The 60948-nt window shown below is 46.3% G+C and overlaps 1 protein-coding gene and 1 non-coding gene across 3 annotated transcripts; one reads left to right on the top strand and one right to left on the bottom strand.

Annotated features, from left to right (window-relative positions):
* Positions 1-13213: 13213 nt before the first annotated feature.
* On the top strand, positions 13214-30019 carry ZNF518B (zinc finger protein 518B). Of its 2 annotated transcripts, XR_006265667.1 has the most exons (3): positions 13214-13317; positions 23373-27709; positions 29778-30019. XR_006265667.1 is itself a non-coding variant. In XM_043448028.1 (2 exons), the coding sequence occupies exon 2, from the start codon at positions 23561-23563 to the stop codon at positions 26792-26794; it is 3234 nt and encodes a 1077-aa protein (XP_043303963.1). In that variant the 5' UTR covers positions 13214-13317; positions 23373-23560; the 3' UTR covers positions 26795-30019. The 2 variants fall into 2 exon arrangements, 1 of the variants encoding a protein (XP_043303963.1); XM_043448028.1 differs by having other exon boundaries at positions 23373-30019.
* Positions 30020-38216: 8197 nt separating this feature from the next.
* TRNAE-UUC lies at positions 38217-38289 on the bottom strand. Its single transcript has one exon. It is a non-coding gene; the product is annotated as a tRNA-Glu (tRNA).
* Positions 38290-60948: the final 22659 nt, after the last annotated feature.

The following is a 60948-nucleotide window of genomic DNA, read 5'->3' as shown; positions in this document are numbered from 1 at the left end:
ATATATAACAATAACTATTTAGAAGAAAACCAATGGAAATATTTGCATGCCCTTGGCATTTATGGCAATGTTGTGGGGGGTGGGGGAGCCTCTATATAAAACTCAAAAAAAAAAAAAGGAAATGAAGAAACATTTCACTATGCAAATATTTTAAATACAACAAAAAAGACAATAAGCAAAGCCAGACAACAAGGAATAGACTGTGAAAAAATCTTTGAAGTACATCAATCAGATAAATAAATTCCTGTGTATATATTCTATATAAATATGTTAATATTATAGTTACCATAAAGTAACAATACAAGGACAAATAGCCCAACTAAAAATAGTCACAGGATTTAAAATAGTCATTTTATAAAAGGAGAAATTCTGATGCACATAGATACATTAAAAAAAATTCAACTTCACAATTGCAGTGACATTCTAATTAAAGGAACAGTGACTTAACATTTTGCCAACAGGTGGCAAAAAGTGCAGAAGAATGTTACACTGCTAGTTGGGGGATGAGCAGGGGGTGAAGGGGACAAGCTGGTGATTCTATAAATTGTTAATAAAAATAGGCACTGGAGTTACTGCCAATATTTTTGAAAATTAATTTGGCAAACTGTTAAAATTAAAAATATATGTATCCTTTTATTCACCAATTCAAGTTCTGGAAATGTACCCTATACAATTACATTTTATAGAATGAAAAGTGTATTTACCCAAGTAGGAAGTATAAAGGGTATTTATTGAAACACTGCCTGTCAAGTAAAAAAGCAAAAATAAATTAAAATTCATTAATAAAAGAATGGTTAGATTAACTGAAGTGTATCTAGGCTGTGGAGTATTGTGCAACTATTTAAAAGATTGCTTTAGCACTGCATCAATTTTTCTACTAGAATATTTATTATAGACTGTAAGTGATCAAAGCCCCTTGCAGAGAAATGAATAGAATTATTCTATGTCTATAAAAACAACTACATCCCACAACATGTATCTGACTATCTTTTTATAGTATGGTCATAATAAGAATGCACTAGAACTTATTAAGATCTGTTAGAGGTGGGATAGGAACATGTTTGAGAAAGGAGAGATGGTTTTGAGACAGATGAGGAAGGAAGAGACTATAAGATAAAAAAATACTCTAAAAACAATACTCTGGCATCAAAAACAAAACAAAACTCTGGTATTGTGCAAGACAAAGAGTAAACTAGAAAATTCTATAACAGCAAATGTGTAAAACTAAATATGTATGTGGACAAGGCTAGAAGGTAACCAGGAAGAGTGGGAACACTATTTTGACTGGTAACAAAAAGGGAAAAAAGGACTTCCCTGGTGGTCTAGTGGTTAAGATTCTGCTCTTCCATTATAGGGGACTTGGGTTCAATACCTGCTTGGGGAACTAAGATCCTAAATTCCATGCAATATGGTCAAAAAACAAAAAATATGGTGTTATCTATTTCCTCAAATTACTAACAGCAACACCTCTCTGCAATGTCTCATGATATTTGCAAGTAATCACCATTTCTCACTTTCTGAATCTCTTTTCAAATCTTCACATGATGTAAATCCCCTATCTTCTCTTTAAAAAAATAAAGTCTAAAACCTAAAATGCTCTCTCTCCCTCCCACCCTACCACCCAGTCTCTTCTGCCAACACACTTAGCATCTTTACAGAGTAATTATTGTGAATTTGGAGAAACTCAACTTCATTCTGAAACAAAAGTTAAAAAATACTATGCGTATTCCTTACAACAAAAAAATCACATTTAAAATAATAGCCAAAATTGAAGTTTGTATGTAGAAAAATAAATAGCATTCTTCTTTAACAATAAACTAAAATAACACAGTGAGCATCTTTTATGTACCAATGCTTTTATCATCTTTTTAATCAGTAAATAAAACATGATGTCATCTTATTTACTTTCCACAGATACCTATGGTGCTACTTGTGAGGTAGATATTATTATTCCTGACTCAGAGCTTGTGATTACAGCTCCTTCAGGATTATGGCCAAGTGTGAACTACTAGCAAGACTCTGTCTTTAGAAAGACTGTCACACCCTCTAGGAAGACCCCCTGTAGTGAAAGTTGCTCAGTCATGTCCTACTCTTTGCGACCCCATGGACTATACAGTCCATGGAATTCTCCAGGCCAGAGTACTAGAGTGGGTAGCCTTTCCCTTCTCCAGGGGATCTTCCCAACCCAGGGATCGAACCCAGGTCTCCCGCATTGTGGGCGGATTCTTTACCAGCTGAGCCACAAGGGAAGCCCAAAAATACTGCAGTGGGTAGCCTAGCCCTTCTCGAGCAGATATTCCTGACCCAAGAATCGAACCAGAGTCTTCTGCATTGCAGGTGAATTCTTTACCAACTGAGCTATCAGAGAAGCCCAACTAGACTCATGGGTAAAATATTTGATGGAAATACCCTGAGACCAGAGTATACAGCATATATCTGGGTGGTTCACAATCTGAAGATGAAGCCCTTCCTACGTGACGGAAGAACCCTGGAGCTGCTTCTGGAAGACCCTGGCCGCTCTGCATGTGCCTTCTCTGCCCCACCACATCCGGAACCTTTACTAAAGCTCTATGTGAGGACGCCCTGTGGGGCCTCGTGAGCCCTTTCATTATCCAACACTGTGCAGCCGTGACTCACACTGAAAACTCAGCTTTCAGTCAACTCACATGTGTGGAAACCAACCATGCTCCGTCTCACACTTACTGAAAAATGGTCGTCATACTGATTAGGAATTCACCCTTTTACATGTGGTCATGAAACCGAGCAGGACCCTGTGGGACTCCTGGACACAAAAGACTTTCTGTATCCCTCGTTTTCCTGCTGGCAGGAAATAGTTATGTATGGATGTGAGAGTTGGACTATAGAGAAAGCTGAGTGCCGAAGAATTGATGCTTTTCAACTGTGGTGTTGGAGAAGACTCTTGAGAGTCCCTTGGACTGCAAGGAGATCCAATCAGTCCATCCTAAAGGAAATCAATCCTGAATATTCATTGGAAGGACTGATGCCGAAGCTGAAGTTCCAATACTTTGGCCACCCGATGCGAAGAACTGACTCATTGGAGAAGACTCTGATGCTGGGAAAGATTGAAGGCATGAGGAGAAGGGGATGACAGAGGATGAGATGGTTGGATGGCATCACCGTCTTGATGGACATGAGTTTGAGCAACTCCGGAAGTTGGTGATTGACAAGGAAGCCTGGTGTGCTACAGTCCATGGGGTCACAAAGAGTTGGACACGACTGAGCGACTGAACTGACTGAACTGGGGCAGGGTCCTGGTCCCCCTCAAGGGATCACACAATAATATCTCTGAGCTGTTTTGCAGATACTGAAACCCCCACCAGGTGGAAGAAATTCACTGAATGTTGCCCTCAAGCACAAAGACCCCAAGCTGGTAAGCATCAGAAGGTTGATGATGCTGACTCCCAATTACCTCACCACCAACCAATCAGAAGAATGTCTATGAGCTGATCACATCCTCCTCTTTAAACCATTACTATAAATCTCCTCACTAACCCCTCCAGGTCAGGACATATAGTTTTGAGTGCACCTAGCCTTGTGGTTCCTGGCAAAGCAATAAAGCTATTCTTTTCTACTTCACCCAAAACTCTGTCTCCGAGATTCAATTCAGTACCAGGGTACAGAGGCTGGATTTCAGTTACAGTCATATCTTTCAAGGGGTGGTTCCCTCCTCACGTTCAATAGGCAGGTCTTGACCAGGACCAGCTACAGAATTTACAAGAGTCCAACGCAAAATAAAAATGGGATCTTGTTATTCAAAAGTTAAGAAAGATTTCAAAATGGTGATAGCACCACATTAAATCAAGTGCAACACCCTTGTGAACACAGGCTCCTGTATGACTGCACAGGTCACTGGAAGTAATCTCTGGTCCTGATCAAACTACAATCAGGGATGCCATTCAATCCCAAGACATGAGGAGACATCTTCCAGGAAGCATCTAGGAAGCTTTTTTCTCACTACCAAGAGCTATACACGAGGGCAGAGTCCTGCTCTCTTCCCTGTGATCTCTGGGCTGCCTGGAGTAGGTGCTTAGACCTCTTCCAGTAGCCTGAGGATGACACTGCCACGCCAAAGATGGCAGCAAGTAGAGACGGGCAGAACCATGCCCTTCGGTTCAGTCACTCAGGCGTGTCCGACTCTGCGACCCCATGGACTGCACCACGCCAGGCTTCCCTGTCCATCACCAACTCCCGGACCTTGCTCAAATTCATGTCCATCTAGACGGTGATGCCATCCAACCATCTCATCCTCTGTCATCCCCTTCTCCTCCTGCTTCAATCTTTCCCAGCATCAGGGTCTTTTCAAATGAGTCAGTTCTTCGTATCAGGTTACCCAAAGTATTGGAGCTTCATGAAGCTTCAGCATCAGTCCTTTCAATGAATGTTCAGGACTGATTCCCTTTAGACTGACTAGTTGGATCTCCTTGAAGTCCAAGGGACTCTCAAGAGTCTTCTCCAACACCACAGTTCAAAAGCATCAATTCTTTGGCGCTCAACTTTCTTTATGGTCCAACTGTCACACCCATACATGACACCTGGAAAGACCATAGCTTTGCCTATAGGGACCTTTGTCAGTAAAGTGATGTCTCTGCTTTTTTAACATGCTATCTAGGTTGGTCATAGCTTTTCTTCCAAGGACCAAGAGTCTTTTAATTTCATGGCTGCAGTCACCATCTGCAGTGATTTTGGAGCCGAAGAAAATAAAATCTGCCACTGTTTCCATTTTCCCCCCTCTATTTGCCATGAAGCAATGCAACCAGATGCCATAATCTTCGTTTTTTGAATGTTGAGCTTTAAGCCAATTTTTTCACTCTCCTCTTTCCCTTTCATCCAGAGGCTTTTTAGTTCCTCTTCACTTTCTGCGATAAGGGTGGAGTCATCTACATATCTGAGATTACTGATATTTCTCCTGTCAATCTTGACTCCATACTGTGCTTTACCCAGCCCGGCATTTTGCATGATGTACTCTGCATAGAAGTTAACGAAGTAGGGTGACAATATACAGCTTCGATGTACTCCTTTCCCAATTTTGAACCAGTTCTGTTGCTTAAAGTCCAGTTCTAACAGTTGCTTCTTGACTTGCATACAGGTTTCTCAAGAGGCAGGTAAGGTGTTATGGTATTCCCATCTGTTGAAGAATTTCCCACAGTTTGTTGTGATCCACATAGTCAAAGGCTTTAGTGTAGTCAATGAAGCAGAAGTAGATGTTTTTCTTTCCTAAAGCTTTTCCTAGAGTCAGTCTTAAAGCCTGTGACCATCCAACTCCTAGGAATTGATTACAGGGCACAATGCACCTTAGGGTGAATTCTCCAGTCTTCACCCTTTCTCACTTCTCTGATCTTTTCTCTCAAGTCTCCAGAACCTTGAATTCCTAGGAGGAACATCATTGTGCAGAAGAAATCAACTCTCAGCTTTTATGTAAGGAAAGTGAGGTCCCAAAGTCAAGGTTTGGAATTTTATTTTCCCTAACAAAGACAGTTTTTTCCCAAGAGGATTTCTAGTTCCAGTCATTGCAGGAATGTTTCCAGCGTTAACTTATTTGCTAAATAGATAAATGGTCCAAATTTTTCTCTATGAGGTTCCTGAACAAAGTGGAAAGATAAAATCTGGCGGCTATAATCCCCATACTTGTATTCTCAGCACACAAAAGTGGGCAAAATAAAAATGATGCTTGTTCTCTCTCTCCTGCCTTGACAATTGACAGCACATCAGCTGAAGGCTGCTTTGTCATCTTGGTTTCCAGACTAAATACGTCAAAGAGCCCAGTCCTTGGCTAATTGAAGTCTGGTGGCTCAGTGGTAAAGAATCCGCCTGCCAATGCAGGAGACATGGGTTCCATTCCTGACCTGGGAAGATCCCCTGAAGAAGGAAATAGCAACCCACTCCAGTATTCTTGCCTGGGAAATCCTATAGATAGAGGAGCCTGGCGGGCTACAGTCCATGGGGTCACGAAGAGTCAGACACAACTGAGAGACAGAACAACACGTAAGTGAAAAGTAAACTTCTGTCTTTATTAAGCCACTGAGATTTGGGAGTTGTTACCAGAGTGTAAACTAGCTTATTCTAATTGATGCAATAGTCAAATCATCTATGCTTCTCAATATGAGCATCACTTTAAGTCTTTTACAAAAGTTAACTAACTCATCTCATTCTCCTATGAAGCGGACACTATTATTAATCCTGTAATTTTCCCAGATGAGAAAATCCAGAAATAAGACTGGATCAGGAGGTAAATGTCAATACTCGGATTTGGGGAATTCCACCCCTGCTTCTGCTCTGGTCACCCGGACCACAGTTTTTTTACTCTGGAATTAATAAATAACAACTCAACTATTATGGGTGCCTGTTAAGTGCCAGGCTCTCTGCCTTGGGCACTGGGACGACGAGGGTGAATGAAACAACTTATTTTGTAGTGTAGTAGAATGAAAAGGACTCAAGTCAAAGAATAAAAAACTAATTCAGTTCATCTGTGAAGAAGGTAAAACACAGAACGATAGAGGGAAGGTGACAGTCTTGTGTGATGAAATGGTAAGAAACAAGGTTGTTTCTGAGTTGATATCAGAGAGATGAGAGATGTCCCGGGCAGGGCGAAAAGGCCAGGGTCTTGGGAAAGAAGCTGACGCGTAGGCAATGCAGAGGGAGGAAATCTGGTCAGAGACGCTGTTGGGAGCCTGTATAGAACTTGGAGGCTCCTGCGAGGACTCTGCAGCTGGGGAGTGACTCAACTCCATCTGCTTTGTTCCAGCACCACTCTGACACTGCAGATGGTGAATGCATGCTGGAGCGGAGACAAGAGGCGCCCGCAGACTAGGGCTGTCCGCGGGGAAGGACCGGCTCATCCTTCACCCCCGTGCTATTATCCGTTTTGAAACTCCAAGCGTCTACTGCGCGTGGCTAGAACGTAGCCCGAGCCACGAGCGACCGTCCACTAAAACTCCTTTATCCCGTTCTGCGGATCACGCACTCGGTCGCTGCAGCCCTGCCCGAGGGCTCTAAAAGTTTCAAATGCTCCTCTCGCTTTCGGGACCCACCCCCTCCCTTCTTGGGGACCCGCCCGCCTCTGCGCCTTGCTTTGCCTAAGGCTGATCTAGGCCGAGGGCGCTGGCGACTCTGCCCGGCTCGGTCTTGGAAGCCGGGCCTGTTTTGTGCTTTATGCCAACTGTGCTTTATGCCAACGACCAGCAAAACACCTGGGACGCGTGTCCTGGTGGAACTTACAGTACAGAAGTGGCCACGCACACTTACTTGTGTCACAAAATGGAGGGTATTGGGGGAGTGGAGGGCTCATCCGGAATCCCTTTAATCTCAAGCCTTCTGGATCTTGCAGGGCGACATCTGCATTTGTTCAAATGCAAAAGTTGCAAATGTGCCCAACAGAGGAGCGCAACGAAGGCCTCGCTAAGGCCCGGCGGCGCCTAGCGTTACTCCGCGTCCTCGGTGATCTGGCCAGCACCGCGACTCCACCAACGCCCGACCCTCCTGTTCCCGTCATACGAGAGAAACAAAGCAAAGCAGCACAGAAAGATTTCTCTCGGGAGCGCGTCAGAAGGAGGGTCCGGGCGCGGGCTGGGGCCTGCCGCGGGCTTGCAGCCCCGACGGCCCGGGGAGCGCGGTCCCGCGGGTGCGCGGGCGCGGGGTAGAGCTCTACAGGCGCCCAGCCGCCCAGACCGCCGCGCAGCGACGCCACAGGCCGCGGGCGGAACTGCAGCGCGCGGCGCTCGCGGGCGGGGTGGGGCGGGGCGGGGCAGGGCGACGTCCCGGCGGCCTCCTGTGGCTCTACGGGCCGCGCATGCCCGGTGCGCTGCTCGCGGCTCGCGGCCGGGACCCACCGCGCTGTCCGGCGGCTCCGTGGGGGCCGCATAGCCGCGCGGGGGAGGCACCGGCCCCGCTAGGCGCATCCGATGGCTGGAACCGGAGCGTGATCCCTGGTGCCCACCTCCGTCCCTCAACCTCCACCAAAGATTGCCCAAGTTACTGCCTTGTTAAGTTGAGAAAAGCCTCAGAGACCGGCAGTAACTTGCCCAAGGCCACACAGCCGGGGCACAAGCGAGTAATGGGGGTCCAGGATTCCACCCTGCACCTTCCACTCCCTGCGCCCCGGGACTGGGAGGATAAAGTGGATCTCCACGTGCGTGCCGTGGTGTCGCAAAGATTCAGATTCGACTTAGTGACTGCGCGCGCACGCTTGGGCAGCTTGGGCGAGGAGGCCTTTGTCCCACTTCACAGAGGAGCAAACCCAAACTACGGCTCCAAGTTACTAGACATTTTTGAAATATTTCAAAATATTCAAAAACAAGCCGCTCCCCGGGGTGCGGGTGGGGGGCGGTTCTCCCGTTTATGCACGGGCTTTTAAGTGCCTGGGATTTACGAGTCTTTGTCCTCACCCCTCCTCCCCAAACACTCGCAGGAAGTTCCTGACCTGGCTGTTAGAGACCTGGCCCTTTTCCAAGGCACAGCGGTGTCAGTACTTTCCTCTGAGACCCAGGATCCTCACTGGCAGAATCTCTTAGGGAGTCAACGGCTCCCTAAGAGAACACGATTTGTAAGCGCCTAGGATGACCTACGTCTACACTGCGCTTCGTTCTTCCTCTAACACGTCTGTGCCCATCTCAGGATCTCTACCCACGCCTTTTCTCTATGAATAAAGCAAGCTCCTTTTTCTTTTCCTCTGCTGGATCCTACTCAGGACTGAGAGCTCAGCTTCGGAGTCCCCTTCCGTGAGCCTTTCAGATCATTCTTTCTCTCGCTTTGCACTCCATTCCACATTACCCTACCCAGTTTTATCTTCCCCCAGCTTCTGCGTGGGTGCTCAACCTCTTCAGTCCTGACTCTTTGCGATCTTATGGACTGTGTAGCCTGCCAGGCTCCTCTGTCCATGAGATTGTCCAAGAAAGAATACTGGAGTGGGTTGCCATGCCCTCCTTCAGGGGATCTTCCCCACCCTGGGATTGAACCGGAGTCTCTTATGTCTCCTGCATTGGCAGGCATGTTCTTTACCACTAGCACCACCTGGGATGCCCCCCACCCACCCCACTTCTAGCATTGCCTAATATTAATCATATATTCCATTAACTGTTTAAGATCTACAACTCCCAACAAAATGAATGCTCCCTGAAAGTAGAGCCTTATCTTGTTCCTCTGACTTTAGACCTAGCCTGCACCTGCACTAAACAGGCACTCAAGGAATGCTTGTTGAATAGATATATATAAGCTCGCAGCCCTTACACTCAATGTCTTATCTTGTTCACATGTCTTCCCTCCTCTCTCTCATATGTTAGGCAACCATATATGGGAGCTTGTATTAACTGTAACAAATAGAAATTTCTATCAGGGTTCTGGAGGTGAGCAGTCAGCAGAGCCTCCATCCCTCTGAAATCTCTAGGAGAGGACCCCCCCCCTTTTTTTTTTTCCTTTTCAGCTTCTGATAGCCCTAGGCATTCCTTGGCTTCTGGCAGCATAACCCCAATCCTGGCTTGTCTTCACCTGGCCCTTTGCTCCCTAGATATCTGTGTCTTCACATGATCTTCTCTGAATCTCTTCTCCTCTTCTTTTAAAGACACCAGTCATATTGGACTGCAGCCCTGCGAATGAAGGATCTCACCTTAGCTACCTCTGTAAAGACCCTATTTCCAAAGAAGTTCGCATTCACAGGAGTGAATTCCCATTCTCATTTACTGGGCTTTAATATCTTTTGAGGGGGCATAACTCAACCTATAACAGAGGTGATCCATGGAACACTGAAAAGAAACCACTCAACTAAGCTGAAGGGCGGGGACGAAGACAGGAAGGGCAGCCGGTAAGTATAGGACATGTGCACCGGCTGACCAGCCAGCATTTCTGGGTGAACTCTCCTCCATCAGAAGACCTCTAGGGGACAACACTTCAACTTTAAGGGTTTCCACAAGAGTGGTTTCTACCCCAGCTTGACCCCTTTCTAGGTGATAAATACCCAATTTCCAGACCCTCCACAAAGCATTTTATCTTCCTGCATAATAATTGGGCTCCTGAGAAATAGAAACCTATCAGGGACTATGCTAAGCCTCGACCTGCCTTCTCTTTTTTAAAGTTGACAATTGCTTGTGACTAGGACCTCTTCTTCACTGAATTTTACAGGAGAAACTGAGGTTCAGCCAGGTTAGGGAGCAGGCTCAAGGCCCTGTGTATAACCAGTTCTAACTCCAGAGAAAGCTCCAGGAAACCCAGAGGTACTGTTTGTCAGTTCCATGTGACTCAAGGGGGCCGAACTGTAATGCACGTGTGTGTGTTACACAGACATCAACAATGATTTGGGCTAAATTACAGGAAAAAATTCTCTAACACTTATAATTAACAGTTTTTCCTGATTTGGCTCCTTCTGCCATCAGAGATTTCCGGGTTATTGCCAGTTTGGATTCTTCAATGCTCTTCTGAAACCCAGCCCACTCTTCAGGGTGACTTCGAGCTATCTACTTCATTCTCTCTGATACGAACTGGCCATAAATGTGTTTTTCCGAGAAGAGGTTCACTAGCTTCTCAGCCCTAAGAGATAGAGGACTGGGAAGCACCCTTATCAGCAATGACTCTGGCAGCACAGAACAGGGGTTACTGTTGGTGATCCACCTCTGGTTTGCCATTCTCTCTACCAACTCTCGCTATCTCAGTGGTGGGCATTTTTGCCCGCTACTGGTCCTGTCATCCTGAACGCCACTCCTCCGTGTAGAAGAACCATCCCAGCCCTGCCGGCCGATGTCTATGCACCTGGCCTTTGACAGGAAGGTGCTGGAAACCAATCTTGCTCCATCCGGAGACTTGAAATAAACTTTTGGCTGTTTTTCCTGAAGAAACTTCGCTTCCGGGTGACGCTACTCCCCCTTCCCAATCTGTTCCTAATTAGGAGAAACTGTCTTTTGTAGAGAGCAGCATCAGAGTCAGTGATCACTAGCAAAACAGCCCCTCTTCTTTCTTTGGGGAGGTGTGGTTCCATTCGCAGTATAGCTTCCTTCTGGAAGGTCGGAAGTGCTGAGGGAGTAGCTCTTCCCCCCACACCCAAACAGTCCTGGAGTTCAAAGCAACAGGAGAAAACGCCGGCATGGCAAACTCCATCTCCAGGTCCTCCCACAATCACCGTCCCGTCTGACTCCCGAAACAACCTACATAATAAAAATGAGGCTCTGGGCTTCAGACCTTAGGAAGCATTACTACAAACAAAGCTAGTGGAGGTGATTGAATTTCAGTTGAGCTATTTCAAATCCTAAAAGATGATGCTGTGAAAGTGCTGCACTCAATATGCCAGCATATTTGGAAAATTCAGCAGTGGCCACAGGACTGGAAAACGTCAGTTTTCATTCCAATCCCAAAGAAAGGCAATACCAAAGAATGCTCAAACTACCACACAATTGCACTCATCTCACATGCTAGCAAAGTAATGCTCAAAATTCTCCAAGCCAGGCTTCAGCAATATGTGAACTGTGAACTTCCAGATGTTAAAGCTGGTTTTAGAAAAGGCAAAGGAACCAGAGATCAAATTGCCAACATCCACTGGGTCACAGAAAAAGCAAGAGAGTTCCAGAAAAATATCTACTTCAGCTTTATTGACTATGCCAAAGCCTTTGACCCTGTGGATCACAATAAACTGTGGAAAATTCTGAAAGAGATGGGAATAACAGGCCACCTGACCTGCCTCTTGAGAAATCTGTATGCAGGTCAGGATGCAACAGTTAGAACTGGACATGGAACAACACTGGTTCCAAATAGGAAAAGGAGTATTTCAAGGCTGTATATTGTCAACCTGCTTATTTAACTTATATGCAGAGTACATCATGAGAAACTCTGGGCTGGATGAAGCACAAGCTGGAATCAAGACTGCCGGGAGAAATATCAATAACCTCAGATATGCAGATGACACCACCCTTATGGCAGAAAGTGAAGAACTAAAAACCCTTGATGAAAGTGAAAGAGGAGAGTGAAAAAGTTGGCTTAAAGCTTAACATTCAGAAAACTAAGATGATGGCATCTGGTCCCATCACTTCATGGCAAATAGATGGGGAAACATTGGAAACAGTGACTGACTTAATTTGGGGGGGGGGGGCCTCTAAAATTACTGCAGATGGTGACTGCAGCCATGAAATTACAAGACACTTACTCCTTGGAAGGAAGGTTGTGACCAACCTAGACAGCATATTAAAAAGCAGACACATTACTTTGCAAACAAAGGCCCCGCTCAGCAAGGCTATGGTTTTTCCAGTAGTCATGTATGAATGTGAGAATTGGACTATAAAGAAAGCTGAGTGCCCAAGAATTGATGCTTTTGAACTGTGGTGTTGGAAAAGACTCTTAAGAGTCCCTTGGACTGCAAGGAGATCCAACCAGTCCATCCTAAAGGAGATCAGTCCTGGGTGTTCATTGGAAGGACTGATGCCGAAGCTGAAACTCCAATACTTTGGCCACCTGATGCGAAGAGCTGACTCATTTGAAAAGACTCTGATGCTCGGAAAGATTGAAGGCAGGAGGAGAAGGGGATGACAGAGGACGAGATGGTTGGATGGCATCACCGACTTGATGGACATGAGTTTGGGTAGACTCCAGGAGTTGGTGATGGACAGGGAGGCCTGGCGTGCTGCAGTCCATGGGGTCGCAAAGAGTTGGACACGACAGAGCGACTGAGCTGAAACTGAAACTGGGCTTCAGGTCTGACGTTCCCCATCTTTGGAAAAGAAAATATTGAGACTCCGAGAGGTCCAGGGACTTCTTCGCCCAAGGTCCCACGGCGAGGATGCAAAGAAGTTTCAAGAATCGGGATTCGAACCTGGGTCTTTTAAGCCCAGTTCCTTCACGGCGGCTTTCAATAGAGAGAGACACAGAGAGAATTTGGAAGGCTGAAGACCGGAGCTCCTTTGCTGCTCCTGGACTTGAAGCTCCACGAGGGCAGGGAGCAAAGGCCTTCTTTCTCTGGGCCCACGATCGCTCGGCTTGGGTCAACGATATAGAAGCACGACCGGTTCTCCTTTGGCGGGGGCGAGCGGCTCTCGGGGCCAGCGTGATATCGCACCGCAGCTGATGTAAAGGCTCCGCATGCGAGCGCTGAGCTCAGGAGCCCCGGGGGTGCTCCGCAAGGATCTGACAGCCGGCGGGGGAGGGCGCAGCCTTAGGGACCTCGGGCGCCGGGCGCGCTCCGGACGGGCCTCCAGCCGCACTGCGCACGCGCGGCGTCGCCGGGCTCCGCCCCCCGAGTAGGGACCTACAGCGGGCGCGGCGGCGGCGGCCTGGCGCTGGCGGTGTAGACAACCCCCCTTCTCCGCGGGACCCAGACCAGCCGGCCCGGTGAGTGACTGAGCCGGTGGAGGGGCGAGGGTGCCGGGTCCCGCGTGTGCGGGGCAGGCGGGCGGGTCCACGGGTGCGGTGAGGGGCCGCGCGGGGTGCAGAGGCCGGACGAGGCCGTGCCGGGCGCGGGCTGCCGGGGCCGTGAGGTGCGGGGGCTTGGCCTCCGCGTGCCCGGGGCTGCCCGGCCGGGCGTCTGTGGCCGGAGGCCCCGGGGCAGACGCGAGGCGGCCGCGGGCTCGGACTGGACGCGGAGGAGGAGGAGGGGGCGGCGGCCTGGACGGGAAAGGGGGGTCTCCCGCCGGGCTGGACCGGGTGTGGGAGGAGGGGCGCGGGGCTGGGATTGGGGGGAAGGGGACGCGGAGCCAGGGATCGCGGACCCCCGGGGGTGGCGATGGATCTGCGCGCCCGACGCCCCCGCGCTAGTCAGCCTTTGTGCCGTTGCGATCCCGCACGCTCGCCCCCGAGAGCGCCGGGTCGCGACCCTCGACTGCGGCGGCGGCGGCGGCTGCGGCTGCCGCGTCCCCGCTTGCGGGGCGCCGGGCCCGGCCTTCTCCGCCCGCCCCCAAGCGTTTTAAATGATGCATTTCTCCTGGGAGAGCTCCTACCGGTCGGCTCCGAGCAGGAAGTGTCGTCAGGAGGGCCATTTTTAAAGCCTCCTGCGAGCCTCGGAGGTCCGCGTTGACGTGGTCCGGTCTCCGTGGCCAGAAGGACGCCCCCCCCACCCGCGCGCCGCTCCCCCCTGCTGGAAGGGGGCGCGGTGTTACCCGTCTGCGCCCCCAGCGCCTGCCGTTCCCCGCAGCCGCGCCGCGCGACGTGGACTCGCCCTGGATAACGCGAACCGTCGGTGTGCGCGTGCCAACAATAAACTGGAAAACCCGACTTGGCATTGTCTTTCCTTGGGAGTTTGGGGGCACGTGCCCAGGGTCGGGCTTGTCCATGGAGGGCCTCTGTGCTGGAAAGGGGCGTAAGGGGACGGTAGATGACGGTTGGTCTCCTTCTATAAATGCTGACGTCACTCTTTGGGGGACCTTACCCCAGTCCCAGATGCTTTTGTATCTTATTGCCTTGGGGACGGTCTTTGGGTAGTTTAAAGCCAAAGAGACCATGTAGGGTGCAAAAGAACGAAAATGCCCGAATCGGAAAGGGAAAGAAGCCAAAGGAGAGAATGAAGAAAACACTTAAGTTCCTCTGTGTACGTTGGTTATTCAGTGTATCCCGTGAAAATACCCATGATTTTTAAAAACTGGGATAGTGAACAGCTTATTAACCTAAGGTAGGAAAATGAAAAGTGAACTAAGTACTGAGCACTGTGTTCTGATTAAAAACAAACGTCTACACGCCTAAACTGTGGTGTTAGATCCCTGAAACATTACCCCCTTAAGCTTAGAATTGAAGCCACAAGAGTGAGACAAAAAACCTTGGTCTCCAGGAGCAGGCAGCCCTTTCCTATGGAAGAGCAGAGAGGATAGGAATGTGTTCCTTTATCTCTGAGTCAGGTATGCAAAGTTCATTCCAATCCCTGACTGGTTCCCAGCTGGAGATACTGGCCCAGCAAATGGTAGTTTAAAAAACCAGTATCCCAATATAGTCTGTTTAGGTAGAATACAAATGTTTGACTTTTAAAATTGTATCAATGTTATCCTTAACCTAGGATGCGTTTTCAAAAGCTTATTTTTTAATCTTGGATCTAATATAGCCTTGAAAAATAATACTTTTGTGCATATTTAGTTTTGTTAGGCTGCTAAACATTTATTGCAAGGTGCTTCTTGGAAACAGACAAAGGAGGTCATTATTTATTGGGCCTCCTCCTTCGTGAGTTATGCCAAACTAATGTAGATTTTTACAAGTCTAGTAATAGCGATTTAAAAATACACATAGGTCTACTGATCTATTCACTTGAAAGTGAGGAGATCTGGGCCAGTTTATGAGGAGAAAGAAGAACAAAGAACATTGTTACTGTCGCCAGGAAGGCTGACATTTTTTTCATTCATCGACTCCTCCATTCAGCCAATACACATTTGAGTGCCTTGTGTGACCAAGCCTGTGGTAAACAGGGTCCCCACCAGTGAAGCTTTCTCGGTCTCGATTGTTCTCAAGCAGCCTGGCACAGATGGCATTTTCTTTGTTCACGTATTCAGACTCAGCCAACTGCAGTCCCCAGAATGCATCCTGGGGATGAAAGTGGCTGGAGACCATCGGATCCAGACATTCTTATCCTAGGGTGGGGAGTGGGGAGGCATCAGAATGACCTGGGAAGAATGTGAGCCTTGTGCCCAGAGAAGCGCAGTCTGAGTCATTCTTCCACCTGAGTCCTGGGAAGCCTTTTCCCCTTTTAAGCTCCCTTGCTGGAGAAGCGCTTTGGGGGCTCAGTCCCCTTTTTCTCTACAAGCAAGGAGGACATGGAGAAACCAAGGCTACACAGACCCAGGACTTAAACCCCAGTGTCTGGCTTCTGTTGCAGGGCCTTTGTACGGTGCCTCACTGCCTCCCAGGGTTCTGAGCATAGAGGCCTGTGTCAGAGCCTGAGGTTGAGACCAGATGGGACTCAGTGCCTGGGAAGAGCCCATGGGACTCGGCATGCTTTTGACTCACTCAGCCGCTCGATGGCTCCAGGCAGGAAGTAAGAATGGTGCCCAACTGTGACTGCTGTTCTCAGCCTCCCTGAGCAGGGTAGCAGAAGGAATTTAGGTTAGACGCCAGCTGACTGACTCCATGACCTGGGAAAAGCCAGTTTCTCCGGAACTTACAAGAAGCAGGTAATTGGAGGGGGCACTTTGAGGAGTACTGGAGGTAATGCATGAATCTGCCTCCATACCCCACCCTCCGCTTCCACCTGACTTGGGCCGCAGTGCCCAGCATTGGTAACACAGCCAGCCACGGAGAGCTTCGGCATCAGATCACTAGTGTGACATTTACCACCTCCCTGAAACACCTGTTTACTTTGCTGCATCCTCCGTCCACAGTTTCTTAAAGACAGCAGGCTGGGCAGGGGTCCAGTAAATAGTCCTGACTCATGCCCATTGTGCTCATGACGTGCCAGGCACGTTTCAGTTTCCAAGAGTCTGCAGACGGGTTACTGTCATTACACACTCCACAGGGCATCTGTGATGATGTTTCCAAAGTCAAAAGTCTAATAAGCAAGGGTCTATCAGAGTCTGCCTTCCGGTGTCATTACAGTTAAGGCAGCGGCCTTGCCTCACCTCCAGGCGCCCAGGGATGAATTGGTCTGTGAAAGGTCGCACAGGAGCGTTGAGATAGGACACTTGCTCCGCTGCAGCTGTAATGTCCGGTGAGGGTTCTCAACCTTGACTGCACGTTAGAACCACCTGGCAGGCTTTTAAAACACCCTGAGCCTTCCCCCGCCCCACACAGGGGGGCCCAGGCATCATTGTTTTTAAAGCTCCCCAGGTAAATTTGCTATGTAGGAGAGTGACTACACATCACAGAGACCTCGTTAAAGAAGTTTAGCATCCCAGACATTCTGACAGGTTGACTACCCTGATGCAGCCAAGGTTAAGAATCAGTGGGAGGTAATTTTTGTTTGTTTAATTATACTTTTTTATTTAACTCTTACTCCATTTCTTCTACAAAACTTTGACTTTGAGGCAAAAAAATGGAGGGAAGTACAAAGATGTATTTGTCCTTCATTTTTATCACCTTTAGAGACCTGAAGTCACTAGGAATGTTTAATAAGTAGTACTACCTTGTGTTTGAAAGTGAAAGTAGCTCAATCATGTCCAACTCTTTGTGACACCATGGACAACACAGTCCATGGAATTCCCCGGGCCAGAATACTGGAGTGGGTAGCCTTTCTCTTCTCCAGGGGATCTTCCCAACCCAGGGATCGAACTCAGGTCTCCTGCATTGCAGGCAGATTCTTTATACCAGCTGAGCCTCAAGGGAAGCTACCTTTCTTAAAATGCTAGCAAGAGCATAGTTGCCTCTTAAGTTTTTTTTTTTTTACATGTATAGAACCCTAAGTTTTGATACTAGTCATATTCTTTGTTTAGAAATGTTATCTCTTAAATTGTTCAAAAAGAATAACTTCTTTTGTTCTCTGATGCTGTCTCAGTTCACATACTCTGCAGTGTCAAGTCTTCCTCTAAGGAACTCTTTTGTGGACTGGAGAGTGGGGGAGAAGAGCCTTGCCTCCAGCCAGAAACCTTTTATCTCGTTAGGCTTATTTGTTAAACTACGAATCTGCTCCTCTGTGATGGCTGGAATCTTCTACACTTGAAAGAATCTTTCTTAACCAGAAATATGTTGGCTTATTTCTTGACAAAACCTGTAGTTTGCCAAACATAAGGCTACCTGCTCACTGCATACACCATTTCCTCAGGTCAGTCATGTCAATTAGGGTATAACTCCCATTTTACAAGTGAGGAAACTCAGGCCAAGAGAGGTTAATGAGTCCAGAATGACACAGCTCCAAGTCAAAACCTAGGTTTTAAACCTTGCTCCTGGTAACCCATGAAGATTGCTCTTCCAACTCTCGTGCACTTTCTTTTCACCTGGAAAGCTGAGGAATTGGAACACAGGCTCTCTTGCCCAACCTTCTTGCCTCATTCTGTGTGCCCCAAGTGATACACTTGGATTCAGAAGGAAGTCTAAGATCCCAGAGGTGTACATTTGTCAGCAACATTTAGAAGTCTTTCTTGCCATCAAGGTGGCCATCAGTTCTGTCATTTCAAGTGAAAGTAGATGAGCACAAAAAAAATACTTCATTGATGTTTTCCATTGTGTAGATCTATTTACCATTCAGTTCAATTCTGATTCTTTGTCTGAAAAACTTCTTGCTGAGTGAGAACATTGTTTCTCCTTGAATACTGACTTACTGGGGAGGTGTTGGCAGTTTACACACCTAATGTTGGACTGTTACCCTTATCAGGTATCATTCATTTACATACTAATGATCACTTAGGGGTAGAATGTTTTAAATTTTTGATTATTGAAAAAATAAATAAATTTTTGGTTATTGAGACACGTTACTTAGACTAGCCTATGCTCTCTATGGCTTAATAGACAAAATGAAAGGATTCCTGTCTTCGAAAAGCTTTCTCATTTGCTTCTCTGTCCAAGAAAGGATGCAGTCAGCCAGCTAAAATTGACTGTTTGGTGGGCATCTCATGAACACAAGATGTATGTGATAATCTGTGTAGCATATGTATGATTTAATTGCCTAGCAACTGTTTTTTTTTTTTTTAATTTTGCTCATTAACATCTAGTGTGGGAACACATTCATTTGCTACAGGGATAATGCACAATTTAGCTGAACTTGGAAAGGAAAAAGTCAGTCAGTACACTGGATTATATGTCAACCTAAGTTGTAGTGAGCACTCTTGTAGATAAAGCATCTTTTCCTTGGCAACTATAAGCACCTGTTGGCCTGTTTGCCACCAAGTCAAGGCGGATGGCTTGACCCCAGAGGTGAATTCCCTTTTAGACAGTACAACCTAGCAACTGTAATTAAAATTATAAAATGAGATTCACTGTGTACTCCAGAAAATGCCAGGTAACAAAGAAGTATGTGTTTTAGCTCCTTGGACTACTTATGTGATAGGCACCATTTCTTCTTCTGTTTTCTTCATAAAATAAGGGAAAATAATATTTTTAGCAGTTGTGTGTGAGTGACTTAGAACCTGAGTGCTTATAGTCACACTGCCCCATTCAGTCCTCATGACAGCCCTGAGATACAGTAGTAATTGTTCCGCCGCTCAGTCACGCCCAGCTCTTTGTGGCCCCATGGACTGTGGGGCACGGCAGGCTTCCCTGTCCTTCACCATCTCCCAGAGCTTGCTCAAACTCCTGTCCATCGAGTCGGTGATGCCATCCAGCCATCTCACCCTCTGTCATCCCCTTCTCCTCCCGCCTTCAGTCTTTTCCAGCATCAGGGCCTTTTCTGAGTCAGCTCTTGACATCAGGTGGCCAAAGTATTGGAGTTTCAGCTTCAGCATCAGACCTTCCAATGAATATTTCAGTAGGTACTGCTACTGTCTGTTTTATAGTTGGACAGTTTGCTTCAGGTCAGGCCTGGAAAGCAATGGGATAGGCTTGGAAACCCTATGATCTGATTCCAGAATCTGCTGCCTTAAACATTGTTATCCTGCTTTCTGTTCTTCTATTGACACTTGACATGTCCAGTATTTAGAAATCAGATGCTTCCTTTTTAATAAAAACTTAGACGCCCTTCATAAGTTTTATAGCCCTCAATGTCACTGGACTGGTTTCTAACAAACTCAACGTTTTTCTCCATCTGTCCCTCCAAATGTTTAAGTCACCAGGTCAAGTGAGCTCAAAGTCAGAATGAAAACCTGGCAGTGGTGGATGCTGCTAGGCTTTTTCCCGGGAAAAGGCAAGACTCAGTCTACTGGAAGCATGTTTGTCACACATTGTGTGCCTCCTCTTTGTCCATGGAAGTCATCTTTCTCTGATGCTGGAGGTAATCGTGCATTATAAAGCACACTTTTCGCCATTTAAAAACGGGCAGCTTAACATTAACTTTTATTTACCATGTCCGAAGTTAATAATATTAAGTATCTTCTGTGTTTTTGAGAGCCTTTCTAAATGAACTTTAAAAAAGTATGTCTCTAGTCCTAGGAGATCCAAGGCAGAGATGTTGTAAAGGGTACTGTGAGTTTGGAAGGTAGGTGATCCCTGAGACTGATGTTACTCATAATTGGTTAGTGGCCTCTCAGCATCTGGCCCACACATGGCTCTGACACCGACAGTTGTTTTGTGTAATTCTTGGTCATCAGTTCACTGGGGAGTAATCTGCCAGAGGGCCCAGGTTCACAGGTGGCTGTACCTGAGTGTGAACAAGGTAGAAAAAGGGGCGTGGAGGGAGCAAGGTCCCGGGGACCCATTTCAGGTGTGCTTGGCACAGCATCAGTGTCCAAGTGTAAATGCCAACATCAGAGCCATCTCCTTCTTCCACTGTGTCCATTTACCTCTGTCTTGGATGCTACGTCTGAGATCTTTTTTCACCCATGACTAGCTGCACGTTATGATGGCCAAAGAGAACTTTGTTTTGAAGAAGCTAGACATCTTTGTCACCTGGACGGAGGGAAGTACCAAGGTAGAAACTGTATAGTTTTGAGACTGGCTTAGAGGCCAAGAAGGTACTTTGCAGCAGGTGACATCATTGGGTCATGCATGGCCTAGCACCTTGACTCCCCCATTAAACTCTATTTTCTAATCACAGCTCATGCTTCGAATTGGCACTTGCTTCTGTGGATTCCTTATTCAAAATAGCTGCTGGCATGGCCTTGCAGAAGCACCTCCAGGAGGCGCCTGCGCTGCAGAGGCACTGAGCAGGCGTGGTTGGTTCTCCAGTGGGATGTTCTCCACTTTTCGCTAAGGTCTTTATCACCCAGTCCAAGTCTCCAGTCCGGGGGGAATGACACCTCCACCTTTCAAAAGGATTTGGAAAGGAAATGGCAAAACTGCCTATTTTGTTTGTTCTTTAAAGAGTTGGTAAGCAGGTTATACCAGGCAAGCAAGTTACTTTGTCCCACGTCCCCTCCTTTCCCTCCCTCCCTCCCTCTCTTTCTTATCTCTCCTATTCCTTTCCCTGCTCTCCTTCCTCTCTCTGTTTCTTGCTCACTCAAGATTATGAGGCTGGTATGCACATCTTGTAAACAGAATTGAGACAGGACGAGAGAGGGAAGGGGCAGATAAATGACTGGTCTATCAGGGATTCGGTGGTTTGTAGCTCCAAGGTCAGGATCTAAGAAAGTTACAGGGATGCTGGTTTCAGTTTTATTGAAGGGTAAATTCTGGACAGTGAAACTGCCCAAAGAGGGAAGGAGTTTGGTGTCTGGCAGTTACTAGAGCTTCAACTGCATGACCAGCTGGCAAAGATGGTTTAAAAGATTGAATTGTTGCTGGAAGTCTCAGCCATTGATTTCTGATAGTGCCTTTTCGTCAGAATTACATGAGTGACCACGGGCACCTCTTCCCCATCTCTCTCCCACTGAAGTTTAGATTGGTGAGCTTTGGGGTGAAGCCGAGTATCTCTCTTTGCTATGATTCTGTGGCTCCTCCAGCTTCAGGAACCACTGGATCAGATCCCCTTTTCAGCCTCTGCATTCCTCAGACCAGTGGTTTTCTTAGGCTCTGCCTGCAGCCATTGCTTCCTCTGTTTTAGTAGGATGGAAATGCCAACTGAACGTGTGGGCGATAGTAGCATTCTTAGATGATCAAACGTGTATGACTTCAGCCTTTCAGACTTATTTTGTGTGGCCCTTGGCTTGTGAGCAGGATCCCAGAGGGAAAGGGCTAATTCCCATTCATGTTTCTGCCCATCTGAACAGACACTGAGGCCTTGTGTGACTCTTGACACTTGGGGAAGCACTTGAAAAGTACATACGCGTTATCTTGTATTCTTTAGTGCTTTAGTCCTCATGCTCCTCTGTGGAGGAAGCTGGGTAAGTGTCTGTAATTCTGATTGCCAGATGATGAAAAAAAAATACTGATGCGAGAAAGGTTGAAAGTGTTTTGTTTTTTTTTTAAGATCGTAAAAGGAAGCCTTTCCACAGATCCTGAACTAAAATGGTTTTTGCTTCGCTGCTAGTTCTGTGTATGCTGAAAAAAGAATGTGTGGTGAAAGAAAACTATTTTTATGTGAGAATCACTGCATTGCACGCGTTGTGGTACTGGCTCCAGACGACAGGCGTGCAGTCCCGCTGCCTCCCTCTCCCCGTCTCCCTGCTGCCTTCGTTTCGCCCTCCCAGACCCGGGTCCCTGCAGCAACTGGAGGCAGTGGCTGGAATAAAGGTCAGGTCATGTCGTGTTGCAGCTCTAGGCTCTCCCCAGGTCTCCCTTACGTGCGGGAGAAGCCATGTCCTCACGATGCCGCACTGTCGGTCTTCCCTGGACCCGTCTCCCCTTCCCCTGACCAAATCTGCCCCCCTCGCCTAGCACCCCCTTTCTTGTCCACTGACCCCCAGCCTCCTTGCTGTCGCTCAGGTGCTCCAGGCCCACTTCCCACAGACCTTCGCCCTCCCTCTGCCTGAAGTGCCCTCCGCCCCAGTGTCGGCTTATCCTCAGGCCCCTCCTGACTGTCCACACCCCCACACCCCAGCCCTGCGGCCTCGTCCCCTACTCACGCCCAGTCCCCCTGGCCTGGTTTCATGGTATGTTTTCCCCAATCACTGGCCACCTTCTGCCCAATAAAGAAACACTTGTTTTCTCCCCTCTCTGCACTCTCATGAGGGGAGGGGTGAATTTATTTCTCACCACTGCCCTGTAGGGGCTGGAGCAGTGCCTGGCACCTGATAGATGCTCAGTAAGATGCGAAGCGGGTATTTGTCTGCCTTGTGTTGTCAGAATGTTGTTGGCTTCCTAGCACTTGTTCAAGCAGATGGGGTGCATGAGAGAGCGCTGGGATCCATGCTCGTGACTCCATGTACATAGAAACAAATGGACCCTGGAGCTGGTGTCCTGGTTCTACCACTTACCTGTGTTTAGAAGCTAAAGTGACAGAAGGTATTAGGGAGGTTGATACAAAATTACACTTGTGAAATTGCTAGATGCTCTCCATGACACTTAAAAGTAACTCACTCAGCAAAGGCCATCCTGAGTGACTGCCATGATTATTACCCTGCTAAAGTGATGCGTTTTAGAGGGTAGAGTTTGAAAATATTTTCAGTTGAGGCTTGTTATTTGCCAGTTCTATTGTACTACGTACTGTGTGTACCAGGGCTTCCCCGGTGGCTCAGCTGGTAAAGAATCCGCCTACAATGTGGGAGACCTGGGTTCCATCCCTGGGTTGGGAAGATGCCCTGGAGAAGGGAACGGCTACCCACTCCAGTATTCTAGCCTGGAGAATCCCATGGACTGTATAGGGTAGCAAAGAGTCGGACACGACTGAGTGACTTTGACTTCACTTCTTTGTACTATGTGTTACTATCAACATGTGCACCAAGATAATAGGTGAAGATTTAGCATAAAATTCCCAAGGTCATTGAAGTAGAGGGTAAGTCTGGAAACATGTTAGCTAAGCTAAACATTAAGTTCATGCATTAATCATGCTTTATGATTTATTTTCCCCTTAGTGTTGCCTGGAATATCAGAGAATTGGAAGCAGTCACGTTTGAGGATCCTGGCCTGCTTTATGAAGAAAGATAATTAAGTATGCTCCTAGGTACGCTGCCACAAAGTGTACCAAAGATGCTTCCTAAGGATTTTATCGTATGAAGTCTTCCTGGATTTCAGCGGGCTTTTTAGAAATGCAGATGAAGAGATGAAGGACATTGGACAGCAGCTCTGTAGCACACAAGTTGGTGACGGACGCAATGCCTTGACCATGTCACCCAAACAGCCTAATGCTCATCGAGGGACTCGACCAGATAGACCAGACACTCAGACTCTTCTGTATCAAGGCTCCGAGGCAGAGGCTGCCGCCATGACTGTCGCTACGTGTGTAAAGTGCAAGAGTGTGCACGAGGTCCCACTTCAGGATCTGAAAAAGGGCACTGGACAGAGCCAGAAGGAGGACAAATACGTTTGCTTCAAATGCAGCCTTGGCGCGGCCGCTCCCCATTTCCACTTTGTGAACAACAGTCGCAGTGCTACTCAAGTAGGAAATAAACCAGAAGCCGTCTCAAGTTCTGTCAATCACAAGTTTAAGGTAAGGAACTTCAAGCCAGGCAAATACTATTGTGACAAATGTCGATTTTCCACAAAGGACCCCCTGCAGTACAAAAAGCACACACTTCAGCACGAAGAGATTAAGTTCGTCTGCTCCCACTGCGGCTGCATTTCCTACACGAAAGGGGAGTTTCAGAGGCACCTGGTGAAGCACACAGGCGTTTTCCCTTACCGATGTGAGTACTGTGACTATGGTGCTATCAGAAACGACTACATCGTCAAACACAGGAGGAGAGTCCACGAGAAGGCAGGGGCCAAACGGCTGCCCAAAGCCGCTGCCAGGCTGGAGCCAAAAAGGATCAGCGCCTCCAAGCAAAACCCAGAGCTTTCAAAAGCTTCCAGTCCCAGGACCACATTTCAAAATAAGTTGTCAGATCAGCTCTCAAGGTTTTCCCTCCACGCAAGTAAAGACAGGACGCACAGCATCACATTGTTACCTGAATCCAAAGAGTACCAGAAAGACGTGGTGTGCATCCCACACAAAGGGGCCCTGTCAGAGCCCACTGAGCTCAGCCTGCTGGGGAACAGAAGTGTGGAGGTGGAGGTCTTGTCCCCCTCGAAAGAGCCCGTGCAGCCGGGGATGCCGTTAACGGTGGTGGCGCCAGCCGAGCTCGTCGTCCCCGCCAACTGTCTAGCCCAGCTGATGGACGTGAAGGTTGTCAACGGAACGCAGCAGCTCGTGCTCAAACTGTTTCCCCTGGAAGAAACCAACTGCCTCGATGCCAGTGGAGGCGATGGAGGTAGTTCTGAACGTGGGTCTAAAGAGAGGGGTGCAAGCGAGCAGGAGAGAATGGCTTCCGCAGAGCCCATGCAGTCCCTCGCGATCGAAGGGAATATCGGAAAACTTGGAGGCATCAGTAGTCTACAGTCATCAGTTCAGAAGCAACTTAAAAATGTGAAATGGGTGAGGTCTTACGATTTTTTCATGCCAAATTCTGGCCGTCACAGCAGCGGAGAATCCCTGCTCAACCCGGGGAGAGTTGAGAGTTTGCAGAGAAAAGGTTACCCGTATCCCCATAGAGCTGCTCTGCCTTCCATTGCCTTCAAAGGCCATTCTCCATTATCTCTAGTGAAAAACAGTGTTTTACGTGGTCTTGGAACTTCATCGAACTCTTTTCCATATAAAACTGCCCTTTCTTTTACTGAAGACAGAAGAAACTTACCCAGTGACTCGCAGCAGTTATTTCCCGTGTCTGCACCGCCTGCAGCCATTTCCTTCTCTGGAGAAACGGACTCACTGCCCCTATGTCAGAATGATGTGGGCTCTAGGAATGAGATCAGCCTTCCTGCAAGAACAGTTGCCCCTCCCAGGAAGCTGCAAGACAGCCAGACACAGGAGCATAAGGCAGTTTCAAACACAGGCCAGGCTTCCTCTCAACACAGAAGTGAGTATTTACACATCAACATAATGGGAGAAGACAGAGTCAGAGCCCAGCAGTCTGGGGATAAACCACTGGAATTAAAGAATCCCGACCAGACTAATGACTCCTTCGATGGCCCGGTCATCTCCTCAGTCTTTTCTCTGAGCTCTGGATCTGAAAACGTCCCTGAGGGCGTCAGGTGGAATAGTTCAACATCCAAAATAAAGTCAATTGAACTCTTGCGCAGAAAGATAGCCCAGTTAATCGAATCCTGTGGCAAGCCTTCATCTCTGGCTGCAAATGGCGCCCATCGACATCCTGTAGGGAAGGCGTCTAAGGTCACTTCAAAAGCCACGCCTGAATGCATCCAGGAAATTAACGTGTCCTTCAGCAGTGCTGGCTGTTCCACGGGCATGCTCCCCAGACCTCAGGACGCTGGTGGCGTCAGTGGGCAGCTCGGGCACCAGCAGGCGTATCCAAAGCTTGTCGAAGGCAGCAGCGGGAAAACCGAAAGCAGAGTGACCAAGAAGCCACATGTGGCTACTCCAGTGTTGATCCCCAAGGGGGCCGTGTTGAGGGTTCTTAATTCCTCTGAGGATTCCCACATTATAGAGGCGACCTGCGAAGCACCTGTCAATATCCCATGCAGTGAGACACAGTTAATAAAGCCCATTCCGCTCTGCCCAATGAAACGGACAGACCCGGACGTACAGTTTTTGACTAGTGAAAGTGGACCCATAGATATGTCCCCAAATCATGATCTGTCTTTTCGGCCTAAATCACGAAAAGAGAGTGCCCACTGCAGCACTGTGCCCAAAAAACCCGGACCCCTGCATGGCCCGCAAGGAAGCAGTGAAATGAGCAAGCAAGCGAAACTGTTTCCCAGAAGTCTTCCCATCAGTAAAGGTAAACCCAGACAAATCAGCTCATCTAAGAAGAAAAGCAAAATCCAGACTGACCCCAGCCGCTGTTTCAGGGATCCTTCCATCTTTCAGGTTGCAAGACAGCTTCGACTGATTGCAGCTAAACCAGACCAGTTGATCAAATGCCCCCGTCGGAACCAGCCCGTCATTGTGTTAAACCATCCTGACGTCGACTCACCGGAGGTGTCCAACGTGATGAAGGTAATCAACAAGTACAAAGGCAACGTCCTCAAGGTGGTGTTGTCAGAGAGGACTAGGTGTCAGTTAGGCATGAGGCGGCACCACGTCCGACTGACCTACCAGAACGCGGAGGAAGCCAATCAGATCAAAAGGCAAATGATGCTGAAAATGAAACTGAAGAAGGTTCATAAAAACAACTACCAGGTGGTGGATTCCTTGCCTGATGACTCATCGCAGTGTATATTTAAGTGCTGGTTTTGTGGGCGGCTCTACGAGGACCAGGAAGAGTGGATGAGTCACGGCCAGCGGCATTTGATAGAAGCAACCAGAGACTGGGATGTTCTTTCTTCCAAGGGCAAATAAGTGAAAAGCCGGTCTCGGAAGCGCGGTGTTTTTGCTCCCTTTCAGTTGGTCCTGGTTTGGGTGGTTTGGTTTTGTGTCCCTCCCTGACTCAGCGGGGGAAATAGAGGCTGCAGGGATGGGAGGGCAGGCCAGTCTTGCGATCCTCCCAGGAATGCAGGGAGCCACGCGCCTGAGCCCAAGCCAGGTGCCTGGACCTCAGAAGGGTCTGTGTCCCTGAAGGAGTGTGCACAGATTCACCTACACGCATTTGTTCGGGGAGAAGGGAAACTCGGAACAGATTTTAGTGGGATCTGAGATTTCTCTTCAGTCGGCAGCCTTTTTCTGAGTAGATAACAAATCTTTTCTTATCCATTCAAAGGGGCAAGTTTAGAACGTTTGACACATGCTCTTTATATAACAAAATGCTACTGAAGAATTAAACCCAGGTCTTGGTGTGCACATCCCTTGTTTTTTTTTTTCCTTTTTGCGTTAACTTATCTCCTGAATACTTGGTACATAATGGAGATTACATTTTCTACTTCGTTATCTTAAATTTGGTTATAAGAAAGTGGCGTTCTTTTAAATCCCTCACCCACTCTGCAGTGTTGCTGAGTGTTCACTGTAGCACAGAGAGATTGTGCTTTTGTTGACCCCTTTAAAGAATGATTCCAAAGTTTGGCCTGAGTTTGCAACAACAGCAGATGTTAGGGGAAGAATAAAAGATTTTCAAGCTTTTGCTTTCTTTTTCAAGTACCTTGATTTATGACGGTGGGGGAGGGAATGTGCCTTTATTGGAAGAAGAGAAAAAGAGAAAACATCTGAAGTTGTCTCCCGTTTGCCCTTATCACTCTCCTGAGAGTCGGCTGAGTAATCCATGTCCGTTGTGAATGAACAGGCTCCGTTGAACCTGGATGACGTTTGGGGAGACAAGTCGAGGTAGGATTGGAAAGCGAGTTGGGGCTTTAGTGAGACTGAGTTTTGGTTTGGGAGCTCCCCACAAACCAGGGCTGGGGGCTGCACGCTCTGTCTTCCTCCACCACCCGTGGGTCAGATGCTGCCCCCCCGCCGGCCAGGTCGTATTCTGCCCTCCCTTGGTGGGTTTTCTGAACAGGCCCTCTTGTGGAATAGACCGCTTCCCCACTCACCTGTCCACTCCTTACGATTTTTCCCTCCTGAAAACACTGTGAACAGGCAGGAATCTGCAAAATGGAAACCTCCCCACTGTCTTTATTCAGGCTCCAGGAACACCGTACCCTGTTTTCATCGATGGTAATTTCTAACTGATCTCAGCTGCAATCAGGCCTTCCCTGCTGCTCACCCCGCCTGGGAGGCGGCTCCACAAACACTCCAGCTCCCCCCACCAGCAGAAGGCAGGGCTGGTGCTGGTCTCCACAGCCCGCCCTCTGCACCACTGTGGCTGCATGGGCAGGTGGATGGCTTGGCAAGCACAGATCAGCCTGGGTTGTGTTCCTCACATGCCCCCCACCGCCCCCAGCCAGCCGCGAGCCGGCCATAATGCAGAGCACAAGTGCAAGGCAGCCCCAGGGCGCACGTTTTCCTTCCTTGTGGACTCCTCCCTTGGAGAACCGGGGGCGGTTATATCTGAAAAGGGCATGAGCAGGCTTCTTGTTGGCTTGTCAGTTGAAGGCTTCCTGATCCATTTCCATGTGGGGAAGTCTTAGGTTATCCTCTGATACATTTGATTGTTAATACTTTGTAGTTGGTTCTCATTACAGATAAATTGACGTGGCTTGTGTGTAGTTTAATACATAATCATTACGTTGGTTTATTGGTTAGTTTTTATTGAAATTTGAAACTTGGGTTTTTTTATATGTGTATATACTTGTGTACACATATATTTTTTACCATATGAAGACTCGGTAGCTAATTTTCTGATTTCCTATTTTATAATGGAGTTATGTGGGCTGGAAAAATACAAAGCATTTTATATTCTAGAAATAATTTATTTTGGAAGTACATTTTTATAATGGTCTGATCTCGTTTTTAGAAAATGGAAGCACAGTAAGTGATGGGTCTGATTTCCATGAACAAATGGGTGTAGAAACCCCTGTGAATCGTTTCAGTACAGTATCTAGTCCTTGTGCATTTCTAGTTGGTGCTCTTTGGGAAATGGGTCGTGGGTACCACTTCACTACATAAAGGATAGCAATCTTAAGTTTTATCCACAGAAGACTTATTATCCCCCAACCCCCTAGCATGAAAGAAGGCTCTTAAGAGTTGAGGGGAGAAGAAAAGGCTGTGACTTTTTTTTTCCCCCTCCTTCTATACCTCACTGCTTGGTAGCATCTTTCCTGAAAGGCTATACCTTGACCTTCCAGGAAAGATGACCTTGAATCAGGTCAGAGTGTTAAGTGTCAACATGAAGTATTACTTTCACACTTGGCAGCATCAGCTGTTTTTCAAGTATTACCTAAAAGTCAACTTATGTACTTGTACAGAGCAAAATTTTGTGAGTGGAACATGTAGCTAGGCTTCTTGAGATTTTCAGTACCTTTTAAGGAATTGAGAGAGCTTCCTGGAAGTCATAAAAAAATGAGAAAGCAAAACATGTCTGTCTTCCTTATATAAAGAACCTTAGAAAATAGTGTGTTAACATGTAGCTTAATGTCATGAAACGAACAAAATTGGAGAAGGTAGAGGCAGAGCTGTGTTAAGTATTTGTCAGCTTTCTTACCTTAATTTTGAAGGATCTCTACTCACTAAATGTTATTCATAGTTCTTAATACAAAAGTCATTAACTTATTTTTTAACGTAGACTTTCTTACTTTGGGGGATCGGGAATGAGACGATCTTCTTATATTTATGATATGACAGTGAAAAAAAAATTTTTTTTAACATACCCAGAGGCTATTTTACTCAAATTTTTATTCCCAGTCCAAAACACTTTGTGAGTCCCTCTTATGGGCCAAGAGCTGTTGGTTGAACTAAACTGAACACAATGTATTAACCCTCCAAAGTTCCATCCCTCTTTTTTTTTTTTTAGGACATAATGATATAAGCCACTCCAGAAAACGAAGACGTGATGCTGCTCAGCCTTTGGGATATTTTTTGAATCTGTCAGTGTCCGATTGAGCAGAAAACAAAACATCACATAACATATTGTAAGCATTATTATATGTCCTGCATTAACAGTCTGTGTCTCTGCTGCTCTGACTTTGAAACACGTTATGTATATAGATAGAGACGTTGGCGTAACTTTTGTTAAATAAAACAACTTTAAAATTCTCTCTGTCCTTTCATTTCACATGTTCTGAGAATTGGCTATTACACAGCCGTCCTGTGATACATTTCTGAACCACATAAAAGCATCAGTCTACACAACACAGGTGCTTTGAATTCCATGAAAGTGTATTTTAAATTCCATGTGCTGCTGGTTAACCAGGCATGACCTGAAATGAGGTCAGGTGACATTTTTGTTTGCTTTGACTTACCCTCACAAGAGATGCTGGTTTGAGCAGCAGCAGCAATTTTGGTAGCATGGTCCTCTCATCAGAGAAGGTGTCTGGGACCTGCCCTCCATGTGCGGCCTCAACTAGGAGTGAGGCTCAGGTGGGAGTGTCCCCAAGTAGTCAGGGAGCCTTGGGGGGCCAGGTGTGTGGGTGACACCCTCTAGCCAAATGTACGTGATTGTTTATATCTGATTTCTCTACATTCTTGGAAAGTATGAGGGTATTTGGTGAGGGGGCTTCATTCCCTCATCTTATTCCCAGTACCCAAGGAGTCGAAAAGAGAAGAGATTTAGACTTGAGTTGAATATTGGCAAATCCTGAGGAAAATACAGGAGGTAGGAGTTGCTGAAGTTCATCAGTTTGGCTTATTACCTTGAGTTGAGTCATCCTCCAACCGTGTAGATCTAATTAGTTACCACCTTCAGTTATTTGGGCTTCCTAGGTGGCTCAGTGGTAAAGGATCTCCCTGCCAATACAAGAGACACAAGAGACTCAGATTCCATCCCTGGGTCGGGAAGATCTCCTGGCATAGGAAATGGCTACCCACTCCAGTGTTCTTGGCTGGAGAATTCCATGTGCGGAGGAGCCTGCCAGGCTACAGTCCACAGGATCACAGAGTCAAGACACAACCAAGCCCATTTGACTGGTTATCTAGGGGAATAGAGATCAGATAAGGCAGCTGAAGCCCAAAGGGAATTTGTATAGCCCTGGACTTCAGGCTATGATGTCACTAGGATGGGAGATGGTAGCCAAGACAGACAAAGGCCAATAGTTGTGAAACGGCCCTCACTAATCTACTTATTATAGTTAAAAAAAAAAAAAAAAAGTTAATAACACCTGTTCATCAGGTTCACATGCCAGTGAGTGAAGTAGTGGACGGGACCTTGGGGCAGGAAGCCCCGCGGTACCCTTCCTTGCATCTGTGAATCTCTCCGCCTTACCGTATGTACAGCGTTATGTTGCCACAGGTGTCTGCGTAAATTGCCCTCCTGAGGTTCCAGCACATGGCAGACATACTCTTTAAGGTATCACATTTGGAAGTAGTCGAATATGAGCAGTGCTGTCCAAATATAATACGTATACATATTCTTGACTACCTAGTAGCCACACTTAAGACAGTAAAAAGAGCAGATGAGAAAATGTTTTGCCTCAATACATTCAAAATGTGATTTAGCCATATTTCAGCATAAAACCTCAGAGAAGGCAATGGCACCCCACTCCAGTACTCTTGCTTGGAAAATCCCATGGATGGAGGAGCCTGGTAGGCTGCAGTCCATGAGGTCGCTAAGAGTCGGACACAACTGAAGTGACTTAGTAGTAGCAGCAACATAAAACCTATTGAGATATTTTCTGTGTGTAAACACAAAGGGTGTGTGTATATATAATACATACATATACTTTAAATGAGGTTTCAGAAGTCTGGTATATTTTAAGCTTAAAGCATGTTTCACTTCTGATGCTAAATTTTTAGTTGTGATGTCGTCCTATCAAAATATATGTGTGTTTAGTGGAAAGATTGTGCTGCTTCAGTTAAAAAATTCAGTTCTCTATTGACCCTAGCCACGTTCCAAGTGTTCATTACCCGTAAGTGTCTAGTGTTTTATTATATTGAATAGGATAGGACCAAGGAAAAGGACTCTATTGTAAATATTAGCTTACTGGTCTGGATTTCTTGATGGGAAGGGTCGAATTTCATTTATCTGTGTGTGTCTCTAAATCTAGGCCAGGTGAGGCTAGCTTTTACTCACATTTAGGGAATGGCGCTTCTGTTCCAGGTTCTGTTTTAATACTCAGCAAACAGTTCAGTTTCTAGATCTGCCTTAAAAGCTTGCACATGCGATTTTTGGAGGTGCTTTATTTTGCAAGCATAGTTGGTCAACCAAACAGATGTTTAGCGCTCACTCACACTGTATTCACAGTCGGTCAGGGACCCAGCCTGCTGGAGGGGCCGCTGGTCTCTGCACCATCTGAACCACCTGGGCCCCTCCGTTACCGGGGCAGGGACAGAACAGGAGCGGAAGGTCTTGCACGGGTGGGAAACAATACATAGCACTTCCACTCACAGCCCACTGCCCAGAAGTGGTCGCATGACCTTCCAAAGGGGCTTCAAGAGAATGGCCCTACAGCCCTGGACCATAGGCTGAGAGCTGGGGGCATGCAGATAGCAGCTGCCGGTGGGGAAAGCAACCTGCCAATCTGACGACTGTGCAATGGTAACAGCCCTCTAAGAGTCGGTGAAGGTATGGAGAAACGGAAACCTCAGCACACTGTTTGGCAATATCTAAACTTGAAGGGGCAATATATTGCTTTGTCTGCCTTTCCCGGATCCCTAGTGAGATGGTGGTGGTGATGCTTTGTTCGCTAGGTCATGTCCGACTCTTTGCCACCCCATGGACTGTAGCCCACCACGCCCCTCTGTCCATGGGATTCTTCAGGCAAGAATACTGCAGTGGGTTGCCATGCCCTTCTCCAGTTTTCAAAAGGATCTGGGTCCAAGTTTTTAAAAATACGAGACAACACCTGAACTCACATGAGATCCATATCCTCAGAAAAGTCAGTTCCAGGTGAATCACTCACTCAGTTGTCCTAACCCCCGTTACGGGAGACTCTTTGTCTACCCGTATGTAACACACCTTCCATACATGCAGGTTTCGTATTTGTGTGGTTCTATGGTTGGGTCTCCGTGCTGCAGCACCACACAGCTTACTGTGATTCTTCTTCAGTAATTCTACTGAGACGGTTTACCACTGACAGAAATGTACACAAAATGAGTCCTGGCAGATAGACTACCCTTGGCTCTTGGCTGTTTCATATGCATACTAAAATCAGCTCACCAATCCCTGTTGAGATTTTGATTAGAAAATAATGGAACTCATAGATGCATTTGAGGAAAATTGTAATCAATCATAACATGTGACTGTCAGTCTGGTAAGATCCCAATAATCTGATAATCGGTTTGAAAATGTAGTAATGTGCTGGACAATAATGTTTTATCATTTATTTCCTTCTTTTGGAGAACAGTTTTCACTCACAGTAACAATAAGAACTGTATAGTTTGCATAATCAATTAAAGCCATGAAGGAAGAAGAAAGAATTTTAAGAGTTCAGCAAAATTGCCAAACGCAAATTCGATATTTTAAAAATCAGTCGAATTTCTGTACATCAACCATGGAAGTGGCTCTAGTAGCAATGTTCCTCTCACTATTCAACTGTCTAAAAGAAGTCCTAACCAGTGTGAAATGAAAAATGAAAATTGGGATCTTTATATTTTCTGTGTAAGCCATAGGCTAGAGCTTAAAAGAAAGAAACATGGGAAGAGATAAAATTTCCTTAGAGTTTCCCCATTCCATTTAAAGCATAATTTTTGCTTTAGGCTTTGGGAAGGTACATTTTATCAGCCTAGGGCAATTCTCTTCTAGTCATAAGTCATTTAGAGTTTTCTCCATAACTAAATTACATAACATATTTGAGTTAACTTCTTTCTTTAAAAATCCTAATGTAGTGTATTACTTGAATAAAATTTTCTTGTGTTAAATCTTCCTGGTATCCCTGGGATAAATCTTACTTCCTCATGATCTGTTTTTGTGTATATAGTGCTGTGTTTACAGATCTGCGAGTTTACACCATAGAATGGATAAGTCATTTTATTTCTCCATTTGATGCAAATTGCTTCTGAGACAAGAGAACAGCTGGTCCTTGCAGCGCTAAGCCATCTCGCCAGTAAAGACATCTTGGACAGGCATCTGCAGCAGAGAAGGAAACTGGGTTGGGGAGGGAAAGAGTGGAGAGGCTCACTACCGACTTGATTTCTGTTTGCTTTTTCAGGTTTTCCATTCCTTATTAGGTCAGTTGTGCTAATCCTTTCTGTTTCGTCCCATATCCCTAGAAAAATGTAAACAGTAGTCATGTTCTTTTGATGTTTGTATGCAAGTAGAATGATGCATCTTATTAGGGATACAGAAATCAATGTGCCATTGTGTACACAAACCACATTCCCCATTTATTGAATGATTTCACAAAGGTTGTAAAGTCAGTCACTTAAGGTATGCATTGAAATTGTTCTAAAAAGATTTCTTTCAGTTCATGAGCAGAGCCCATAAAATCTCTAAAAACAAGGTTTTCTTCATTCTAATTCTTTCACGGAGAATTCCATGGGCTGAGGAGCCTGGCGGGTTACAGTCCATAGGGTTGCAGAGAGTCAGACTGAAGTGACTTAGCAACCATGCTTGAAGACATGCCTTCATATGGGTAAAGAACAGAACTAGAAATGGTTCTTGTTAGGGAATGAAACTTCACCAAGTCACAGGGGACCGCCATCGGGCTTTTACGGTTCATGTCTCTCAAGTCACTAGCCATTCACTTGTCACAGTCCCAGTGTCTGCTATTATCCAGGCCAGACTGACAGGGAGTACTGTGGTTTGCCTCATCTAGAATGTATTTCGGTTATGCTCACCTTCCAGGGACCTAGTGCGTGCATGCATGCTAAGTCGTTTCAGTCCTGTCAACTCTGCAACCATATGGACTGTGGCCCCCCAGGCTTCTCTGCCCATGAGATCCTCCAGGCAAGAACACTGGAGTGGGTTGCCATGCCCTTCTCCAGGGGATCTTCCTTAGCCAGGGATCAAACGCGAGGCTCTTCTGTCTCCTGCATTGGCAGGCAGGTTCCTTACCACTAGTGCCCCGTGGCAAGTCCCCAAAAGCCTATTATACAATAGAGTGGGCTGACAGCAACACCAAGCCTATACTTTTTGGAATAATCTAATAACAAACCTAAGTTTGTAGTGGCTTCAATTCAGCAAAGATCTCTGTATCCTCATGCGAAGTCTACTGCAGGTTGGGCAGCACCCCTGCTCATCTTGCCTTGGGGGCCATGCTTTAGATGGCAGAGTACAAAACAGAGAAGGGAACGGGTGGAGGAGGACACAGGGCTGGCTCTTAGTTGCTTCAGCTAGGAGGTGACACATGCTTGTCCCCAGCGGTCCTTTGGCCGGAATTAGTTCAACAGCTTCAATCAACTTCAAGTTGTTGTTTGTTTAGCTCATAGGTTGTGTTTGACTCTGAAACCCCATGGATTGTAGCCTGCCAGGCTCCTATGTGCATGGGATTCTCCAGGCAAGAATACTGAAGTGAGTTGTTTCCTTCTCCAACTGACTGCAAGGGAGGTTGGGAAATACAGGGGAGGGCATGGGATATTTGGTAAGCAACAACTTGCCACAGTAACTGTATGATTCTGAGCAAGTAGCTCAGCCTCTCTGTGCCTCAGAGCATGTAGCACTCAGTTCAGTTCAGTTGCTCAGTCGTGTCCGACTTTTTGAGACCCCATGGACCGCAGCAAGCCAGGCCTCCCTGTCCATCACCAACTCCGGGAGCTTACTCAAACTCATGTCCATCGAGTTGGTGATGCCATCCAACCATCTCGTCCTCTGTCGTCCCCTTCTCCTCCCACCTTCAATCTTTCCCAGCATCAGGGTCTTTTCCAGTGAATCAGTTCTTTGCATCAGGCGGCCAAAGTATTGGAGTTTCAGCTTCAACATCAGTCTCTCCAGTGAACACTCAGGACTGATCTCCTTGCAGTCCATGGGACTTTCAAGAGTCTTCTCCAACACCACAGTTCAAAAGCACCAATTCTTCAGCACTCAGCTTTCTTTATAGTCCAACTGTCACATCCATATATGACTACTGGAAAAACCATAGCTTTAACTAGATGAACCTTTGTCAGCAAAGGCATATCACATCAGCCTCACTTTTATAGCCAAAACTGACATATTTTTATATCATGCAGGATTATTATGATAATTCAAGCACCCAGGATGGTATCTCAGATATAAGTTTAATTCAGTAAGTATTTACATACTAATGTATCAAACATCTTTTCTGGGGAAGACACACGTGATCATGGTATCACAGAGACTCTCATAGCAAGATTCTTGCCCTCACATTGCATGTTAAACTTATGATTCAAACTCTGGTCCTTGGACCAGTAGCCATCTGCATCCCTTGACATTTTGTAAGGGCTCCAGATTCTCTGATACCATCCTTGACCACCTGAATCTAAGCCTGCAAGTCCCTGGGTGATTTATGCATACAACAGTCAGAGAAGTACTGATCTAGAACATTACCCCTTCATTTCTCCCTTCACCAGGCTTATTCTTTGTTTCCTTTTTCAAGAACACCTGCTCTGATTCTCTCATCAACCACACCCCCATCACAATGTTAGGGATTAGGCGTTGCCATGGCATCGCTACTGCTCTTAGAAAATGGAAGAGGGGAAAGTGCCCAGGGTTCAGCGGGGCAGAGACATTCTCTGTGTTATCAGAGAAGGCAGCATATGCAGGGTTATAATTAATGGTAATATGAACTGAGGGTGGAGGGGAGGGAGGGGCCAGCAGGAAGGAAGACAGTAGGAAATGAAAGGAAAGCGTCCTTCAGCTGCACAAGCTGAGCCCTGAGTCACAGTGAAATGCAGGTTGCAAAGAACTGATCCGTGATGTTGTTGTGGGTCAATTGGTTACGAGCTTGCTCAGGACTCGTGTGTTGAAACCGGACCACCTGCTCGCCGTGCCATCATTTTATGGCTGGTTTACAGGGCAGCTGGGACTGAGGGCACACCTTCTCTGGGCTCAGTGCGTAGTCAGCTTGTGATTTGAACTCTGTTGTTTAGTTTGCTGTGCATACAGGTAACAAAGAATCTCACTGAAATCTCACGTATATCTCACGCAGTCTGTCTACCAGAGCCGAAGCTGTTCTTCCAGGGACCACGCTTTGAAAGCCTCAAGTTTTCTCTTTTATAAAAACAGAGCAAGCAAGGGCTGTTGGATCAAGCTGAAATGCTTGTCAAAGCATTTCAAGTCAAATATCCTTATTTATTCTGTGAACTGATACAGAAAACAGTCGTTTGCCTAATGCTGCAATTTATCACTTAAGACATAATAGATCCAACCACAGATTCCTCGATTTTGTCTCCAACACTAAAGGAGAACTAGTTCATCTGACTGCAGAGTAACCAACTCCCTGACCTCTCAGCAGCTCAGACAAGACTGATCAAACTTCACTCCTCCAAGTGCTGTCCCGTTTCCATTGTCATTCCTGAGGATTTTGGTCCTGGAGGCTCTTTATAAGGTTATCTGAAGCATGGACATGTCTCACCTAGAGGTTCTGAGTAGTACTTTATAATTAACAGGGCTTCACTGAGAGCTCAGTTGGTAAAGAATCCATCTGCAATGCAGGAGACCCCAGCTCAATTCCTGGGTCAGGAACATCTGCTGGAGAAGGGGATAGGCTACCCACTCGAGTATTCTTGGGCTTCCCTTGTGGTTCAGCTGGTAAAGAACCTGCCTACAATGCGGGAGAACTGGGTTCGATCCCTGGGTTGGGAAGATCCCCTGGAGAAGGGAAAGGCTACCCACTCCAGTATTCTGGCCTGGAGAATTCCATGGACTGTATAGCCCCTGTGGTCACAAAGAGTCGGGCACGATTGAGCGGCTTTCACTTTCACTTTATAATGAACTCCTAGGACCAGCATGGTATGGGTGGGCTGCTATGGAGATCCCCAAGTTCATCTCATGGTTTTAAAAATCTCTAGGGAGTCTGGCAGGAGCTTCAGGGCCAACCAAAAAGTATTAGGGTCGCCAACCTCCCCCCACCAGACACACACACTCCAGCCAGAACCTGTCCTCCTTGGGCTGTTGTTGCTGTTCTCAATTTGTCTCCAAACTTTTTTGAGGAACAAATGCATTTTGATCCTTTGAAAAATGAATTTAGCCTTTAACCTTTATTTTAGAAATCATAAGCCTAGCAAGTCCCTTCATTTCTTCCAGTCTCAATATCATACAAATCTCTGTCTTTGGAAGGGATACATATTATATGTAGAAGAAAATGGAGTGATTCTTTCTAGTCTTTATTCACATTAGAAGACATTTCACTAAGAAATCATGACTATTTTTGGCCTCGTAGCAGGGCTTAAGGAATGTCAGTTCTCTGACCCGGGATTGAACCTGGGCCCTCGGCAGTGAAAGCACTGCGCCCTAACCACTGGACCATCAGAGAAGTCCCTGGAGATGATGATTTAGGACTCAAAGGTTTCTGAAATAAATTGAAAGAAGACCATGGCTGGCAGTTATATTTGCTGATAATTCACACTGGTGTTCCCTAAGACTGAAGTTATCTGTATGTTCAAATACAATTAAAACTGAGATTTGAAGGAAAGCTAAAATTCATAAAAAGCTTAAGCATAGTAAATATTCTAATGGGACATTTATTTGAAGAGTTAAATACACTTTTTGCCTGTAAAATGTGGGGGGTGGACTAGACCATCAAGAGCATGCTAAGTCGCTCCAGTCGTGTCTGACTTTTTGGGACCCCGTGGACTGTAGCCCAGCAGGCTCCTCTGTACAAGGAATTCTCCAGGCAAGAATACTGGAGTGGGTTGCCATTTCCTTCTCCAGGGGATCTTCCTGACCCAGGGATTGAACTCTCATCTCTTATGTCTCCTGCATTGGCAGGCAGGTTCTTCACCACTCGTGCCACCTGGAAAGCCCTAGATCACCACAACAATGTTATTTATTATGGCTATTATCATCGTGACTTATTTCAGTATGTCTAAACCAGTTTCTCAGATGAGCTTTCTGCTGTGTCCCCCTGGGTTAGGCAGATGCCTGCCATGAGCTAGCACAGCTGGATAACTGCTGAACTGGGAGCACATACGAGGTGCCCCTCTGTAGGGAGGCGGGCACCGGTGAAAAATAACACAGGGTTGCTGATTCCCCTCTGGGCTAGTCCTTCTCCGAAACTCACTCACTACACAAGTAAGTCATTCCTTTTCCAAAGGGGAGGAGTGCGTGGGGAAGGGGCAGATCTTACACCAGAGTAGTGCTCAGAGACAATGCCAGGTTTCCCATTGTACTGGAAATGCCCCATTTGCACCTCCACATTTCTGCTTCCTGCCCAGAGGACCTCAGCTCTCTGGGTGGAAATAGCTGGGCTTCCTTCCCCTCTGTCATGTATTTGGGTTGCAGGATAAAGAGATCAGGGTATATATTCCTCCGGTTCCCTCACTGCCATGTTCCCATTTAGACGGGCCTATGGTGGGCTTCCCCGGTGGTCCAGTGGTTAAGAATCCACCTTGCAATGCGGAGGACCCTGGTTCAATCCCTGGTCCAGAAAGATCCCGCACACCTCGGAACAGCTAAGCCCCTGAGCCACAACTACTGAGCCTGTGCCCCAGAGTCCGCGAGCTGCAGCTACTGAAGCCCACCTGCTCTAGAGCCTGTGCTCCGCAACAAGAGATGCCCCTGCGATGAGCAGCCCCCGCTCGCTGCAACTAGAGAAAAGTCCAGGTGCAGCGATGAAGACCCAGCACACCCACAAATAAATAATTAAAAGAAAAAAGAAATGGTGTGCCTGTGGTTCTTCACCCAAAGCCACAGTCAGTTCTGTAGGGTGGAAGTTCATGCACATTTTTGAACCCTCCTTAAGAAGAGAATACAAAATTAGGTATAAAATGATTATCTTTTTAGAATGAGAAGAGAAACTGCAACAACTTTCCAGTCTCCTTAAAGATGATACAACTTTCAAAAACTCTAAATGTGGATGAAAAATATTGCCTGCCTTATCAGTAAACAAAGTGAAGTCACTCAGCCATGTCCAACTCTTTGCGACCCCAGGGACTATACAGTCCATAGAATTTTCCAGGCCAGAAAACTGGAGTGGGTGGCTGTTCCCTTCTCCAGGGGATCTTCCCAACCCAGGGATCGAACCCAGGTCTCCCGCATTACAGGTGGATTCTTTACCAGCTGAGCCACAAGAGAAGCCCAAGAATACTGGGGTGGGTAGCCTATCCCTTCCCCAGGGGTTCTTCCTGACCCGGGAATTGAACCAGGGTCTCCTGCATTGCAGGCAGATTCATTACCAACTGAGCTATGAAGGTAGCCCATAGCTATGAGGGAAGCCCCAAGGACATTGCAACCAACAAGCCTGCAGTCACTGTGTGTGCGTGCAAGCATGTGTGTGTGCGTGCATGCGCACTCACGTGCTCAGTCATGTCTGACTCTTTGCAAGCCCATAGACTGCAGCCCATCAAGCTCCTATATCTATGGAATTTCCCAGGCAAGAATTCTGGAGTGGGTTGCCGTTCCCCTCTCCAGGGGCTCTTCCTGACCCAGGAATCAAATCCACATCTCCTGCACTGGCAGGCAGATTCTTTACCAGCTGAGCCACCAGGGGAGCAGTCACTGTAGCCACCCCCAACTGTGCACCCTGAGGGGGGTTCAGGATGGAGAAAAAGCAGGGTGCTGGCCCTAGACGGTTAAGGTGCACATCTCAGGAATGATTTCAGTGAGCCCAGACTCCTGCCCTTTCATACACAGAAAAGTGGTAGATGCATTAACTTGAGATGTCTGGTTGTTCTTTAGTTAGCAGGAGTCTTTTGATGTTCCAACTACCTGGTCTTTGTTGCAAAAACTCCTGTGTATCCTGGCTCCTCCCTTACCTCTTCAGAGCAGTCCCTCAGAGCTATCTGAGAGGCCGTCTTCCTGTCTGAAGTCCTCAGTTTTGTCCACCAAGTTAAACATAATTCTCAACTTCTACATTGTGCATTTTTTCAGTCGACACATACATACTTCCATAATACTTTTTTTGTAAGTTTTTATCTGCCTGCTGTTTATTATCATGAAGTTTCATTAACTTGGTAATGTTTTCAATTAAAAAAAGGAAAATAATTTGATCTTTCCTTAGTTGTTTGAATACTGCATTATTAACATGCCAAAATTTTTTGGGGGGGGGACTAGAGTAAACTTTCCAGGCTTTCCAAGTGGGAGAGTGGTAAAGAATCAACCTGCCATGCAGGAGACTCGGGTTCAATCCCTGGATCAGGAAGATCGCCTGGAGTAGGAAATGGCAACCCACTCCAGTATTCTTGCCTGGAAAATTCCATGGATAGAGGAGCCTGGCAGTCCTTGGGGTTGCAAAGAGTCGGAAACAACTGAACACACACGCATACACACACACACAGAGTAAACTAGAATTTCTTTCTGATAGAAGAATATTTCTGCTTAGACCAGGAGGTCAAGGCAAACTTATAACATCGCATGTCTGTGGGCTGGAAGAATTTCAACAGACTAGATCTGACTTTGTACATTTCAAATTTCCCTCTCTCTCCTTCACTAATCCCATGCTTCTGGTGGTGAGCAGTCCATTCACAGGACACATTCTTGTGGCAATTCAGCCCAAGGTCTTGCAATTTTGTTTCACAATACCTGGGTGAGTTATCACCAGAGGTGCTAGGAGTCCTCCTGGAGGCCATTTCTATTATATGGCAATGCTTATAATAACTGGAATTATTTATATTTTCAATTAAAAAAGTAATTTGATCTTTCTTTAGCTGTTTGAATACTGCATTGTTAACATGCCAAACTTTTTTTTAAAGTGGAAGCTCGGAGATATGTATGCATTTCACAGATTAAAACATACAGTAGACTCAACATCTTCTTGAGACCTTGTGGATGTAGCACGCCAGACTCCTCTGTCCCTGGGATTCTCCAGGCAAGAGTACTGGCCTGCCATTTCCTTCTCCAGGGGATCTTCTCGACCCAGGGACTGAACCCAGGTCTCCTGCATTACAGGCGGATCCTTTGCCATCTGAGCCACCGTAGCACCACAACATCTCCTTAGCTAGATGTCAAATACTCCACCCAACAGGAAGGGAAATGTGATGAAGCCACAGTCCAAGTGGAAAGGTACAGAGATCTTAGCCAACTGTGGTTTATATATCTCACTTTCACAAAAGCATGTGACCACATGGAATACATCGCTGACCTCCCTCTCCAAGACCTTAGGAAGGGGCTCAGGTCTAAAAATTCAGTCTGTTGGAGGCTCCCTCTGAGCTCTGGTAGTGACCTCCCTGCTCCTTTATTCAAGTACCCTCGATCATACTCGTAACGATGCCATCTATTTCCTGCCAGGATTCATCCAGATGCACACTCCCAGCCCTGCCCAACAGTCAGAATCAAAGAGTCAACATTTATCAAGTCTCCAAAGGCCTGATCACTGCTGAGAATGTTTCATGTATCAATACCAACCCAAGAATATGCTACATTGTCAGGATTGAGCCTAGCCTGCCAGTGAGGAGTTTTATGACTTTGAGGCTTAGACAGTTCAAACAACTTGACCAAGATCCTTGCAGGTAAAGTCAGGCTGATCCATTACACAACTCTACGAATGTGTTTAATATTAAATAGGGGTAATTATGTAAAGCACTTATCACACATATCAGAGGTGAAAGTGAAAAGTGAAAGTGATAGTTGCTCAGTTGTGTCTGACTCTTCGTGTCCCCATGGACTGTAGTCCGCCAGGCTCCTGTCCATGCGACTTTCCAGGCAAGAATACTGGAGTGGGTTGTCATTTCCTTCTCCAGGGGATCTTCCCAACCCAGGGATCAAACCCAGGTGTCCAGCATTGCAGGCAGATTATTTAATGTCTGAGCCACCAGGAAAGCCCATTGTTAGATGAGTGAGCAAATAGACCCAGTGAAGGAGGCTGAGGAACAGCAACCAAAACCAGGAGAGAAATCATGTTATGAACAAACAGACAAGGATAAGATTATGGGAGCTGTGAGAAATACCTCTGAGAGAGCATGGTTGAACTCTCTAAATCCATGAACCTGCTTCCATTTTCATTCATTCATTCATTCATTCACTGAAGACTACTCATTCCCAGTGGCTCAGTTTTAAAGAACCTGCCTGCCAATGCAGGATACCTGGGTTCAATCCCTGGGCTGGGAAGATCCCCTGGAGAAGGAAATGGCAACCCACTCCAGTATTCTTGCCTGGAGAATTCCCTGGACAGGGGAGCCTGGTGGGCTACACTCCATGGGGTCAAAAAAGAGTTGGACACAACTTAGCAACTAAATAACAACAGCTGACTGAGTGCCCTCTAAGCCCCAAGTATTACTAATCTGAGGATCCAGTGGTGAAGGAGACAGGAGAAATTCACATCCTTGTGATGCTTACATCTTATTGGCAGATATGAGCAATACAGGGATTGATTTGGTTATCTGCTCTGCCTTCCTAGCAGCTCTCCAGGGGAGTGTTCCAGAGGGATCAGGGACAAGAGAGACTTGCCTGGCGGCTCAGTGGTAAAGAACCCACCTGCCAGGCAGGAGATGCGGGTTCGATCCCTGGGTTGGGAAGATCCCCTGGAGAAGGAAATGGCAACCCGCTCCAATACTCTTGCCCAGGAACTCCCATGGAGAGGCAAGCCTGGCGGGCTGCAGTTCATGGAGTCGCAATGAGTCAGACGTGACTGAGCACATATGCACGGGGAAAAGAGGGTGAATTATTTTATATGTGGTGTTCGGGGAAAGCGTCTCTGAGGAATTGACATTTGAGCAGAGACCCGAGAAAAGAGCAAGCAAAAGCTACACACAGATCCCTGGAGCGAGACCGCCATTCCCAACACAGGAAGAGCAAGGGCCCGACTCCCAAGATTGCTTCCTTTACGTCCTGTTGGTTGTGGCCACACAATGAATACATGCATAGCGAGGCTATCTCTACCCTTCCCCCAGGCTCATCATTTGCTGCATTGTTCATAAATTACCTTTTTCGTTGCCATATCTCATTCCTTCTTGGAGAAAGAGCACTGCACCAGGAGTCAGAAAACCCAGGCATGGTCCTGACCTGATCAGTAGCTACACCCACAGGGGACAGTGTTCTTCCGGCCACTCCCTTCGTCATTTCGTGGGCACTTGGCAAAACTCCAGAAGCCACTCTTCATTAGCTGTAGAATAGCAATGTTATGTATTCAGAAGATTGGTGGCTTGTGAACTTTGTGGCCTGAGAGACTTAGCTGAGACCCCCGTCTCCCTTCCTGGTACCATCACCTCTCTCTGAAAGACCCAGGTCCTTCTTCCTCCTCCACTGCCTCTGGTTCCAGACAAGGAACTAAGAAACTTGTGCCTGCCGGGTTTTCCCTCTTGACAAGAAGGAAAAATCTCACCATGAAGGTAAACCTTGCTTCAGACATCGGCTCTGTAATACACACTCCACAGAGCTCTGATGAACGTGGTTCAGGCAAGCTAACCCTGGATACAGAACCACACAGCTAAGGATGCACCCGGAGGTTTTCACTTCAAAGCTCTGTTCTGTGTTAATTGGATGAGTCACTATCATTACTTGGGGTTATTAGTGAGACTACCTCTGTGCCTACGGGGAACTAAATGATGCAATTACATCTTCCTTCTGGTCTATCCACTGCTGTGACGGGTTCCCTCCCAGTGCTCACACCAACAGCTGTATAACTTCTACAAGTCCCTTCCTCATTCTAGCGCTTCAGCATTTCATCTATAATATGGGGGGGCTGGATTCATTTATCCCCAATTTCCTTGACATGCTCTAATTCCTCTTTCAGCCTATTTTTACACTTCATAATTCTATTAGCTCATATTTTCCAAATGTGGTTCCAAACTGTGTGATTTGGGGCCCATTTGTCAATTCTCTTGGTATTGTGGTTTTGCTTTTGTTTAAATTTACAGGGGAAGTTTGGAGGCACTCAAGGATTTTGTAATTATTCTTCTCGGAGCATGAAGAGCCATGCTGAATAAAACTGCTCTTTTCATTAATCCCCCCAACAGCTCATTAGACATTTCCAAGACAGTCAGTCCAAGTTTGTTACTCTTTCGCGTTTCTTCCCTGTCCAGGCCTGGACTTACACTATGAGTCTCTGGCCACACAAGGACTAAGTACTGAGCAGGACCTGTCACTTAGCACCTGGACTAGGCACGTGGGTTAGTGGGCAGAGCCTCTACAGGACGGGCAGCGGCAGCTGCAGAATTGTGATGGCAGAGAGTTGAACGTATTCATTCAACAAGCAGTATTCATTCAGCGTTTCCCCAAAGAGGACTCCTTTGTCATCATTTCAGTTTTTACCGATTTTTGAGGGCTCTTAAGGGCAGATACTGATGTACACACCTGTGCAAGATTCAAAAGAAGGCAATTTGAGAGTGGATCACCAACATTTGTGCCCTTCTATCACATTCATAGAGTTCTCAAGGCAAGAATGGTGGAGTGGCTTGCCATTCTCTCCTCCAGTGGACCACATCTTTCCTGTAGTCATGTACAGATGTGAGCTGAATGCTGAGGAATTGATGTTTTTGAGTTGTGGTGCTGGAGAAGACTCTTGAGAGTCCCTTGGATAGCAAGAGGATCAAACCAGTCAATCCTAAAGAAAGGAAATCAACCCTGAATGCTCATTGGAAGGACTGATGCTGAAGTTCCAATACTTTGGCCACCTGATGTGAAGAGCCAAATCATTGGAAAAGACCCTGACACTGGGAAAGATTGAGGGCAGGAGGAGAGGATGAGACGGCTGGATGGCATCCCTGATGACATGGACATGAACTTAGGCAAACTATGGGAGATAGTGAGAGACAGGGAGGCTTGGTGTGCTTCAGTCCATGGGGTCAAAAAGAATCGGACATTACTTAGCAACTGAACACCACCACCACCAATAACATTTAAGTATGTTAAGCTCAAGAAAGAGGACTGCCCTAAGGACACAGAGAAAGAGAAACCACCCTCGGGAATGCCCTGGCAGTCCAGTGGTTGGGATTTTGCATTTTCACTGTCATGGGCCCAGGTTCAATTCCTGGTTTGGGGACTAAGATCCCACCAGCCACATGGCATGGCCAGAAAAAAAGAGAAAGAAGCCACCTTCCTCTTATCTCTGGATGACTGGAGGAATGTGGAAACAGTTTTCTCAAAAATGATAAGGGCTGAGAAGGTACTTCAAAGGGCTGAGATGAATTTTAACAAAAGATAAGAGTTTGTGGAGAATGTTCAAGATAGCAGGAACAGCATGAAAAATGCCCAGTGGTGGAAAAGTGATTACATGTTTGGAAAACAGTATTCAACTTGACTGCCAGAAGTTGGATGTATTCTTCCAACAAAGGTTTTCTGTGGATCAACATTGTTTGAAAGTGTATGTGCTTATTCCCAGATTGTAAAGTCAGATCTTTTGAGATAAAAATATCTGATGCAATAAAGACATTGATATTGAAGTATATTTCAGGCTAGCAGCTCTCTGTCTCAGCTGCCAGGAAGGAATGAGAATCTGCCCTGGAGTCTCTAGCTCAGACGTTGGTTTCATTGCAGTGTGCCTGACATTCCACAGATAAACCTCCATCCCTCACTGGTAGCCCACGAGACACTCTTCCCCACCTGTTCTTCTCCATGAAGACTAAAAATGCAGATTGGGGGAGAATTAACTCAAAAAGGGAACCAAATAGTTAAGCTCTTGGAGAAAGGTGTTGGGCGATGGAGTTGAGTTAGGTGATCTAACCTCTTAGGGTGATCCAATCATCACTTCTCAGATGGCCCTGTGAGCCACGGATTCCAGAGCATACATGAGCACCATGAGAAAGAGGGAGTTTGAGAAAGTGGGCCAGGCACACAAAAGCCAATATTTCATTTTATTGTAAAATATTTTATTTATTTGGCTGTGCTGGGTCTTAGTTGCAACATGTGGGATCTAGTTCCCTGACCAGGGATTGAGCCCAGGTCCCCTGCATTTGGAACATGGACCACCAGGGAAGTCCCATGAGTGTCATTATTTTAACTTCCTCCTCCCCTGGGGGAGAGACCACTGCCAAACTAGAAACTGGCTTTCCTGTATCTCCTGCTCTAGCTTTGTAATCTGCATCAGATGAAAGATGGAGGGGTTGAGAATTCACCTCAACAAGAATCTGCTGTCCTGGGAGGCTGAGAGCTTCTTTACTTGCATGTGAGCTAAGTCACTTCAGTCGTGTCCGACTCTTTGCGACCCTATGGACTATAGCCCACCAGGCTCCTCTGTCCATGGGATTTTCCAGGCAAGAATACTGGAGTAGGTTGCCATGCCCTCCTCCAGATCTTCCCATCCAAGGGATCATCTCCTGCGTTGGCAGGCAGATTCTTTACCACTGGGGAAGTTATTTATCCTAGGCCTTATCTTCTAAAGACAGAATCCCAGGGAAATTCCTGTGTGTGCTGGGCAGGATGATGGCTGGGAGGATGCAAATTGGAGCTAAGGCAATAACAAACTGCTTTACATAGAAGGGACTGTGGTTAGACCAGGGGTGGATGAGAGGATTGGAGGAGGGAGCCGGGGAGGGCTTGATTTGAAGGAAGAGATCGGATGGTGTTAATGGGGGAGAATTTGGGGGGAAAAGAACAGAAAGACTTCAGGGCTGTTTGTGTGAAGTCTGCCAAGTTAGTTTATAAACCTCTTCCCTCCTTACCACAAAAATATTCAGAAAAAAATCAGTTCTTACACAAGCAGTTACCAGTAATGAGTGAGAGGTTGTTTCATCTGAATTCACGCCCCTCCTGAACCACGAAGAATTGATGCTTTTGAATTGTGGTACTGAAGAAGATTCTTCAGAGTCCCTTGGACAGCAAAGAGTTCAAGCCAGTAAATCCTAAAGGAAATAAATCCTCAATATTCATTGGAAGGACTGATGTTGAAGCTGAAGCTCCAGTACTTGGGCCACCTGAGATGACTCATTGGGAAAGATCCTGATGCTGGGAAAGATCGAGGGCGGGAGGAGAAGGGGATGACAGAGGATGAGTTGGTTGGATGGCACCACAGACTCAATGGACATGAGTCTGAGCAAACTCCAGGAGATGGTAAAGGACAGGGAAGCCTGGCGTGCTGCAGTCCATGGGGTCGCGAAGAGTCAGACACGACTGAGTGACTGAAAAACAGCAACAATGACCCATCTAGCCAGCTATCTATCTATCCATTCATCGACACATTCATCCCTCTATCTATCCCTCTATCTATATGCAGTTCAGCATATAGTTATAACATGGTCATTATGGACTGCAGTGAAGAGACACGAAATCAGTGACAGGAACAGACACATGGGGCGAATTCCGGAGAACCAGGGCAGACACTCCCGAGAGTCTACTGCTCACGGTGGGGTGACACAGGATACGCTTCACGCCTCCAGTGATGAGCTGTGACCACACACAGGGAAGCTCACTGTTGACTCAAAAACCAGTTCCGAATCCAAGCCCCGGGCACTGAGTTGGTCAAATAAAAACAGCTGCTCACTTGTGAGCCATAGAGAAACAAGCTTTCTGTCCCCACCAGCTGCTATAGTACTGAAATCTGAGGCCTTACTCCCTGGCTCAGCCCAAAGCCTTGACCTCACTCCTTACTCGCCTTATTCCGAGTCACCAGAATCTGTTGTTGTTTAGTCGCTAAGTCGTGTCTGACTCTTTGTGACCAGATGGACTGCAGCATGCTAGGCTCCTCTGTCCATGGGATTCTCCAGGCAAGAACACTGGAGTGGGTTGGCAGGCTCTGCTCCAGGGGATCTTCCCCATCCAGGGATCAAACCCATGTTTCTTATGTCTCCTGCATTGGCAGGTGGGTTCTTTTCCACGAGCGCCACCTGGGAAGCTCAAAACCCTTTTGAAAAGTGAAAGTGAAGTCGCTCAGTCATGTCCAACTCTTTGTGACCCCATGGACTGTAGCCTACCAGGCTCCTCCCTCCATGGGTTTCCCCAGGCAAGAGTACCGGAGTGGGCTGCTATTTCCACTCCCAAATTTGAAACCAACACTTAGAAGTCAAACGGATGACATGAAACACGTCAGCTTTACCACTGACACCACTAGATGAGAGACCGTAGTTGCTATGTGTGGTCACGATGGGCCTTTTGATGTTTGATCTGATATATAGGGACCTGAGCCCCAGGTTCTGACCCTCCTGGGTGAATACAGTCCTCTCATCCAGGACCAGTCTGCCCCTGTAAGAACTGAGCAAGAGGAAGCCGAAGGCATGGATCCTATGTGCAAAGTGAATCAGAAAAGAATAGGCATCAAGGTTGTGACCAAGTACGCTCAGTTCTGACCCTAAAAGTGACAGGACAACCTCTCTTCCTCCTCTAGATAAGGGTCAAGGTCAAGATGAAGAGCTGGAGGTGTTCCTCATAAACTTCTGGGGGACAGAGCAGAACATCCCTTCTATGTGTGGAAATGTAAGGAACAGGGTAAAGACGATGGGACGTCCATCTCAGGGGAAACTTGTAAAACCTGAAATGGGAGCAGGGACAGTTTAGGACCTGTCTTTCCAGTTCCGAGGTGCTCAAAAAGGTGTTCAGTTATGGGAGCCAGCACTCTGTTAGACTTGGATATAATTTATATAGGGGTTTGCCAGGTGGTGCAGTGCATAAGAATCCATCTGCCAGGCAGGAGATGCAGGTTCAATCCCTGGGTTGGGAGATCCTGTGAAGAAGGAAATGGCAACCCACTCCAATATTCTTGCCTGGAGAATCCCATGGAGAGAGGAGCCTGGTGGGCTACAGTCACAAAGAGTCAGACACAACTTAGCAACTGAGCGCGCGCACACACAAACACACACATCTTATATGCTTTTCTCCTCCCGACACCCTTTTGTTGAGGTTCAGTCGCTCAGTCATGTCCGACTCTTTGTGACCCCACAGACTGCAGCACACCAGGCTTCCCTGTCCTTCACCGTCTCTCAGAGCTTGCTCAAACTCATGTCCATTGAGTCTGTGTTGCTATCCAACTATAGTGTCCTCTGTCATCCCCTTTTCCTCCTGCCTTCAATCTTCCAAACATCAGAATCTTTGCCAATGAGTCAGCTCTTCGTATCAGGTGGCCAAAGTATTGGAGCTTCAGTATCAGTCCTTCCAGTGAATATGCAGGGTTGATTTCCTTTAGGGTTGACTGGTTTGATCTCCTTGTAGAAATAAATATTAACACTTACTAGGCGGGTGACCCTGAGAAGTTTATTTAACCTGCCTGAATCCTGGTTTGATCATCTAAAAAGAGATGGACAGACATTCAAACTCATTTCTAAACTTGTTGCTTTCCTCATTATAAAAGCCAAGCAGCTTTCAGAGGTTTAATTCACAAAACAAACGAAGCTCACAAGCCTTTTTCCCTGGGCATTCAAGTTTCAATTCAGTAATTCTATACATCGTTCTTATCTAAGAATGGTGTGTCGTCCCTCCCCCTTCACTGAGCCTGGCAGAGCCAGTTGTGAACATTCCCCTAGACTCACATTTTTGCAGAAAGCTTTCAACTTTGGCCAGACCTAGTAAATGTGCTGTAATAAAAGGAGACGTTGATTCTCTGTTCACAGTCTATCATTCCAAGGTCAATGAACAGTGAGAAAAGAGCTGCTTTTGTTGAAGGAAACGGGATGTCCATCAAGTTAATTCCATTCCTTCATATTCACAAGCCCTGTCTCTCCCTATATGTCACCTGTCGAACCTAACAGGATAGAAGCAGACACGTATAATAGCTCTAAATTATATGTATTGGGGAAACAATGGAAAAAACAGCAAGCAAAAGGTTCCAAGGAAATTAACATGGTTCTTGCTCAAATCTCATGCTCCCTGTCAGAGGCTTAGGGGAAAAGAACTATTGTTTCTATTCAACTCAATTCAAAAATTATTAGGAACTGAAGATGCAAAGATTCAACTCAATTCAAAAATTGTTTGGAACTGAAGATGCAAAGATAAAGGCACCAGAGAATTAACACCCAGGTTGTCCAGTAGCTAGGACTTCGAGTTTCTACTGCAGGGGGCCCAGGTTCAATCCCTGGTTGGGGAACTAAGATCCTTCCCTCATGAGGAATGGCCAAAAATAAATAAATAAATAAAAGACAAAGATACCTTCTCAGCCCTCAAAGAGCTCAGATGAGAGGGTGAGTCTGATGATATGCATGCATGCTAAGTTACTTCAGTCATGTCTGACTCTTTGCGACCCCACGGACTATAGCCCACCAGGCTCCTCTGTCCGTGGGATTCTCTAGGCAAGAATACTGAAGCGGGTTGCCATTTCCTCCTCCAGTGGATCTTCCTGGCCCAGGGATGGAACCAGAATCTCTTCCACCTCCTGCATTGGCAGACAGGTTCTTTACTGCTAGCGCCACCTGGGAAGGCCCTGATGATATGAAAGTGAAAGTTGCTCAGTCATGTCTGACTCTTTGGGACCCTATGGACTATACAGTCCATGGAATTCTCCAGGCCAGAATACTGGAGTGGGTAGCTGTTCCCTTCTCCAGGGGATCTTCCCAACCCAGGGAACGAACCCAGGTCTCCCTCATTGCAGGCGGATTCTTTACCAGCTGAGCCACCAGGGAAGCCCTGATGATATAGACATGATCTATAACCCAGAAGTGGCCCCACCTCTCAGCTCAAAGGTCTTGGAGGGTCTTCTAAAAGAAATGATGTCAGAGCTGAGTCAAAGGTTGAGCAGGTGTGAGCCAAGCAAAAGGAGAAGAAGGACAAACTCAAGAGAATTCTAGGCAGAGAATATAATCTCTAACATTGGCCATAATTTCTTGCCTTCCAGTGAGTGAGCTCTGCAATGTGCCTTATCATGAAACCCCTGTGTTGGGTGGTATTGTGATTTATAACAAGAAAAATCTATGTGGTCATCATCAACATTTCTGGCACAGAGCTCCTAAAACCATTGTCAGTTTCCTAAGTGATGAAAGTAATGGAGGCGTCCTTTATGTGAATGAGATGATTTTTGGACTCACATCAGGATGGAGGCTGGTTGCCAGTGGAGCCATCAGGTGATTAGAGCATTGGAAATTTCAGTCCCCTCCTGCCACACACACACACACCTGACATCTGACCTCTGGGGAGGAGGAGAAGCCGAATATTGAGTTCAATCATCAGTTGTCACTGGCCAATGGTTTGAGTGGTTGTGCCTAGGTAATGAAGCCTCCATAAAGCCCCAAAAGGATGAGGCTCAGAGAGCTTCTTTGCTGGTGAACCTGTGGAGGTAACTGAGAGTGGCAACCGAGAGAGGGCAGAAGCTCCATGCCCCCTCAGACACTGACCCAGTGTATCTAGAAGAACATCTAAAATCCATCTAGAAGAACACAGAAACTAGAGATAAAACAGAAAAGGAGGAGAACCATGTGCCCAGGAATGTATGAACATTGTCTCATTTAATTTTCACTACCCCTGGGGGAGGGCGTGGCAACCCACTCCAGTATTCTCACCTGAAGTATCCCCAGGGACAGAGGAGCCTGGCAGGTACCGCAGAGTCGGACATGACTGAGCGACTAAGTGTGTGCACACACTCACACCCCCCACAGTATAACAAAGGTAGAAGGATTTATTTTCCATTTTAAACAGGAAGGATTTAAATCTGAGCAATTTGTCTTGTCTGTGGTCAAACACAAAACTGACAAGTTGTGGAGTGGGAATTGAAACTCTTGGTGGTGAGGCTCCAAAATCCATTCTCCCCAAAAGAGAAGAGACAGTCCCTGCTGAGGTCCAGAGGTCCAAATCTGCGTGCTGCACCCAGATGTTCCCTCCTTGCAGACTGGGATGATTTCACTTTTAAATACACACTTTCTTCTTGGCAGTAAGTAATGTCTTTGCTCCACACCAAAACAAAAATTAAAAATAGTTTCAATCACTCTTGCATAAGAAGAATTTATACTGACTCAAATATTTGTTATCTGTCCTTTAGTGGTTCTGTTATAAACATGAGAAAACCTAGAGATAGAGAGTATGAGAGCTAATAAAATCATTAGAAATCACCTTGTAAGGGATCCAATGGTGGATATCAGTGGGATCTAGAAACTCTTGAAATTTAAGATGAAATAATGTTTGTGTGTAATGGACTTCTCTTCTGGGAAGAGATTTCATGACTTTCTTCGGATTCTCAAAGGAGCGTATGAGCCCGAATACCCTAATTTTGCAGATATGGAAACTGGTCAAGTAACTTACACGCCAAAGGACCTTAAAGTCATACCATGAGGCCCCGATAAATCAGGTTTAGACCCTAGGTCTCTTGATTCCTGAAGCATGACACCTACAAGAAACTTCTGCTTCTAAGAATCCTGTGTCTGAAAGAAAGATGTATGGCCCTGAAATCACCCATAGATTTTGTGGTCAGCAAGGGACCCTCTTGTAAAGAGTCATTCCTTGCAAACTAAGATTTGTTTCTATTAAACTACTATGCAGAAGCACAGGGAATGTGAGGGGTGGACTGGACCACTGTGGGGGCAGGAACTGCACAGAAAGTCAGGGATCTATTGCCTTTCTACCTCCTATCCCTTGTTGTGAAGGGGGAGAGAGAGGAGGTGGTGGGTGTCTGCTCTGGGGCTCCCCTCATAGCTCAGTTGGTAAATCATCTGCCTGCAATGCAGGAGACCTGGGTTCAATTCCTGGGTCAGGAAGATCCCCTGGAGAAGGAAATGGCAACCCACTCCAGTATTCTTGCCTGGAGAATCCCATGGACAGAGGAGCCTGACAGGCTACAGTCCATGGGATAGCAAGAGTCGGACATGATTTAGTGACTAAACCAACCACCTCCTATCCCTTGTTGTGAAGGGGGAGAGAGGAGGTGATGGGTGTCTGCTTTGCCAAGGGAAACCAGGTCAGCTGAAGGACCATGTAGAGAAAGAGTGGAGGAAGGTATTGGTTCATGCTGTGATCTGAATACACATGTCCCCTCCCCCCAAATTCATGTTGAAATATTAATCCCCAAGGTGATATTGAACTGTGGTGTTGGAGAAAACTCTTGAGAGTCCCTTGGACAGCAAGGAGATCCAACCAGTCCACCTTAAAGGAAATCGGTCCTGAATATTCATGAGAAGGACTGATGCTGAAGCTGAAACTCCAATACTTCGGCCATCTGATGCCAAGAACTGACTCATTTGAAAAGACCCTGATGCTGGGAAAGATTTAAGGTGGGAAGAGAAGGGGATGACAGAGGATGAGATGGTTGGATGGCATCACCAACTCAATGAACATGGGTTTGAGTAGACTCTGGGAGCGGGTGATGGACAGGGAGGCCTGGCATGCTGCAGTCCATGGGGTCGCAAAGAGTCGGACACACCTGAGCGACTGAACTGAACTGATAGTATTAAGGGGTAGACCCTTTGGGTGGTTCTTAGGTCATGATGGCAGAACCCTCATTACTGGCATTGTTTCCTAATGAAAGAGACCCCACAGAACTCCCCTGGCCCCCTTCTTCTGAGGACACAAAAAGAAGTCTGCAACCAAGAAGAGGGATGTCATCTGATCATGTTGGCACCCTCATGTCAGACTTTAGGCTCCAGAACTGTGAAGAATAAATATCTGTTATCTATAACTCATCCAGTCTATGGTGTTTTATTATAGAAGCACGGCTGAGATGTTCCATGTTCCCCAGAATCAGACCCTGCAGTGAGAATTTGTGTGTCATTTATTAAAACCGTGTCCCCAAGAGAAACTGGGAAAGGAGCTGGTGAAGCTGGATGGGGAGAGGAAGACTCAAGCACTGTCTTCTGGAGGGTGGCTGGTCTGAGTCATGGAACCCTGGAGTGTTGTGAAATATACTACTAGTAATTCTACTACTGATCTGGTCATGTAATAGCAAACATTTACTTGGCATTTACCATATCCCAGGATCAGAGCTAGTGTGACTTTACCTATTGACTCAGTGGGTAAAAAAAAAAATGCTGCAGCCATTAAGCCTATCAACCACTTCCATGGGCCCCAATGGTGAACCAGAGGGAATCTCAGGATGGAAATAAATGGGCTGCCTGCCACCAAGGCCTCAGCTACCGCATCCACCCATGACGGTGGACCTTGAGAGGACTCAGGATGGAAAAGCACAGGATACTGGCCCTAGATAGCTAAGGTGCACATCAAGGGAATGAACTCAGTGAGCCCAGACTCTTGCATCTGCCCATACATTAAAAAAGGGTTAACTTTGTAGAGATGTCTGGCTTTCTTTGACAGTAATCTTTTGATTTTCTGACTACCTGTTTCTTTTTATTACAGCAAAAACTTCTACAAATCCTGGCTCCGCTCTTCTCTCTTTGAGCAGTCCCTCAGGTCTATCTCAGAGGCTGCCCCCCTTGGCTTAAGTCTTCAAAAAGTTTGCTGAATCAAACACCAGCTTCAGGGTCTTCACATCAGGTGTGAGTCAGCTCTTCACATCAGGTGGCTAAAGTATTGGAGCTTCAGCTTCAGTCCTTCCAATGAATATTCAGGACTGATTTCCTTTAGGATGGACTGGTTGGATCTCCTTGCAGTCCAAGGGACTCTCAAGAGTCTTCTCCAACACCACAGTTCAAAAGCATCAATTCTTCTGTGCTCAGCTTTCTTTATAGTCCAACTCTCACATCATACATGACTACTGGAGAAACTATAGCTTTGACTAGATGGACCTTTGTTGGCAAAGTAATATTTCTGCTTTTTAATATGCTGTCTAGGTTGGTCATAACTTTTCTCTCAAGGAGCAAGCATCTTTTAATTTCATGGCTGCAGTCACTATCTGCACTGATTTTGGAGCTCCCCCAAAAATAAAGTCTGTCACTATTTCCAGTCTTTCATCACCTATTTGCCATGGAGTGATGGGACCAGATGCCATGATCCTAGTTTTCTGAATGTTGAGTTTTAAGCCAATTTTTTCACTCTCCTCTTTCACTTTCATCAAGAGGCTCTTTAGTTCTTCTTTGCTTTCAGCCATAGGGTAGTGTCATATGCATATCTGAGGTTATTGATATTTCTCCCGGCAATCTTGATTCCGGCTTGTGCTTCATCCAGCCTGGCATTTCGCATGTTTTGGAGCGGTTTAAATAATATTTAACAGGTTTCAGAATAATGCTCTGTTACGGGACTTTAATGCATTCATCTGACTCGTATTCATTTAAAGTCATTACCGTAAATCTATGCCTTGTTGTTCAGTCACTCAGTTGTGTCTGACTCCTTCTGCCATCCCATGGACTGTAGCCCACCAGGCTTCTCTGTCCATGGGATTTCCCAGGCAAGAGTACTGGAGTGGGGTGCCATCTCCTTCTCCAAAAAACTCTATGCCTTAGAGAAAATTTGCTCACCATCTGGCTCTGAATAAATCACATCATGACTCTCTAGATGTGGATAAACAGATGAGTGTGGATTAGTGAAGGTGCAGTGGTGCTCACTTCATAAATCAGGGGACAACTTTTAGGAGTTGTCACGCTGAGGAGTACTGATGCTTGATTGGGTTAGATTTCATGACTTTGGCTCTGGGATGCCTCTGAAGTCTGTTGATGCTGCTGCTGTTCCTTTTAAACTGGTCCACCAGCTCTAGTCTTCCGCCTCCTCCTCTGCATTATGGCAAAGTCATGTCTCTTAGGTGCCTCTTCTCCTCATCACCCTATACTTGCTCCCACTGGGCCAACTCTTGGCTCCTGAGTGTAACCTACCAGACCTCATGTCGTGACCTTGTGTCCTCGCAAAGTCTTTCTTTTTTCAATTTTTTAAGCTTATTTTAATGCAATTTCAAAATCGCAGAAAGTCTCAATAGTAGTAATAAAGGATTCCATAGAGTTTTTATTCAGATTCACTTGTTATTTACATTTCCCCCTTTTGTTTTCTCTGTATGTGTATGTATATTTGTGTACACACACCCTGAATACTCATTGGAAGGACTGATGCTGAAGCTCCAATACTTTGGCCACCTGATGCGAAGAGGTGACTTGTTGGAAGAGACCCTGATGCTGGGAAAGATTGAGGGCAGAAGGAGAAGGTGGCAACAGAGGATGAGATTATTGGATGGCATCACTAAATCAATGGACATGAACTTGAGCAAACTCCAGGAGATGGTGAGGGGTGGGGAGGCCTGGTGTGCTGCAGTCCATGGGGTTGCAAAGAGTCGGACAGGACTTGGTGACTGAACGACAACAGTGTGTGTACATACATGTGGATACATACACACACTTTTCTGAACTATTACAGAATAAGCTGAAGACATCAAAACCCTTTATCCCTTAGTATGCCCACGTGTATTTCCTAAGAACAGGACTGTTTTTCTTATATAACCGTAGTACCATAATCAAACTCAGGAAATTTAATGTGGATTTACCTATTCTCTGCTGCTGCTAAGTCACTCAGTCATGTCCGACTCATTGCAACCCTATGGACTGTAGCCCACCAGGCTCCTCTGTCTATGGGATTCTCCAAGCAAGAATACTGGAGTGGGTTGCCATAACCTTCTCCAGGATTAGAGGCTAGTATCATCACTATCCCAATTTTGTACCAGAGGGAAGTCAACCTCAACACCCAAGCTCGGGAATGCCCCAGCCCACCCACTGAGGCTGAGCTCTTAACTACTACCCTGCCTTCCGAGGACCCACTGGTCCCCCCACCCCTCCACATGTCATCCCTCCCTTTCATCAAGACACCTATTCATCAAATGCTACTTGGCCTCTAAAGTTTAGTTTTGCCCTTTTAAGTTAGTCTTAGTTCTTAGTGGTCTGTGTGTGTATGTGTGTGCGCTCAGTCATGTCCCACTCTTTGCAACCCTATGGAATGCAGCCCACCAGGCTCCTCTGTCCATGGAGATTTCCAGGCAAGAATACTGGAGCGGCCTGTGAAAGGCTATTCTAACCTCCTCTTTGATCATTGGAGTCTTTTCCTTTGGAAAAGAGATTAAGGAGACAAAAATGAAAAGACAACACTTTAGTTACTCTAAAGGAGCTTCCTTTTGGGAAACCAGTCCCTGCTATTTCCCACAATTACACACCAGATGGCAGTGTTCAATTAGCCAAAAGAAATCTGGATACAGCAGTCTAGAATAAAGTGTTTGCCTGGGTGCTCAGTTGTGTCCTGACTCTGTGACCCTGTGGACTGCAGCCTGCCAGGCTCCACCGTCCACAAGATTTCCTAGGCAAGAATACTGGAGTGGATTGCCATTTCCTTCTCCAAGGGATCTTCCCAACTTGGGAATCAAACCAAAGTCTTCTGCCTTGGCAGACAGATTCTTCACCACTAAACCACCAGGGAACAGATAGAATAAAGGCATTGAACTAATCCTAAATTGCTCTCAGAGCTTCTTGGAGGTACCTTGTAAACTGCCAGCAATTATAAGTGGTGCCACTGCACTGTGACAGCAATCCTGAGACCTAACAGAAAGGTGGATTAGCCTCACAGGATGACAAGGAGACTCACCCAGAGCAAGCTCAGTGGGACAGTCATGATCTGTAAGTGGGTGGCCTCGGGCCAGAGCCCAGGTCTTCTAGCTCAGAGTCTCATGTTCACTTATGTGAACTTGTTACCTGAAAACTGGGTTCACCTCTTGCTGAGGATCAAGCCAAAGACTGGGGGAAGGAAGGATTTATAACTTGCAGCAAAGTAAGGAAGACATGTGCGTACTTTCCCAAAGCAATGTCTCACTGAGCAGCAAAATCAGGGGAGCTTCCAGCTAAGGGCACAAGCATGTTCCTGAGGGGGCTTGAGCAGAGGAGAATTCAGCATAGAGTTGGGCAAAGAGGGACAGAATCCAGGATCTAGTTGATTGAAGCCAGGAGTGTCGGAACAGGTCAACATCATCACCCCTGGGGTTCCATTTGGCCTGGTCGTTGAATGCTGGTAGAGGCTGGGGGTGAAGGGCAGCAATTAAATTCTGGAAAATAACTCAAGAAAGTGCTTCAGGCTAATTTTAACCAGCAAAGCAGAACCAGAAGTCGTTTTAACTGATTTATTATCTTTGATATTGTGACTTGGACAGCAAGGAGATCAAACCTGTCAATACTAAAGGAAATCAACCCTGAATATTCATTGGAAGGGCTGATGCTAAAGCTCCAATACTTTGGCCACCTGATTCAAAGAGCAGACTCACTGGAAAAGACCCCGATGCTGGGAAAGATTGAAGGCAAGAGAAAGGGGCGACAGAGGATAAGATGGCCGGATGGCATCATGGACTCAATGGACATGAGTTTGAGCAACCTCCGGGAGATGGTGAAGGACAGGGAAACCTGGCGTGCTGCCGTCCATGGGGTCGCAAAGAGTCGGACACAACTGAGTGACTGAACAACAAATTTCCAATGCTGGCCTTTATTCCTTCTTAAAGAGTCAAGTTCTTAGTGTTTTTTTTTTTTTTCCTCCTCTTCAACCTGAAGAATTCACTTTAACATTTCCTGTGATGTGGGAGTAGGGAAATATTGGCAACAAATTCCCTTAATTTTCCTTTCAAATGTCTTTTATTTCACTTGCCTCCTAGAGGGGAACTTTTGCTCAACACGGAATTCTACATTGATAGCTGTTTCTGTCAGTACTTTCAGATGTTGTTCCCTTGTCTTTTGGTTTCTATAGTTTCTGACAAGTCATTGATAAGTTGGATCATTGTTCCCTATATTATACATTTTTCTCTGTCCGCTTACAAAATTCCTCTTATCTTTGGGGATCAGTAGTCTAAGATGTGTCTAACCCAGGTTTTCACGTGTGCATTCTATTTAGGATATACTGAGCTGCTTAGATCGGTACGTTAATGTCTTAACTGAAATTTGAAGAAGTGTGGCCATCATTGCTTCAAATATTTGTCCAATTCTGTCTTCTTTGATTCCAGGATTATTTTCTGTATGTAGTTACTCTTGATACTGTCCCAGTTCAGTCGCTCAGTCGTGTCCGACTCTTTGCGACCCCATGAACCACAGCACACCAGGCCTCCCTGTCCATCACCAACTCCCGGAGTTTACCCAAACTGATGTCCATTGAGTCGGTGATGCCATCTAACCATCTCATCCCCTGTCATCCCCTTCTCCTGCCTTCAATCTTTCCCAGCACCAGGGTCTTTTCAAATGAGTCAGCTCTTCACATCAGGTTGCCAAAACATTAGAGTTTCAGCTTCAACATCAGTCGTTCCAATGAACACCCAGGACTGATTTCCCCTAGGATGGACTAGTTGGATCTTCTTGCAGTCCAAGGGACTCTCAAGAGTCTTCTCCAACACCACAGTTCAAAAGCATCAATTCTTCGGGGTTCAGCTTTCTTTACAGTCCAACTCTCACATCCCTACATGACTACTGGAAAAACCATAGCCTTGACTAGACAGACCTTTGTTGGCAAAGTAATGTCTCTGCTTTTTAATATTCTGTCCCACTACTTCCTAAATGAGAGAGTCAATTCCTAGGCAGGTTGGTAGGTCCAGGGTCCTTGAGGAGGAGAAAGGGATCTGAGGCTCCTGAGAAGAGAGGAGTCCAGTGTTCTAAAGGAGAAGAAAAAGACAAGTGTTTTTTTCTACATTGCTTTGTTTTAGTCAATGTAACACTGTATCTTGCTCGAGGACATGTTTCTCCTTAAGGAGAAGGTTTTCTGACTAATCTTGTTATCTTAAGACATTTGTTGTGGGAGTGGGAGTAAGACCTTTCTATTGTTAGTTCTAATCTTGTTAATTTAAGATGTATGTTGTGTAAGTGGGTCTGGTAAAAGTATAAAAGGCCTAGATAAGACTTGATAAGTGGGGCACTCACCATCCCCCTTCTGATGTCTATGTCAGAAACTTTCTAGGTCCCTTTTCATACAGTAATAAAACTGCTATGCAAAAGCTCTTGAGTGATTAAACCTGGTCCCTGGTCCCAAAGCTAAATCTTCTTTGGCAATCACAAATCTGACACTGTTCACCATAAGCTATCATAAGGATCTTCAATATTGTTTAGCTCCTATTGCTCTTAGTATGAGCATCTGGAGTGAATAACTTAGATTCTGAGTTTTCTTTTCTCTGAAGGCTTTACAAATGGATTTTGGTTCAAAGTAAAAAACCTTGACCTTCCTGACTCCAAATGACCCTAGCTCATCAGTCTGCTGAAAATAGCCAGGTCCACAGACCTCAGTGATTAATCTCAGAATAATACCAAACTAAGCCAACCAAACAAAATCAATACATGCCAACAATTATTCACAAACTTACAGATGAACTACAGAT

The sequence above is a fragment of the Cervus canadensis genome, chromosome 26 (genome assembly GCF_019320065.1).
Source record: "Cervus canadensis isolate Bull #8, Minnesota chromosome 26, ASM1932006v1, whole genome shotgun sequence".
In the NCBI taxonomy this organism is placed as follows: Eukaryota; Metazoa; Chordata; class Mammalia; order Artiodactyla; family Cervidae; genus Cervus; species Cervus canadensis.
This window is presented reverse-complemented; position numbering and strand designations above follow the sequence as displayed.

Excerpts from the sequence above, each read along its gene's own strand:
- ZNF518B (XM_043448028.1), top strand. The coding sequence starts at position 23,561 with ATGAAGGACATTGGACAGCAGCTCTGTAGCACACAAGTTGGTGACGGA.